Below are 72,089 nucleotides of genomic sequence, written 5' to 3'. Positions count from 1 at the left end.
ACGTAGGGAACACGTGTCGGTTGGTTATAAGGTTACCACTCAGCGTTGTAAATGATTTCCTGGTTTACAGGAAATCATTTGGTTTGCCACTCGATGTTGAGTTACCCTAAAAACGGGGTACCACTACACTAAGTGGATGGATGATTGGCGCCCCCATCTAGTGGACTGCTAGAGGAAGAAGAGGTAGAGGTAGGCCGAGGGAAACCTGGTTGAGGACAATGAAAAGAGAAGCAGGAGAGGAGTGTTGGTGGGACCTGAAGGAGATGGCAAGAGACAAATATTGGTGGAGAGAGTTCATCGAGGCCCTATGCATCCCGTGGGGTGCCACAGGAAATGAATGATTGATTCATTCATTGATATATATATATATATATATATATATATATATATATATATATATATATATATGTGTGTGTGTGTGTGTGTGTGTGTGTGTGTGTGTGTGTGTGTGTGTGTCTGTGTCTGTGTGTCTGTGTGTGTATTTCTGATTGATAAGTCTGCAAGTGGTTAAAACAAAAGACGACGGGGGGCCAGCGGCTCTGTATATCCCTCGGCCCCTTCGATATGACAAAAATACAATAACGTATAACTCTGTACTGGAAATGTTATACATAGCCTTGTTTTAATCCTTTTAAATTATAACCACTGCTACTTCCTTTTACACACAGTAGTGTTGAGAAGCTGGATTGCTAGTTAGATTGTGCTGGAGAGTCCTGACGATTCTTGTATTTTTTCCGCTGTGTCAGAGTTGCCGTTAGCCTCTTGTTTTTGACTGAGTTATTTTGTAAGTTCTACATTAATTTTAGTGCTCTTTTTTCACTATAGTGTTTCATTTATGTGACTGTTAAATTATGTAATTTTATCTCCGTTTGTATGCTAAATAATTTAGTATTGTGCAGTGAAAGAAAACTCTGGCATGTTTTGGATGTCTCCAAGTTGGTAACTGTTGTAAGCATTGCTCTCTTGAGAATGCATGAGAACTGCGGAGAAGTAGTAGAACTCTCTAGAAACTTTTTAGTGTGTGACCCTATTTGGAATATGTCAAGACTTCGCCACCCACAGGATAAGAAAATCAGAGAGAGAGAGAGAGAGAGAGAGTAACCGGTATATAGCTTATCGTAGTTATTATGAATATGCTAATAGTGCAATAAGGATAATTAAAATTTCAATTAAGTAAATAAAATACACTGAAAGCATGAGGCCTGGTCTATGTCCCTGTGACCCATCAAAATTCCTCTCGCGACCCACCTTTGGGCAGCGAGAATCACTGCCCTAGAATATAGGAAGCTTATATAAGGATGGGGAAGAGACTAGAGTAGTTTCAGTCAGTTTCAGTTATGTTTGAGTGTAGTTCAGTGTCAGTGTAATTCCCGTTAGTGAAGATTGTATATCTTCGGTACTTGTGAAAACAGTGAAGTGTAGTTGGCAATCATTAAATGTATTCTTTTTATATATATATATATATATATATATATATATATATATATATATATATATATATATATATATATATGTATGTATATATATATATATATATATATATATATATATATATATATATATATATATATATATATATATATACATAAAGACAGTGAACTTAAGAAGCCAGTCATTATTTATGAAGCCTGAAATGATCCTGTGTACTGTACACCAAAAGGCTGCCTCTAGGAAGAACAACTCACTGGACAATGTCCTCCCTATACTGATCTACTACTGTTAGGGTCTGCGGCAGTGTGGGATGGTGACGTAACAGTGGTGTCAGGAGTGTGAATCATAGAGTGCTGCAATGAGTCTAACCTTCGACATGGAGGCAGAAGGTGTACAGACAAGAGGCCAAGCTAGACAAGAAGATGCACTGCTGACTGCAATTATGAAGCTATTACAGGCACATAATGAAGGACAGAAAGAACTCAAAGAACAATTACAGGCACAGAATAAAGGACAGAAAGAACTCAAAGAACAATTACAGGCACAAAATGAAAGACAGAAAGAACTCAGAGAACATATACAGGAACAGAATGAAGAATAAAAAGAACGATACAAACAGCTTCAAGAGACATTACAGGAGCAACAGAGGGAATTACAACTGAGGATGCAAGGACAACTAGATGCTTTCATGGGGGATATGAAGGAAGAGCAGCAACAGTCGAAGGGGAAGGTACAGTATACGCTGAGCTAAGGCAGCAGAAGTATGAGGTAAGCAATAATGTGACGGAATGCAAACAGCATGTAGATGACCAGTTGAAGACAATTAGTGAGAGAATTGTGATGGAGTGCAGACAGCATGTAGATAACCAGATGAAGCATGTAGTCGACCATGTGAAGATAATTAGTGAGAAAACTGAGGCTGTACAGAAATATTGCACTGCTGAGCCTCAGACTACTGTACAGGGAGCATATGAAAAGAATCGACAGTGTATAGTGGTTCTTGACAGATCTGAAGCATCTAAAGTAGCAGTATAGGGTTGAATAATCAGAATGCAGAAGTTTTAAGTCCTGTACTTAAATATGATGCCCCAGTTTTTAGACACCAAACCAGTGAAGTGCATGGCTATAATGTGGGTACAATTAAAAAGAAACCTGAGGAATTTGATGGTAGAGTATCTTGGGAAGCTTACTTTCACAGTTTGAGTTACTTGCTGATCTGTATGGTCGGGATGATAGGCAGAGGGAAGTACAGCTTGCTACTTGCCTTAAGGGTGCCGCAATGGAAATTCTGGGCCAGATGTCAGTGAAGGAGAGGAACAGTTATCAGTCCTAGCAGAAGCACTGGAGCACAGATATGGGACCATGTACCAGACTAAGGTTTACAGAGTAAGGTTCCCGGACCCATGTTCGGGCTCGAGGTGAATCTCTACAGCAGCTTGCTCACGACCTGGAGAGTATGGCATACAAGGCATACCCTAGAGCAGCACCTAACCAGTTGGCTATTCTTCTGAGGGACCAGTTCATCAATGCTCTTGATAGTGCAGAGTTGAAAGTGCAAGTGAAGCAGGCACAACCCAGAAGCATGCAAGAAGCACCAGCCAGGGCTCTAGAATTTGAGTCCTATATCAGGTCCAGTACGTTCACTTTTCAGGCTGGTCGTAGTTCAGGATTCAAGGCAAGAAAGGGGCAGGTACATGAAGCACAAAACTTGAAGTAGTTGTTGGTACTGTGAAAAGTCAGGACATAGGAAAAAAGACTGCTACAAGTGGAAGAGGAAACAGGAATAGACCAAAGGAGGTTGCTGGTTCTGCAGGAAGCTGGGACCGAAGAAAGACAAGTGTTAAATATGGAAGAAGGAGCAAGAGCAGAGCAGTGCAAGGAAATCTACAATTGTAACAAAAGCATGTTGGACATGTAGTGAGGTGGGACACTTAAGTTTTGAGTGTCCAAAGAAAAAAAAGGAGGATAAGAAGAAGGCTGCAGAAGACCAGAAAGATGCGGTAAATTAGTAAAGGCTGGTGACATGAGGCAACAAGTAGCCAGTTTTTCCCAAGAAGCCCCACCATTGAGGAAATGCAAGAGAACCGTAACTAATAGTGTTCGAGAAGACGAAAGAACAGACAGCAACTTAGTGTAGCAGGAATAGGAATCTTAGCAAGAAATGCTGCCGTAATGTAGCGACAAGGCCAGGGTCAGATGAAGACCTGAAGAGGATGCAGATGGAGGATGCAAATTTACAACCAGTGCTAGAGTGGCTGCAGCAGTGTACAGTGTGACCATCTTGGGAAGAGGTTTCCAGGTTCAGCGTTGCGACTAAGAGCTACTGGAGTCAGTGAGACCTTTGTTTGAACAACGGACTACTGGAGCGTCTGTGGGAGACACCCCATGGTCTCAGTAAGTATTGGCAACTGGTAGTTCCGAAGAAGATGAGGTCCAAGATCTTGTATGAGTCTCATAACCAGATCATTAGTGGGCACCTGGGAGTGAAGAAGGCTCTAAGTCGGCTGCAACTGAGGTTCTACTGGACTGGAATGTGGCAGGATATTGAAGAGTGGTGTCGGGCCTGTGATGTATGCTGTGCCCAAAAGGGACCCAAAAAACATAGGCAGCTGAAGCCTGTGTGCGGCAGTGGTGGCCACCTTGGTGGTCCCGTCAAGCCCAAGCTCCCGCATGTATACATACATAACGCAACCCGAAAAACAGAGAACTTCCATAAAAAATGAGGCACCTATGTTATTAATTTGGGAGTTTCTCATTTACTGCCATGAATAAAGTCACTGGTAATGAAGAACCCACTTACTATACCGTCCTTTATGGTGTCATAATACGAATGACGCCAATCTGATCACTATCAGTGTCCCACCAGTCAACTCCTGATTAGCTATGCATCTACGCCGGCTTTTTTCATGCTATCAAGTATTATTTTAGCATATGGCCTTTTTTATAACTCAAATTGCACACATACAATCACAGTTTTGGAGCTTTCATGATCCATTTTTTTATTCACCGTTTTTATATCACCATTGCATTGTCATTACACTGCATTTTTATTGTTTTTTACTACTGAGATTGTAAATTTTTCACTCAAAATGTCTCATTTATTGCGAAAATCTCCAAAACTCATTCTTTGAATGATTTAAACTCAGATACATTCGACAATATTATTGGTCTAAAGTACACTCATATTAACTTTTCCCCTACACTCACAGGAGCCTTTGTTCATTTCACTTTCTCGTTCGCTCGTGATTACTATTATTTGCATACGTGCATATCATAGTTGGACTTGCATAGAATCAGTTCTAGGAAGAAATTACCTTCTGTAGGTGAGCAGGGAATTTGAAGATAGTTGGCACAGCTTTCTCCTTCAGCCGAGTAGTCTAGCCAGTCTTGTCGAATGACTCCTCAACAAAGTTGTCAGAGCACAGCATAGATGTCTTAGTGGGCATCCATTTATCACGTTTCATATTGAGGAGCCACATCTTCTTGCTGTCTGGACATCCATGTGGGAATCTGGAGAAAGTACATTATTATTAACTGTAGCCTACAGATGGTTCAAGAGGTTTGCAAATACCATAGAATTTGCAACATGGATGGACAGTACCCTCAATTTCCATGAAACCCTTCATGTAATTCAGTGCTTACCGAGCCATCAGGGCAATATCTGATGGCAGTCCCTCACACCGGGCACTTCCACCAAAAAATTTAGTCTGTAAATATGTAGCGAACCACGGACGCTGGTGGCACTTCCAGTTTTACACTATTTTTCAACTAAAATATAAATGGAATACTTGAATGCTGTCAAATATTGCCTAATCAAACTCTGCCTGTTTAATCCTCAAACAAAAGAGTTTGAGACTAAACAAGCCCCACAATTGTTTGTAGTGTGCAGCAGTTTTAATGGCATTAAATTTTTGGTGTGAGTGGCCACTGATTATCAAAACAGTCAGAAGAGCCATACTTTCTTGTTGTTTGCCCTACTAACGCAACCAACAAAAACGCTGACAGAGAGAATGGGGAAGCATGGATAAGGAATTCAGTGCCAGTTATGCCGTATCACAGTAATTTTCTGGCACATTCGAGTGTTGTCAGCAGAATTTGCTCTCTATGAATACATACACCGAGCTCTATAATATGGAAAGGCTATCTCCGCAGCGAACGTGTAGCTTTAGCCGCCACATTGAAACACCACGGCTCGTCGCCTCCACCATGGAAATGCAGATGGATCACTGTTCTTTGCTTGCTGTTTCTGTTTCGCTGTTGCTTACATAAGCTAAGCAGTGGGCCATGGCACTATATTTTCCGAATTCAACGGCTGATTTAAAAAGACGTGGGCGTCGGTGGTGTAGATAAAAAAAAAAATCAGCGCCGCCCTCCCCTGGCGGCTGTTACACAAACTGCGTGGTCCTACCCATGAGAAAGCCTCTCCATATTATAGAGAAAATAGAGCTCAGTGGAATACATACTAAACCTGAACCTGTGGTAAGGTTCAACTGAACATTGTACTCAGATATCTCATTAATCCAGTTTTTCCAAAAGACCTCAACAAGGACACTGTATGTGTCTTACGCATTCCTTGGTGCCCTAAGATTATTATAAAATATGGAAGAATACAATGAGATAGGTAGGCAGTTGATGTAAATCAGCTCTTGGCATACTCTCTGATGAGACATCTGTCCACAGTTCTTAAACCGCCTGTTGGTGCAGTTGATCGCTGCACACGATGGCATAGTGTTGAATATTAACTGTATCTGTTTATCTCCAAACTAGCATGTGTACTCTCAGCTTCGAGCAAGAAACACAAAAACCGTACACTGTTGAATACATCGATAATCGTCTTGGGATCACCAAGATGACGGCCACTGGCCTCAACTCCATAGGGCGATGCCGTATCCACTTTATATATATATATATATATATATATATATATATATATATATATATATATATATATATATATATATATATATATATATATCAGCAGCAACAGCCGTTTGAGTATCCACTGCAGGTCCGGCATATCCCGACCGAAGTCGGGACGATACAGCCAATGTATCTCTATCAAGTGGCTTAGGCTGTCTGGTAGAGATTGTATGTAGGGTGAGAAGTGCTTGTAGGTGTAATTGTAGTGTTGGAGTGGCTTTGAATGTGTGTGTAGTCTGTGACCCAAGTGTAATTGGCCCGCGCAAGCCGACTGGGTGCAAACATACTTTATAGTAAGCGACACTGGCTCAACCACAGCACCCCTTGTGTCCGCCAATGCAGTATGTGGCCGGGTGAGCACTCCCAAAGTTTATTACCGTGGCGGGGCACGAACTTTGGTTCACCCGTGTACGAAACGCACACTCTACCACTGTACCACAGAGGCTCCATATATATATATATATATATATATATATATATATATATATATATATATATATATATATCGATGCGATTGAGGGACTCAGAGTGTCGTCTGCTACCTAGCTGGCGTAGAAACTGGCATACTGTCTCTTTTCTTGGACGAATATTTTTCTTAGCTCAAACCCCAATTAGTCATTCTGACTCCAACTCTTTCCTCACTAATTAATATGTGAAAAATTTACATTCATATATCTATATACATAAGTAATATAACCCCGGCTGAACGCAAAATGGAAGTAGCCTACAGAAATAAGATCGTCTGAACCGACCTCACATACAACGAGTGACGCCACTGGGCCGCCGTGAAGCTCACTCACTGAGCACTATAGTATGGTACTATTTTGGCGGGGTCAGTGGGATAGGATTAGGATCGAGGTAGATTACTGATCCAGAAAGGTCACACCAAAACAGCCCAGCAGTTTCGGATCGGCTTGTCCTGTTGCCATGGCGACATCCCAGTCCCCCACCTGATTGGAAACAAAACGATGGCGGTAGAAAGTTCAAACGGATGATTTGGTCAGCAGCAACTCTGCTCTCATTTTCAGCAATACGGTCCCATTACTGATGAAACCAGACACAGTTGAGCCCTTCGTACCCACCTTAATGCACGTTTTGGCAAGAGAAAGTTGAATCTTGGATCGAACCCGGTCTGAGATAAAGTCGATCCCGACAGCTGATCCTGTTTTGGCGAGGCACAGTCCTGGTCTTGAATTGGAGTGATAGATCCCGGATCGATCTGAGGCAGTCCACCTCCCCAAGGTGGACTGAGCTGGGCGATCCTGGAATGTGACGTCACACCAAAGCAAATATAGCGTCCGCTCCTACGTTGTAAGTGCCGTATTTTTTTTTTTTTTTTTTTTTAGTAATATGCTGATAAAATGCTACTGCCAGTTACTAAGGTGGGAATAAGGGGCTCAACTGTGTCTGGTTTCGTCAGGTATGGGACCATATTGCTGGAAATGAGAGCAGAGTTATTGCAGACCTAATCATCCGTTTGAACTTTCAACCGCCATCGTTTTGTTTACAATCAGGTAGGGCCCTGGGGTGTCGCCATGGCAACAGGACAAGCCGATCCGAAACTGCTGGACTCTTCTGGTGTGACACTTCTGGATCGGTAATCCACTTCGATCCTAATCTGATCCCATTGACCCCGCCAAAATAGACCTCTAGTACTGGCAGTATCATTTTATCAGTATATTATTTTAAAAAACAAATACGGCACCTATAATGTAGGAGCTGACGCAATATTTGTTTTGGTGTGACTTCACAATCCAGGATCGCCCAGCTCAGTCCATCTCCGGGAGGTGGACTGCCTCAGATCGATCCGGGATCGTCTTTCACTCCAATCCAGGACCAGGACTGTGCCTTGCCAAAACAGAATCGGTTGTCGGTATCAACTTTATCTCGATCCCGGATCGATCCAGGATTAAACTTTCTCTCGCCAAAACGTGCCTTATGGAGAGGCTATCTCCGCCGCGGGCATATGATTTGGGCCGCCATATTGAAACACAAGCACTCAAATTCAAATTCAAATACTTTATTTCCACTAAGCAGTGGTTATTAATATACACTCGTCGCTTAAAAAACAAAAACGTACATGGATTATGATTTTTTCTGCCTAGTTGAACGAACTATATCGGGTACATTTAGCCAATGAGCATAAAACAACGCTGCAGTGCAGAACTTACCCTTTATGGCACTGTCCATGTCATGAAACCGAATGTCCAGATTGATAAAGGCCGGAAGAAACATGGAAATATCTACAAAAGAGTGTGAACAGAGGAGAAGAGGACACGGAGAGAAAGACTGGAGATAAATGGGCCCCTTTTAGTGGCCTCATTCATGCAGGGATACTGGGGAAGAATCTTCCCGCCCCACCCCAGGGGCAGTAATGTTATAAAATTAGCAACAAGATATATTTCTTACTTGTGAAATGTAATGCCATCACTCTTTGATGATTTCCTGTACCCATTTTTGCATCCAGAAGCAGCACAGCTGACCATCGCACCATATATTACGGAATCATGGGCTGGTTTAAAAAACCCAACGAACACATCAGTTCAAAAACCGTGGGCATCAGACGTGGTGTAGCATGGCTGCCGCTAAACCAGCGCCGCCCTGGCGGCGGCTACATAAGTTATGCTGTGTTAACCATGAGAAAGCCTCTCCATATTACAGCACTCAGTGGGCTCACTCAGCTCCCCTTATGTCGGCAGGCGGTTTAGTCTTCCCTTGTTTTCGGTTTTGAGAATTAAACTTTTTTCATAATTAACATTCGGTGCATTCAATTCATCGCTTCCCAGATGCAGCATTAATCTGTTTGAAAACTAAGTGACAGGCGTTTCAAAATAGACATGGAGCGAGACATTATGCGATGAATGCTATTTCGCCACTTGTTTTATATGTTTTGGTAACTGTTCGGCAATATTTTTCTCAGTAAATCGTGTCAAGAAAACTGGTATAATAACGAATGTTTTCATTATTGCAGAATTTATGTTCTGTTCACTAATAATTATCATGGAAGGGATTTTAGAAAGTAGCCTATGCGACTGTGTGAGCCAGGAAGTGGTGACCGACTTCAACTGAGTTATCAGATGAGCGTTGACATCTTTTGGGAGTTTGTGGCCAAGGCAATTGGTTGATTATTTTCTGGGATTTCCTGGAATAAAAAACTGTGACGTTTCCAGATATTATTTGGACCTACAGCCCGGGCCTTGGCCCAATTTGGCCCAAAATTTAATCAGGTGCCCAAAAGGTCATAGCCCATCATCCCTGTAAGTTTAGTCAAAATCGCACGGTTGTTTTCGCATAAAGTTGTTAACAGCAAACAGACGGACCAAAAAAAAAAAAACCGAGTGAAAACAATACCCGTCCCCGATCCCCTCCAGGGCGGGGACGGGTAACAAAGGTATAATAGACATATTCTAAACGTCTAGATGAGTCGTAACAAACTACGATCTACGAAAGAAAATGTCATGACGGCTGAAAAACGAATTGGCCTTCGACCTGAACAGCTGAACACTGTCTGCAGCACAAACTTCTCCATCCAGAGAGTTCCAAGTGTGTACTGTTTTAGAAAGGAAGCACCACTGAAACTGGCTGGTGCGACACCTCACCTAACCAGCTGGAAAGATAGCGGATTCACTGATGATGACAGACGTGTGGTCCTCGAAAGTTCAAACTTCTGAAGTAAGCGGCAACGCAAAGAGTGAGCAGCTTCGGACTGGATCTTAGCATGCACAAACTGCTTACAGCACGACGATGTTCAAGAATACACAACGCATCTGCACTGCACAGAAACTTTTCACTGCGAAAGACCTTGTCAGTCAGATGAAGATGCGATTCTGCGCTTGACGCCCACACCAGCGCAGTGCTCTAGTAGAAGTGATACATCCAGGAGTAGATCGTGGGGAGAGAACCGAATTCGAGAACTAGAAACAGTCAGTAATTTTGTCTTTGATGGGTTGACATTCATGTCCCATTTTTTGCACCACTGCGAAAGGAGATCCAAATCTTCTCTGACGGACTGGCAGGCCAGTGAACGTGACTGAGCAGATGGGATGGTAGCAACCAATGTGGTATCGTCAGCGTAACAATCCAGTGAATGCTACAGTGTGTAAGTGAGTAGTTGCTGATCTTTGAGAGCGCCTGGATACCGTGAATTCTTAATTATTTTAGGTGTAGGTAACAGGCCATCCGGCTCTGTGCTTGTAGAGTTCTTTGTTTTCTTGAACATGTTACGGGTCAGATCTGGAATGAAGGGGGCTACGTTGCGGCCAAGTGGAAAGGACTGCTTGTGCAAAAAAGACTTTTTCAGACTCAGGGCTAGTTTCTGTAATGTGACTTGAGTTTGCGCAGTGGTTAACAAATATCTCTGCTTGTTCATTGTAAGAAGAAAATCGCTGGTGTTGGACATGATAATTGCTTGGGTCTTGGAAGTGCTTGTTTGTGATTTACTTATAATGTTAAGTGTTCTGTGCAGCTGAAAGGGGTCTAAGGAGTGATAGAGCGTTGCTGCAGCAAAGGCTTTACAGTTTTCTGTTTCCTTTGTGCTAATTTTGTTGTCAAGTTCGTTGTTTATTTGCTAAAGCCTTGTGATGGTGTGTGTGTGCTGGAGGTGGAGTGAAAAGGGAATGAGGCGAGCAATGTCCTGTTGAAAGCTTGGATTTTGGTGTCCTCTGTTGCCTCGAGTAATGCGGTATTTGCTTACGGCATGATCTCGTTTAATTTTTGTAATGTGTCAGAGGGTGTTGGTGATGGGTGTCTCGTTAAGTGTGCTGAGATGTTGTTCTGCTTCTTCGTTGAAGTTTGCTCAGCCTGATTTCTTGCAGTGACGTGTGATTGTTCTGGTTTGGGGTGTATTCCTATGGTAAAAATGGACGAAGGTGATCTGAGGGGAGTTTGGATTCTTTCTGGTAGGTGGTGGTGGGTGAAACTGTGGCCAGACAGAGTTTGATATCTGAGATGGAGGGGGGGGGGGCGGTGTACTTGACTGAGATGCAAGAGTATTATATGTCAGGAGGGGGAGCGGTGTACTTGACTGAGATGCAAGAGTATTATATGTCAGGAGGGGGAGCGGTGTACTTGACTGAGATGCAAGAGTATTATATGTCATTGAGGAGGTACATGTTGTAGAGCTGTGTTGCAGTGTCAAGAGCTCAACGATTGTTTTAACTGTGTTAAATGCAGTGTCTTTTTTTTCTCTCTCTCTCGATCACCAGTAAATACAGAATTAGGTGCCTGTGCAGGAGGAGGAGGAGGAGCTCAGGGTTATATTGCACTGGTACGGTGTGGGAAGTGTCAGGGGAATGAAAAGCTTAAAAGTGATTGTTTTTCATTAGCGCCTTTGCAGAGGATGGATGTGTGAATGTAAGTGATAAGCCCTCCTCCATAGCTCTCAGTTCTGTCTGTGCGATGTATGAGTAGAGTCTAATGCGTAGAGTTGTGTGTGTGTGTGTGTGTGTGTGTGTGTGTGTGTGTGTGTGTGTGTGTGTGTTCTTATCTAATTCTTACCTAATTGTATCTTTACAGGAATGAGTCAAGCTCGTACTGCCCCGTGTCTTAAATCATATTTATCGTACATATCCTTAAATTTGTGAATTGTTTTGGCACACACTATTTCATTCGGTTGTGCATTCCACTGATCAATTGCTCTGTTTGGGAAACTGAATTTCCTCACGTCTTTATCACCTCTCTTCTTATGCAGTTTTTTGCAGTGTCCTCTTGCTGATGCTTCCCCATATGTTAAGTAATCATTTATGTCTATTTTCTCCTTCCCTGATATGCATTTATAAAGCATTATCATGTCACCTCTTTTCCTTCTCTCCTGTAATGTTGGTAGATTCAGTTTATTTAGTCTTTCTTCGTACCTTAGATCCCTTAAGCTTGGTATCCATCTTGTAGCGGCCCTTTGAACTTTTTCAATCTTGTCTATGTGTTTTTTTGAGATAAGGACTCCAGACTACTGACGCATACTCCAGGGTTGGTCTGATGAATGATGTTATTATCCTTCTTAGCATGTCTTCATTTATGTATGTGAATGCTATTCTCATATTTGCAAGCAGTCTACAGTATACATGTTCCGTACCTTCTCACTGATGTGGTCAGCCGGAGATAGTCTGTTATTGATAATCACACCTAGGTCCTTCTCTCTTTCTGATGTGTGTAGGGTTTTATTTCCTAACGTATAATCCCAATTAGGTCTTTTTCCACTTTTACCAAACTTGATTACATGACACTTGTCCACATTGAATTCCATTTGCCATGTATTACTCCATTCATAAAGTTTATTTAATTCTTCTTGTAGCTCTTTACAAGAGTCTGTGTTAGTAATTCTCCTTTGTATTTCTGCATCATCTGCAAACATATTTAGATAGCTTTCATTTCCAGTGTTACTGTCTGTATCATTTATATACACTAAAATCATGATTGGTGCCAGCACTGATCCCTGTGGTACTCCACTAGTCACTTCTTTCCATGATGAGTAGTTTCCCCTTAGTACTGTTCTCATTTCTCTTGTTATGAGAAAATCTTGCATCCAACAAAACAGTTTGCCTCGAATTCCTCCTTGATGGTACAGCTTCCATAAAAGTCTTTGGTGTGGTACTGTGTCAAATGCTTTCTTGAAATCTAAATAGATACTGTCCACCCATCCTTCTCTTTCCTGTATTGTGTCTATTACTCTGTCGTAGCAGCTCAACAGATTAGTAACATGATTTTCCTTTCCTGAAACCAAACTGTTTTTCTGTTATCATATTGTCTTCTTCCAGATGATTTACCCAAGCTTTTCTTATAAGCTTTTCTAATACCTTGCTTACAACACTGGTCAGTGATCCTGGTCGGTAGTTGAGTGGATTTTGTCTATTCCCTTTCTTGAATAAGGGGACAATATTTGTTTTCTTCCAAATATCCGGTAGTTTACCTTGACTCAAGGATTTCTTGAAAATTAAAAATAATGGTTTACTTAACTCTCCTTTGCACATTCTCGTAGCACCCAACATGAAATTTCATCAGGACCATTAGCTTTTCCTCTGTCTAATTTACTTAACTCCTCCTGTATTACTTTTTCTGATATTTGTATATCTGGTAGTATGTGTGGGCATGCATGTTCCACATAGTCCCTCTCAAAAATTTTTTCTTCTGTAAAAACTGATTGGAAATTCTTATATAGAGCTTCACAAATATCTTTCTCTTGTTTCTAGGTGATTCCCTCGTCCGTAATGGATTGTATCTTTGGTTCTGCTTCTGATGTAGCTGCAAAATAGCTTCGATTGATCACTACTTTTATTTATGATATCCTCCTCAAACTGTTTTTGGGCTTCCCTCCTCATTCTTGTATAATCGTTTCTTGCCTGTTTGTAATTATTATGTGCCCTTTCACTATTGTGTCTTCTGTATCTATTCCACAACAAATCTCTTCTTTCTTTTGATTTTTTACATTGTGTATTGAACTACAGTATTTCTGTATTTTCTTATCTGCTTCTTTGTGCTGTGGGATGTACTTCTGGACTCCTATTTCATAAAATTCACAGAATTTTTTATGTTCATTCATTCATTCATTGCCAGACGCCATGTATCCCAGACGGGGTGGCCAAGGGCTTAGAGTTAATTGTTTTACAGGGAGGGGCACTAATCCTCCACCAACCCCACTTGACACGTAGGGATGCCAACAGCATCTGGTGTTCCCAGGCGGTCACCCATCCAAGTACTAACCAGACCCAACGTTGCTTAACTTCGCTTATCGGACGGGAAGCGGTGTACTATTTAAATCTTGTCCTCCAAGCTCATTTTCCCAATCAGCTTCTAAGAAATACTTCTTTAGGTCATGATAATTTCCCTATTTATAGTTTAGGCTCTTTTTGTAACTTTCATTGCTGTTAACTATGTCATATGCTATCCTGAAGTTGCAATTTAGTACTGCATGGTCGCTTTTGCCGAGTGGAGGGTGATATATTAAACTGTCAGTATCATTTTCTTGCCTAGTAAATATGAGATCTAGCACTGAAGGTACATCGAGTCCTCTTTTTCTGGTGGTTTTCCTCACATGTTGCGTTAGGAAAAACTCTTGCACGAGATCCAGGAGCTTTTGGTCCCAACAGCTTTCTTGGCTTATTATATCTAGAGTATTCCAATTTATATTTGTATTAAAATCTCCAGTTAGTATAATTCTTTCCGATTTCTCTTCCATTTTCTGTAATAATGCTCTTAAACTCTGAATTGCACTCTCTGCCAGGTTCTCATATTCGTCTCTTTCCCATGTGTTTGATCTGGGTGGCATGTACAAATTGGCTACAATTACTTTCCCTTCAGATGTGTTGATCTCTACCCCAATCAGTACTACTTGTGAGGGTATATCTAGTTTTATTCATTGACTTTTAGATTTTTCTTAGTTAATATTATAATTCTTCCTCTTTTTTTTAAGTTTCTATCTCTTCTCCATATACTGTATTATATTCCTCTAAGTTTAGTATGTCATTTGATATCCTTGGTGTTAATTTTGTTTCAGTTAGGCAAATTATATGTGGTTCATTTTCTCTGACATAATCATTCATCTCTAATAATTTAGATACCATTCCATCCACATTTGAGTACATCAACTTAATCATCTTGTTTATATACTTGTCATGACATGGTTCTACTACCTTCCTCCTTTTTATTCCCTCCTGTTTATGTACCACTTTCGTACCTGCAATCCTATTACTTTGTAAAAAAATGTGTTCTTCTCTTCTTCTGATCTTCCCTCATTTTTTGTTTTTGCTTCCTCCCTCTTCTCTTTCAATAATTCCAGTTCCTCTTGTGTTAGGCATCTTTTTATCCATACATTTTTGAACTCCTCTTTTTCCATAAGATTCTTTGCATTTTTTAGTATCTCCTCCACGATGTTTACACTCTAGAAAGTTACCTTTAGAGGTCTTGACTTGCTTTTCTCGTATTTCCCTAACCTTTTGTGTTCCTCTATGTCTTTACTACGGATTTCTTCTGATACTTCTTTCAATAGACTCATTACATTTGCCATCTCCTTTTTGTCTCTTGAGATCTTGTTTTTTACTTCTTCCTCGTCTATACCAGTGATTACTATAGATTTGTTGATATCTACTGAATCTCTGACCAACTTTGGGTTGTTTTGGATTATTCTTTTCACTTCCTTTTTAATTCTTTTTTCTTCCACCCTTGTTCCTAAGTCTTTCTTTACTTTCACCATTTCAGCATACGTGGTTTCCACATCATTTTTGTAGCTTTGCACAGCTTCATTCACCTGTGTTATCTTCTCAATATCACTGCTCTGGTCTGTCAGACTCCTTACTTCCTAATTGTCTGTATCATATTTGAACTCTTCCATAATACTCTCGTGGTTGACTACTGTACTTGCCATTTCACTCATTTTCCTCCAAAGTGTACTCACTTCCATTGTTAGTTCACATATGGTTGTGTGTTTCTTGTTGACTTCCCTTCCTAGTTTTTCTATTTCTTCCTTTTGCAAGTGCATCTGCTTCTTTATTTCACCAATCTCATTCTGGAAGGCCATCTCCAGTCTGTGTACACGCTCTACGAGTTTATTGTGAGTCTCCATATCAACCAGCTCTTGGTAGAAAGCATCATCCTGCTTTCTACCTTTATCCCTTTTCTTTTCCAAATTTGCTTTACTAAAGTATGTGGTCATTTTGCAATACTAAAAGCACATAGTACTTACATTCAATGCGGCAGTTGTAGTCTAAACAAACAATCAGCTGATTGAGCGCATTCTTTCGCTACTCGGTTCTCTTTTCTGAACAAGTCTTGTTTAAGCTTTTTTTTTTTCTTTTTAATAATAAAAAACCATTTAGTCTAACCTGGTACAGAGCTTGACTCATATAAAGATACTAATTTAGGTAATGCCACTGGCCGTGCTGGCTCGGTATAGAGCGCTGTCGGCCCGCGTCTGCTCTCCTTGGTGTCTCCTGTGTGTGTGTGTGTTTGTGTGTGTGTGTGTGTGTGTGTGTGTGTGTGTGTGTGAGAGAGAGAGAGAGAGAGAGAGAGAGAGAGAGAGAGAGAGAAATTTGCTTCTTATAGAAGTGCAATGCATATATTGTGTTCGTGAAGAAAGATTTCAGATTGTGGTATTTTTGTGTCATCAACAGTTATTTGTAATATACTTATGCTGCGTGTTCAAGGTGTTGTGTGTCTAATGTGGGTCTGTGTTGCAGGTATGCTGATGAGCGCATGGCTGAGTTTGGGTGGTAGTGACTGTGTGAGTAGAGGGTCGTTGGAGTGGGTGGGAGGAATGTATCTGGGCAAATGTACCGTGTTTGAGGCCCGGGTTTGCTCTCAGCGCCTCACGAAATTGAGAAGATAATTGATTGCCGGAGAGACATTCCCATCGGTGTAAAAAATTGCATAAAGAGTAATTCCGCCAGGCAGATCGGGATGCAGAGTTCCTCTATATATCATTTTTGCACTCCGAACTATATTTTATCCTCCCAGGATGATCATTTTTTTTTTTTTACTTTAAACCTAATTTACCTATCTTAACTTAACCCAACCTAACAGAGTAACCTAACAAACTACCCTAACCTGAAACTAAGAGAACAAATCAAACCTAACCTAGACTTTTCTGGATATGAAACTGCAAAAATGTACACAGAACGGAAATCAGTTACCGGGAACCTCCTCGCAGGACGCAAGGCAGGTTGGAGAAGTTCTGCTCCCATGTCAATCGAAACTACCCCTCCTCTCCTGGAGTGCACAGTATAAGCTCCCCTCCAGCACCCTGTGATGTTTGTTGCTGTTGCTTAACCCCCGTTATGCCTGGCCCAACAGACCCGTCAATCGCCGGTAAGCACCTGCCCCATAAGGTTGTCCCATGTTGTGCAATGCTCCTTGTATAATGTGAAGGACCTGAGTGGACAGTAATGTTTTAAAGGGAACTACGTGGTTCTGATTTGCCCTAAAATTACTCTGCAAGAATGAATGCAGTGGCTCTGGCTGGATGTAAACTACTCGTAGCCTTCACAGTTCTGAATGCACATAAGCTAGATTGAATCCGGAGGCCCTAAATGAGCCAAAATTGAACTATACCCCCTTTTACCAAGTTTGGCACCATCAGTGATGTTCTCAACGCCTGTAGTGTTGATGTAAATTCTCCGAAAAAAGGTATATCCAGCACTGGGGACCTTTATCAATACTATGGCGTTGAGGACATCACTGTGGTGCCAGACTCGGTGAAACAGAGTATAAATGAGTTTTGCAATCTTCAAGGAAACATGAGACAACCTTGTTGTGTATATATATATATATATATATATATATATATATATATATATATATATATATATATATATATATATATACCAAAGCCATACATGGGATTCTTTTAGTATTTTCTGAGTGCGTTTTCAGTTTAGATGCTTTTCATTTCTTTTAAAAGTGGTGAAAAGTGTTTAAAATACAGTCTTTGTTTACAATCTCTAACGGTGCCGGGGATAGATCACTGAGCTCTGTAACTAAGAGAGATAGACCCTATCTTGTGGTGCGCCGAAGACAGACGGACGCCATTTGGCACAAAATTACACTTATCAGTGCAGATTTATCCAGACCTAACCTAAAGTTTCGTAACTTTAACGCAATGTAATTTTCCAAACCCTTCCTAACCAGAGTACAGAGTGTACGGAAATTGTTGGATCAGTTTCAGTCTCAGTTGAAACTGCGAGTGAAGGGTGTAATTACACTGGGTTGTAAAAGCAGCATAAGCTCTCCTCACTATATAATGTTCTTCCTGTGCTAACCCCACACATTTAACCATTTCAGGTCGGTGACATTTTCCATTTTATTCTTGCTATCGCCGGTGATTTCGTTCAAATTAGGTCACACTTTTCGAACTGGGGGATACATACGAGACCTACCTTCATTATAATGGTTCTTTCCAAGGTTGAGTAAAATAATCCTCGTTGAAGGGGCCATTAACATTCTTTAAAATTACAGCATTACTCTTCCAGTAATTAAATCGTTTTGGCACTTTTAGCCTTTAACCTACAGAAAACACCATGGCCGTAAACCTCAATATAGTGATTCGTTAAAAGGAAACATGACAATATGATGTGATGTACTCTACACTCCTAGTCCATGAATTTTGCTTTAATAGTAATCATTTATCCCCATTCACATGGGGTGAGGAATCTCGAGCAGCTTTGTTCATTGACCTCGGGAACTCCATTGACGAAGGTAACTACCCCTAGCCCTAGTACCCCTCCTTACTTCTCATGCCGTCGGCTGCTTTATCTAGACGTGCTGAACAGCTGGATCACCACATCCTTACACCATACAAGAGGGAATGAAAGATCCAGATCCTTTCAGAAAGCACAGGTATAGGTTAAAATGTGGAACGTAATAATGGGTATAGGTCTCCAAATCTCCTCTCATCCTGAATGTTCTCCTGTTTCTGTGCTTTTTACACCTCTTAGCATTTTTGCCCTTTGCAGATTTGGAGGCCTATACCCATTACTACATTCCACACATTAGCCACAAACATTTTTTTGCAGCTGGTGGAATACTCTTGTTTCTGCGCTATTTTCGTCTCTTATCTGTGTACTTTTGTCATTCCTACTTCTTAACAATTATATTGGAAGAAAATTTTTGTATTATATTTCTTTTATATCGGCATATGCTCCACAGGCTGGCATGCATGATGTAGAAAAAGATAGATTTTGGGATGACTTGGTATGTGTGGTAAGTGGTATGGAGGAGGATGAGAATGTAGTTTTATAAGGGGACTTAATGGTTATGTGGGTGGAGCAACTCAATTAGGATATGAAGGGGTACATGGGGGATGCGAATATGGTACGAGGCATGTGGAAGGGGAAAGGATACTTAAATTTCGGGAGGCAATGAACATGAAAGTGTGCAACACGCATTTTGTTTACGTAAGAGTCTGGGGAAAAATAGTAACCACATTGACTATTTCCTGATCAAGAGGGCTGATAGAAGGTTGGTGAGGGATGTTAAAGTTATAGGGAGTGAAGAGTGCGTGCAACAGCACAGATTACTGATATGTGACAAAGTGCTTAAGGAGCGGTGGCGAATAGGGCATACGCGCCTACGAAAATATGTAAGTTGAAAAAACAAGTAGTATGGGATGCCTTCAATAGCGTGATGAGTAGAGTTGTGGCTGAACAAAGAGCTGTTGACAGGTGTTAACGACCAGTACATAGCTCTCAAGAACAATGAGTTACTGATTCAGTGTGTGGATGGATAAGGGGTCCACCAAGGCATAAGGTAACATGGAGGTGGAATGAGGGTGTAGAAGCCTCAGTTAAGAAAAGAAGGCTTTCCCAGGAATAATATTAGGGTGGTAACAGAGAGGAATAATTGGCTGCCGTGAGTACGGCTAGAAAGGGGGTATACAGGGCAAAATCTGAGCTCCAGAAACTTTTAGGGGATTACCTAAATAGCGCTGAAAGGAAAATGTGGAATTCAAGGTGGCAAATCAGGTAAGAGGGAAAATAGGGATACCATAGGTGGGCAGTGCGTGAAGAATGATGAAAGAAAGGTAGTGGTAGATAATGAGGATATTAAAGACGCCTGGAGAGAGCATTATAGCTGGTTGTTGAATGAGGAGTTTGACTGGAACAAGGAGGGGTTGGAGTCAGCGGATCCAGTGTTTGGCTCTCGCCCTTTTGACTGATGCTGCTACTGTGAGCAAGGCAACAGGCTGGATGCAGCTTGGGAAGGTGGCAGGTGTGTCTAGGTCGACTGCTAAATGCTGAGGTCCTCAGGAAATATCGGAGTGGGTTTAGATACTGAATTGATATATACGATTATATCCCTCAGGTAACCTAGAGTCCATTGGACTCCACGTTATTTTTCTTAGTGTTTTTCGTATATTACAATAATGTCTTAGGATCTGGTTTTCTCACTACCTTCCTGACTAGTAGACTAGTTCAGGGAGGTGATGGGGTCAGTCCGGGTTCTGGCTCTATTTTCGCGCTAAAGGGCCTTTGGGGTCCAGTGGACCCCAGGTGACCTAACCTGTGATTTTTTTTTTCCATACATATTTTCCATACCAAAAATTATATATTATTACGTGCTTCTCTTTCCTCTTAAAGATACAGTGGCCATTGGTCTACAGCAGGCATTGATAGAAAACTGGTGGAATACATCAGTTTTGGTATGGCAGCCACTATATTCAGTTGGTATAAAATTTGTCATTGTTTTTCATTTTAATTTTCCTTACAGTATGTCGTCACTTATATTTTCATACATTTTACACCAAATTGAAGGAAAAGGACTACAGAAACTGTGCACAAGTGTTTGTTTCAATAACGTTGTTGTAAGTATTTTTGGTGATTTTCTAAACATTGGGGTCTGACAGACCCATTGAGCTCTATAATACGAAGAGGCTATCTCCGCAGCGAGCGTGTAGCATTGGCCGCCACATTAAAACACCACCACTCGTCGCAGTTGGATCACTGTTCTTAGCTTGCTGTTTCTGTATCGCTGTTGCTTACATAAGCTAAGCAGTGGGACATGGCACTATATTTTCCGAATTAATCGGCTGATTTCAAAAGACGTGGGCGTCGGTGGTGTAGATTAACATCAGCGCCGCCCTGGTCCCCTGGCGGCTGTTACACAAACTACGTGGTTCTACCCATGAGAAAGCCTCTTCATATTATAGAGCTCAGTGGACGGCAGGAGGGATAAAATTTTAGGGTTACGTGAGGAGGGATATAATAACTGTGCTGTCCAAGATGACTGACTGGGAACTGTGACTGTAAATGTGTACAAGGGGAAGGGTGACGCCCTGGAATGAGGAAATTATAGAGGCATAAAACATTTGTAGGCAACCAGGTAATGAAGGTAATGGAAAGGGCCCTAGAAGGCAGGACTGGAGAAAGAGTGATGATGAGAAGCAGTTTGGGTTTGAAATACCTATGCGGCGGAGAGAGCCCGATACCACCACCCCAGGAGGAGGATACAGGGAGGTGACCCCCACCCCACAAGGAGATGACGGGAAAGCTTTGTCACCTCACGAGCCTTCCAGGCAGGAACAAAGTATCTCTCCCGTGACCCGACGCCCCTCTTCCCCGCAGCCAGACCACCAGGCAGTGTGCAATTCGAGTCCACTACACTCCGGCGGAAGAAGCACTCGCCAGAATCGGGGTGGGACCTACAACCCTCCAGTCCCAAGCAAGCTCTCGGACGCCGTATTCACCGGATCGGCCTTCACTAGAGGAGAGGACTCCACCGGAGCCTCCAGTCTTGCTTTATCCCAGGGGAGCAGCGGCACAGTAGCATCCACCGGATCTACTGTGGCTGGAGTGACCACCGGTTCTCCACCCTCTGCCACCCACTTTCGGGAGCCGGCACGCCTCACAGACGACCTTCGCTGGGACTCCCCAGGAGGGAGGCAGGCCAGGGGGTAGACTCCACCGGAGCTACCTACGGGGGGCAGACTACCGGTCGTCTCCCAAGCTGCCCCAGCCATGACAGCCAGAGGACAGACTCCACAAGATCTGCGGCCTAGACCAGGAGAGCCCACCGGGCCTCCCACTCCCGTTGTCTCCGGGACAGGTGCCCCAGTCCCAACGGCAGAAGGACAGACTCCACCTGAGCTGCAGCAGTAGCCAGGAGAGCCCACGAGGCCTCCCCTTCCTGCCGTCATCAGGGTCAGCAACACCTGAGGGAGCGCACTCTGGTCCTCCTTCCACCTCTGTCCCGAGTAGGAACTCAGGCAGTGCCCACCAGGTCTGTCTGGCTGAAGCACTTACCGGGTCTTCCTCTCACGCCCCGGTCCAGAGCTCCAGCAGGACCCTTCAGGTCCGCCAAGTCGGGGAGTAGGTCACTGGTCGCTCCCCCTCCATGACCCCCGGAGTTCCTACTGAGAGCAACGCCTCTTGCTCAGGCCGCCCTTCCTGTGGCAGAACGACGTGCCCCTCTCCCCACCCATTTCCTTCGGAGAGTGAGAACTGCTCCCCCACAGGTCCCCCACCGGAGACCAGCCAGGGCGAGACGATCCCGAGGCCAGATGTCCTGTCACTGCAGTTCCTCCCCCACCACCCACGGGCGCTGCCAGACTCCCCCAGAGCAAGAGGCCGCAGTCCACCCCTGACAGCCTCCTTCCCCAGGCGAGGCCGCAGTCCCTGGAGCAGACGGAACACCTCCATTGCCCACTGTAACCGCCAGGCCTCTCCCGGCATAGGTGGCCACAGCCAGCCCCTGACGGCCACCCCTGCCGGACAGGACTGCGGCCCCACTAGGGCGCCGCCCGACCCGCAGCCGACCCTCGGCCCGGACCTAGCCAGGTCCGCCCCTAGGACTCCGACCACAACGAAGGGCCAGCGTCGTGCTGCGCACCTCGTGGCCCGATTTTGCCTTAGGCCAGAGGGCCCCACCTTACCCAGGGCCCCTACAGAAAGAGAGCCGCCCACCACACCGCCCTCCAGCTCCCGTAGGACCCGTGGCGACCTCACAGACAACCTACACCCGGAATATACTCCTTACGGCCCGCCTCCGACTCCCGGCCGCCACCTGCGGCTACCGGTGTAGAGGCCTCCTCCCCGGCGCACCTTAGCGCCCCTCTCCGCCTGTACCCATGAGGTTGTTGTTTGTCCCCTAGTAACATAAAGACACGAACCCCGGTGAACCAGACCCCCCTCCCAAGTGTCCCCAGTGCTACCCTTCCCCTCCCCCTTTCCCCCTCGCGGAATCAGTGAACTTGCCACCACAGGGAAACCCACGTACAGGGTATGAGGCGAGAGGCCCCAGGCCGTCCCCCAGTGTGAACCACCGCCAGTGCAATACACGACAGACTCTCTCAGTATCAGTGTCGTGCCCCCTGTCCCCGTAATTGTCGTATGTCCCCCCATAGTCCAGTCTGATCCTGTGTTCGCCTATTGCATATACTTAACGTATACTCATTGTGGCTGGCCCACGTAGAGATTCTGTGTAACAATAGCTCCCCTCCGTCCCTGTCACGCGAGTAGATAATAAGTGATATATTCTTTCATTCTCTGTCACGCGCACGTATCATAAGGTAGCTTGGATATCGCCCTTGTCACGCAGATGTGTATAACTAGGATAAGGTGCCGTCTATGTCACGGGAACGTGTATGAGAATGAGAATATACTTCCGTCTATGTCACGCGTTGTGTATACTGAAATAAACTGTATTGTGAACGTTATACACACGGGAACAGAACACGCCTGGCATATTGTATAAGATATATGTGATATATGTGTATTACTGTGTACAAATCGTCCTGTATAAGTAGAGGCATATCACTGTGTGTTGGTCAAACTCTCCATGAACTAGGTGGAAAAATTTAGTGTGGAATGTAGTCTCCTGTGTCGTATTAATATTCTTTTTCATTTAGGTTTGGTCACAGACTGTAGTGTGTAATTGGGTATTGTTAATATATATGTGTGCCTTTGACCAGTCGTGTTTGGACTTTCCTTCCTTGTCTGTACACTCTAACTCAGTTGAGAACAAAGAACTCAAAGCTGCACCGTACCTGGACCCCGAGAAGTCGGGGCTCAGACTACGCTGCGTAACAGGGTTTTGCCAGGCAAAGGGAACACTGATGCCATATTTATTGTCCAACAGCTTCAGGAAAAATAAATAGGAAAAAAAAAAAAGGAGTTGTACTTTCTGTTGATTTGGAGAAGGCTTTGACAGAGTCCCTTGGAAGGAGGTAGCGTAAGCAATGGATCGAGTGGCTGGTTAGAGTGGTTATGTGGATGCTCACACCCAGGTGAAAATGAATGGGGATTTGAGTAATGAGTTTTCCCTGATTCCTGGCGTGCATCAGGGGTCAGTCATGAACCCCTTACTGTTTGTCATGGGGTTTGAAGCTCTTACCTGACTTCAGATGTGGACTCCCATGGAAGACGTTTGTTGATGACCTGGTGTTGCTTGCGGAGAACATAAGGGAGACTGAGAAAAGATTTAGGAGGTGAAGAGATGGAATGGGGCACAAGGGTTTGAGAATCAATGCGGGAAAAAAAAAAAAAAAAAAAATCATCTAGGGCTGGTGGCGTGCTAAGGTAGAGTGGCCATGTGCGGCTTACCACAAGGGTGTGGAAAGTTACTCCATCTTGCGCAGTACTTATGTTAGTGGTTGCGTTCAAGGTAGACTGCGAGAGTAAAATGATTTTGTGTATGTGGCGAGTCGGGGAGAGCATGTAGGGATTGTCAGGCATGAAGGGATTGACTTGTTTGGCGAGTCTCATGAGTGTGTGGAAAGTTTTGTTGTTTGGGGGACACGTTATGAGCTGGAGGTTGGCTGGGTATGGAGTGGCTGGAGGAAGTTCAGGGAGCTGCTGCCACTCCTGATATTGATAGGGCTCTCCCCCAGTGCAAACGAATCCTTGTATGAGGCATGTGTAAGGAATATAATGCTGTATTCCAGTGAGACCTAGGCAGTATAGGAAGAGGATATTCGTAGACTCAAACGTACAGAAACGATAATGATTAGATGGATGTGTACAGTACATCTTTGAATGCAAGGCCTTGGCGGGGGGGGAAGGGGGTCTCATTTATGATTGAAGAGTTGATAGGAAGTATAAGAATTGGGTGTATTGTGATGTGAAGGGGTAGATTGAAATGGGTTGGGCATGTTGAAAAGACGGAGGATGACAACCGAGTGCAGGTGTGGTGCGATCATAAGGGGTAGGGTTGCGAACAGGCAAACAGAAAAAGACCTGGGATGAGGTCATGAAGCGTGACATCAGGAATTAGGGACTGAATAGGAAGGCTGCCAGAGACAGCAACATGGACAGCCGCCATTAAGTGATCAAGGCCGACGATATATGCATGTTGGAGCTTTTATAAACAATATGATACGTTTGAAAATATCTTGTGAGAAGTACACAGTTCTATGCAGCAGCCTGTGCTAACACAAACACCTGTCATGTCAGAGCCTCAAAACACAACTAACACAACACCCCTGTCATATCAGTCTCAAAATAACTAACACAACACCCCTGTCATATCAGTCTCAAAATAACTAACACAACACCCCTGTCATATCAGTCTCAAAATAACAAACACAACACCCCTGTCATGTCAGAGTCTCAAAACACAACTATGCACATACAGCAATCACCATACAAACATTACCAGATCCCCCCCTCAACATCCCACCTCCAGACATTCCAACACTAGCACTGAAAATGCAGCTATTGTACCCAGATGCATATTTAAGCGCTAGGCAACACACCTCAATTAGAGCACCGTATTACAAGCTCCCCCTCCCAACATTCACCCATCAAAGGTAACCTCAAATAGAGCTGATCAAATTCACTTTGCTAGGCCATAGAACAGGTTTCCTTAGTTACCAGCTTAGATTCACACTGAAAGCAATAAATAACATGTCAGCCATTTTTTTGGTGTGTGTTTATGTCCGACTCTGGGCAAAGACTTCAGGGCTTATCCCAAGACCTAGTCCTACTACACACCTCCACATGCCATCACTTCAGGGCTAACACCCACCGTCCATACTGAATACATGCTAAGGCCATCTCATACAGGACTGGTGTACTGGTGTATTAGCATGCCAGCAGGTCTTCTGGTTGATCAATAAAGTCTACGTTTTACAAAATTCAAATCCTCAAACTGTTCCCTACCCCAGCCGGAATTCAATCCTGGGCCCATTAGGACTGCAGGCCGTCTCTCTACTGATTCAGCCATCCCCGCCTCCAAAACATCACGTATATTGAAACACTGCACAGTACATGCCACATTTAGACAGACATCAATGATCTACGGAACCTGTGGGAGACCTTTATAGGGAGAGTTGCTTACCTGCAATCAACAGGTCTGTTTAGTTAGGCAAACTGGGGTTAAGCAACAACAATAATGGCCATATTTCGACATTCAAGGCATTGGCTAAATGCATTAGCAAATCTGGCAGTTTTGTTGGAAAATAATTATGCATTAACAATGGCAATGGAGTAGCTAATTACAAGATATATAACCTTATAATAATCTACAAATAAGACTAAGGTATAAGCCTGTTAATGAAGGAACAAGATTATAAGTGTATGGTGTTCTTAATCCTATTTAGCCACATTCTTTTATCAGTCTCCCTCCTGTTCCCTCTCCCTGCCACATTGAGAGGTCAGGTTGGTCAGTTCAACTTGTATCATTGAGTTACTCATTACACGCCACTTTAGCGGTGCAAAATACTGCATATCCAGGGAAGTCCTGTTACATAAAGACCGAGCATGTGAAAGCGGAAGAGGGGAGTAGCTCCAACTGACTTCTCTGCATTGCAAGTCTTGCTATACTTTGCCGAGTAAAGGCTATGCCTTATTCATTTGTCTTCAGACAGGTGAGTATGGGATGTGTTCTCCTTCATGTAACTTGCAGCCCAACACCTTAAATCTTTTCCATTGTCATAAGCAAAATCAGTAAAAGTAATGGCTTTGTTATACACTACTACTCCAGACAAGTCATAGCCCACTACCATTAAAGCCTACAGTCTTCAGCACACTGGGTGAGGGAATACGTCTCGGATGTCCCTCCTCCAGGCACCTCATCGCACACACACATATTGCCCGATACCCTTCACATAAAGCGCTTCCAACTTTTTCATGATGTAACTTGTGTATCTATTCCTACATGACAAGAAAGTTCTATGGATAAGGAATTTGGAAGGAATTTGAGTGTAAAGTAGAGGGACTGTAAGAAAATGTTCTGGAAAGAGGTGAAGAGAGTAAGACAGGGTGGAAGAGAGGTTAGCAGGGGAAAGAAAGATAAAAATGGTAGATTACTAGTGGAGGAGAGAGAAAAAGTGAGCAGATGGAGAGAACACTTTAAGGAATTGTTGAACATACAGGATGGAAGTAATGCGTGTATAAGTGGCTGGGGAATGGCTGGGAGGAGGAGGGAGGTGAGAAGACAGGAAGAAATCATTAGGATAGAAGTTGTGGAGGCAATGAAGAAAGTCAAATTGGGGAAAGCCCCAGGAATTGATGGAGTGTGTCAAATGCTGAAGCATGGGGGAGAGATAGCAGAAGAATGGATGTGGAAGATGTGCAGATTGGCCTGGGAGGAAGGTAGAGTCCCGGAGGATTGGAAGTCAGGTATAATATATTCCCTTGTACATAGGAAAAGGGGAAAAAGAAGTGTGTGGTAATCATAGGGGCATTTGTCTTCTTAGTATAGTAGGAAAAGTGTATGGTAGGATACTTATTGACAGAGTTACAGAAAGAACAGAGGAATTAGTTGGAGAAGAACTGGGAGGCTTTAGGAAGGGAAGAGGTTGTGTAGATCAGATATTCATTCTTAGATCTTTAGTGGAAAAGTTTCTAGAGAAGTGAAAGAAGTTGTATGCAGCTTTCATGGATTTGGAGAAACCATAAGACAGGGTGGATAGACAAGGATTGTGGAATTTTTTAAGAATATATGGAGTAGATGGGAAGTTGTTGAATGCTGTGAAGAGTATGTATGATGGTGCCAAGGCTGCAGCGCGTGTGGACGGTGAACCGTGAATTTTTTTCTTTGAAGGTTGGGTTGAAACAAGGATGTGTCATGTCTCCATGGTTGCTCAATCTATACATTGATGGGGTAATAAAAGAGGTACAAGGTAGGGTAGTGGTTGTTGGAGTGGCCCTGGTGAGAGAGGATAGTGTTTGGAAACTCCCTGTACTGTTGTTTGCAGATGATACTGTGTTGTTGAGTGAAGACGAAGGGGAGCTGCAAGGCTTGGTGGATGAGTTTGGGAGTGTGTGTAAGAATCGGAATCTAAAGGTGAATGTAGGGAGGAGTAAAGTAATGGTCTTTGGGAGGGGTGAAGTCAGTGAATGTACAGCGAGGTTGGATGGTGAGGAATTGGAAAATGTGAGTACGTTTAAGTACTTGGGTAGTGTGATAAGTAAGGATGGAGGTTTGGAGGGTGAAGTGCTTGAAAGGGTACAGCAGGGAAGAAAAGTTGCTGGTTCTTTGAAAGCAGTGATAAAAAAATGGGAGAAATGGAGTTCCCCCAAGCTAAGCCCTGTATTGGACTATATAGCCCCGCTAGGGTTACAGGAGCGAGCTACCACTCCCAGCACGGCAGCCCGGGCGAGGCTCGAACTCGCAATCCCCCGATTACGAGTCCAGCGCGCTACCACTGTGCTACCGCGCCCCCTGAAAGCAGTGATAAGCAACAGGGAAGTGAGCAGGGAAGAAAGGTTGCTGGTTCTTTGAAAGCAGTGATAAGAAACGGAAGTGAGCATGGAAGTGAAAAAGTTACATGACAGTATTGTGATACCAACTCTAACGTATGGAAGTGAAGCTTGGACGTTGTTGGAAGGACACAAGTCAAGAGTGAGAGCAGTGGAAATGAGTTATTTAAGAGGAGCCTGTGGAGTCACATGGAGAGAGAGGCTGACGAATGAGGATATAAAGGAGCGTTGTGGTGTGGATGTGGATGTGATAGGAAGCGTTACGAGGAACACACTGAGGTGGTTTGGCCATGTGGAGAGGATAGAGGGTGCAAGACTGACGAAGAGAGTGTATGCGAGTGAGGTGGAGGGGGAGGCCGAGGATGAGATGGAGGGATGGGGTGGAGAGGTATATGAGAGAGGGGGGGGGGGTTGGGAGCAGGGCAGTGAAATGGCAGGGGAGAGGGCAACGTGGAGGAGATTTGTTTGTGGCCACCCCAAATGGGATTGAGGCGTCTAGCAATAGATAAATAGATAATCATGAGATTCCTCTATGCAGCAACTCTTGAGGAACATGAGAAATTGATGATTTTGATGCATTTTCAAGTACTGTAGAGTACCTGGGAAAACTGTCTGAGATGTTTTGTGACTGATGCAACAGAACTCCAGACAACTTATATACACCCCCACATATAAGGCATGGCCATTTTGAATATGTATTTAGCCTTTTCATTAGCATTTCCTAATTTCAGGTACCGGTATTGTACATCACGTGCCACACTTTTTAAGTTAGTTATGGTAATTACTCAGTACAGGATTTCATTCCCAAGAGTAATTGCCCTATTTACAGTTCACTTTCCTCTGTTTTATACCACCTTTCCTCCAAACAGCATTCTCAGTTATTTTAACATTTTATACACTGTACCTTCTCACTTCATGAGCCCGCATGTGGTGAATGAAACTACAATTTTCTTATATTTATATAAATTTACATTTCACTGGAATTCTGTACAACATGTAATCTGTCTAAGAGACACTCATGTTTTGCCATAGCTTATGACTCCACCTTGCACATTTTTCCTCAGCAACAATGGGACATTTTTTCTAAGGTACACTGTACATAAATTAAAAATAGAGGGAATATATATCACCACAGGCCTCCTAATGCTTAACTGCCCTGCACGGCCAGCTGTTCTGCCTTCTCAATAACATCCTGGATGTCACCCTGCATGTAGAACGCTGCTTCAGGGAGGTCATCATATTTGCCAGCCAAGATCTCCTTGAAGCTCTGGAAGGGAAACATCAGTAAAATAATCAATTACTGGCATCATAATGACAATATATACTTACGTAAACACTGTACAGTACTAAGGTTGGCCATGGGAGAGCTGAGGGTTTTAAAATGCCAAACAGCTGCTGAAAACTGGAAAAACTGGAAAGATAAAGTTATTACGTTCAAAAGGAATAAAATCAATACAAGGAACACGATAAATAGAGTGGCCTTGCGTCCAACACTTATTCCTTTAGTACTCAAATTATTCAGCTGCACTAAGATATGAATAAACGTGTGTGTGTGGATGAGTAAACTGGGAGTGTGTCGTCCTGTCCTGGCTACCTCCTTTTCTTTGGGAAAAGCAGCCTAGGTATTATACATAGATAGCTACCCCAGTCAATTATATCAAGCAGATCCATCTACCACAGGAAAGCAAACCTGGAGTGGTGGTGTCTTTGCCGTGGGTCTACCCCCCAAGAGGCTGTCGAAGAGAAGAGGAGGACATCTTGGGGCCCAAACCACCGCAAACCCCCCCGGCCCCTCACGGGGCCCGAGTACCTGGGAGTGCCTTCGGTTGCCCAGGCAAATACATCTCCCAACACAACACACACAACAACATTGTTTTTTCTACACCAAGAAGTGACTCCCCAGCAGTCATTTCTCGACGACTTCTTCTAGCCGGGGACATTGACAGCAATCCAGGACCCACCAACAAATACACATGTCCAACATACTCAAAACCTATCATGTCGAGCCGACAAACAAAGGGTTCAGTTCAGTGCAATTCCTGCAAGAACTGGACCCATTACACCTGCATAACACTTGCATCCAGAAAACATTACACAAACACCTGTACCTGCTACTTATGCTCCTTCCCCCCACCAGAAAACATTAAACACCTGGAACTGCTCCTTATGCTCCTTCCCCCCACCCACTAACCCCCCAACCAACCCTACTCCTACTTCCTTCACACCACACCCAAACCCACCGATCCGTCCCACACCATCCGATCCTCCAACTCCTCCCATTCCAACCCATCCAAATCCACCCCAACCCTAACCTCCTTCACAACCTCCTCCTAGCCCTTCCCCTCCACCCACACCACCACCTCCCCCCCGTGCTGCAGCAGCCACAAACATCGCACACACAACATAAACATCCTTCAGTTAAACATAAATGGCATAAACACCAAAAAACAAGAACTCACACAATTTATCAAACAACAGAACATACACACTGCCATCTTACAAGAAACAAAACTACACAAAGAACACAGAAAACACCAACACTTCATAACTTCACCACCATTCAACAAGACCGGGCCGACGGCGGTGGCCTCATCACCCTGGTACACAAATCCATCAACTTTGCAGATACCAGTGCACACACAAAGTCACTTCTCCCCCCACATGACACCACAACAGAAATACAATCAATTAAATTACGCACTGGTAACAAATCTCATAACAAATGCCAACACATACATTCCCCCCCCATCATCCCCCACAGTTACCCTCCACAGATACACCACATCACTAACATACCCATCATCATCCTGGGTGGTGATTTCAACGCCAAGTCGTCAGCCTGGCATGCCAACAACTCTGACACAGATAGAGGGCTGGTACTACAATCCCAGACAGATCATCTTTTCATATTGAACAATCTAGATCAATATATCCATATCCCACACCAAGCCCTCTCCCTCCAATCATCCCCAGACATCACCTTTTGCCTCCCAAACCTCGCCCCCACTACATCATGGAAAGTGGTCAAAACCCTAGGTTCTGATCATCTCCCAATCATCACTACCAAAACCAGGATCACCCCAGCTGGCCACAGACACTAATTATAAGAGAGCCAACTGGGAGGCCTTCACAACTGAAACAGAAAAACATTTCAAAACACTAAACAGTACACCCATCACAAACATCAACACTGCTGTGCACACTTTCAATACAATTACACAAAACGTGGACAAAAGACATCCCTAGAGGCAACAGAAAGAGAGACAATCTCAACTTCACACCAGAAATTCAAGGCCACATCAGTCAACACGACACACTGTGACACTCCCCAACACCCCATACACAAGACAATACAAAAAATGCAAGAACTCAACACCCAAATAAACAATAAAATATCAGAACAGCAAACACTAAACTGGAACAATTATCTCCAAACACTTGACCACAAAACAAACATCAGAACTCAACAAAACACTAAACAGCATCATACTCTCCAGCAGCAACACTACACACTCACATGCCACCATCACAACAGACACCATACCTTCAAACAAACAACATGCAAACACTCATCAATCACTTTTCACAAATCAGCCATCTAAACCCCCATCCTGCAGACTGATGTATCATCCGACGTAAGAGACAGTTCCCCCACAGACCCAGACTACGCACCTTTCACTTACAACCAGACGAAGCACATCATTAGCAATCTTAAGCACTCATCTGCCTGTGGACCAAACAACATAAGCAACATTCACCTTAAACACCTTGGACCACAAGGCATACAAGCACTCACCAACACATCAAACTACAGCTACTCACACAAAATAATACCCAACACCTGGAAGCATGGCATTATCATCACTACCCCTAAACCCAACAAAGACCTAATGTTAACTTCCTCACACCGCCTCATCACACTCTGCACCCCTCTGAAGTCACTGAACGACTGATACTACAACTAGTCACACCTCACATTCCCCTACCCCAATCACAACATGGCTTTAGGCCACTCCACTCCATAAACACTCTTCTTACAGACCTTAAACAGAGAGTTTTCAATGACATGAATTCAGCTAGGTCACCACACAGAACACTCCTACTCACACTAGACATCAGCAAAGGTTTTGATGCCATCCCCTGCCACAACCTAACAAACAAAATACTCAACACAAACATGCACAATAGCACAGAAAGACGGTTGGCAAACTACTTAGCAGGCAGATGTGCACACGTAACATTTGCTGGTCAGTCTTCTAACATCAGAAACTTCACAAATGGCGTCCCCCAAGGATATGTTATGTCCCCTACACTCTTTAACCTATACTGTAGCACCTAGACTGTAGCACCAGTCGAGCAGGGCAGTACTCCCGAGGTGGATGGAAAGCTGATGACAGGGAGTGCTGGAGCTCCCGTTTCATCAGCCCTCAGGACTAGTTCCTGACCATCCCCCTTTGCTGAACTTTTTCAGTGTCTCAGTTACACAGAGAGTAGGCCAGCATGCTCTCCAGTACAAATTTCTCTAACTATCTTCACCAAACTACATGCACAGTACACACTACACTTCCTTTTCAAAAATCAACAAAAATGGCATCTATCAATCAAGCCTCGGAGTCCCCAGGGGGGGGGACCATAAATGCCCCCGCCATCTGCCCCTCTCCCGGTGACGACTCGAGGTGCCTGGAACCACTGTCTGACTCTCTTCTTCTTCATTTCTGCAACATTCGCGGCCTTTCATCTAACTTTCGCTCTGTTGAGCACCACCTCTCCTCCTCTAAACCTCACCTTCTTTTTCTGATGGAGACTCGGCTGTCTGAGGCAACCGACAGCAAACCCTTTTCTGTATCCTCCTACTTTCTCTATACTCATTTCAAAGTCAAAGGTGGCTGTTGTGTATACATACGCAATGACTTATCTTGCTCTCGTGTTCCTGAACTTGATTCTTCTGAATTCTCCACACTCTGGCTTCGGCTTTCCTGTCATTCTCTGACTAAATATATCTGTGCTGTTTACTTATCCCCTAATTCTACTGACTATCAAAAATTCTTTGACTATCTTACTTCTACGATGGAACACATTCTGTCCATTTCTCCTTTCTCTGAAATCTCCATTCTTGGAGATTTCAATGTTCACCACCACCTTTGGCTCTCCTCTCCTTTCACGGATCCACCTGGTGAACAAGCCTACATCTTTTCTATCCTTAATGACCTAGAGCAGCTTGTACAGCACCCTACCCGAATCCCTGACCGTCTTGGAGAGAGCTCCAACATACTTGACCTCTTCCTCACAACTAATCCTTCTGCTTACTCTGTTAATCTTTTCTCTCCGTTGGGCTCCTCCGATCACAACCTTATTACCTTAACCTGTCCTATCACTCCAGTACGGCCTGTGGACCCTCCAGGGAAACGTCATCTGTGGCATTTTGGAGCCGCGAACTGGGAGGCCCTCAGGCAGTACTTCTTTGATTTTCCCTGGAATGATTATTGCTTCCATGGCCGGGAGCCATCTGAGTGTGCCTCGCGCATTACGGAGGTTATTCTCTCGGGCATGGAAGCATACATTCCTTTCTCATATCCTTTGACTAATGCAAGAAAGCCTTGGTTTAATCACGCTTGTTCTAATGCTGTCCGCAACAAGGAGAGGGCCTACAAAAGGTACCGGAGCCAACCCACCCCCTGAATCACATCATCTTTACGTTTCTGCCCGGAATCGTGCTAAGTCTGTTCTTCGCTCTACTAAAAATAATTTCATCCATACTAAATGCTCTCAACTCTCCAACTCGAATTCTTCCCGCTCCTTCTGGCACCTTGCCAAAAATCTTTCTAACAACTTTACCTCATCATCCTTCCCTCCTCTTTTCTACTCTGATGGTTCTGTAGCTATTTCTTCTACTGATAAAGCAGATCTCTTCGCACAGACTTTCTCCTCCAATTCCACCTTAGAGCGATTCCGGTGCTGTTCCTCCATCACTTCCCCCTCTGACTTCCTCATGGCTGACATTAAAATGTCTTCAGTTGATGTATTTTCTGCCATCACTGGCCTCAGTACTAACAAGGCATATGGGCCTGATGGGGTCCCTCCTGTTGTTCTCAAGAACTGTGCTTCTGTGCTTACACCCTGCCTAGGCAAACTCTTTCGCCTTTGTCTGTCAACTTGTACCTTTCCTTCTTGCTGGAAGTTTGCTCTCATTCAGCCAGTCCCAAAGAAGGGTGACCACTCCCAACCCTCCAACTATCGTCCAATTGCTTTAACGTCCTGTATTTCAAAAGTTTTCGAGTCAATTCTTAATAGAAAAATTTTAAGGCATCTTTCCTATCACAACCTTCTTTCCGATCGTCAGTATGGGTTCCGTCAGGGGCGCTCCACTGGCGATCTTCTCACCTACCTTTCAGACTCCTGGTCATCCTCCTTTCGGGACTTTGGCGAAAGCTTTGCCATTGCACTTGACATCTCAAAGGCTATCGATCGAGTCTGGCATAAATCTTTAATTTCCAAACTGCCCTCCTACGGTTTCTATCCTTCTATCTGTGCCTTCATCGCTAGCTTCCTTTCTGGTCGTTCTATAGCCGCTGTTGTAGACGGCCATCGTTCTTCTCCTAGATCTATCAACAGTGGTGTTCCTCAGGGCTCTGTCCTATCACCAACTCTCTTCCTTTTATTCATCAATGATCTTCTAAGCTGTACATCTAACCCTATCCACTCATACGCTGATGACTCCACCCTTCACCTTTCCATTCGGTTCCCGCAACGCCCATCTCAACAGTTACTTCAAGAAACAAGGGATGAGGCTATGGCACACCTAATGTCTGACTTGGCTCGTATCGCTGACTGGGGTAAAAATAATATGGTTGTCTTTAATGCATCTAAGACTCAGTTCTTACACCTATCAACCCGACAAAATCTTCCACAGGTATACCCACTGATGTTTAATAATATTCAGCTTAATCCTGCATCATCCTTGAACATGCTTGGGGTTTCATTTACTCAGGACTTATCTTGGAAAGATCATATTACATCTCTTGTAAAATCTGCTTCCAAGAGATTGGGTGTGCTAAGCCGACTCCGCTCTTTCTTTACCCCTGCACAATTGTTGACTCTATACAGAGGTTTTATCCGCCCCTGTGTGGAGTACAACTCTCATGTGTGGGGAGGCTCCCCACATACAGCTCTTCTCAATAGGGTGGAGTCAAAGGCTTTTCGTCTCATTAACTCTCCTTCTCTTACTGACTCCCTTCAACCTCTGTCTCTTCGCCGCACTGTTGCATCTTTATCTCTTTTCTATCGCTACTTTAATGGTCACTGCTCCTCTGAACTGTCTGCTTGCATTCCTCCACCTCTGACGGGCGCGTAGCACCCGTCTGGCAGCAAACTCTCATCCCTTTTCTGTCCAACTCTCTAATGCAAGAGTTAACCGTTACTCCCAGTCTTTCATTTATGCAACAGGTCAGCTCTGGAACTGTCTCCCTCTGTCTGTATTTCCTGCTGCCTATGATCTCCAGTCTTTCAAACGCAGTGTGTCCAGGCATCTCAAAATGATCGGATCTTGAATTTGGCTCTCTAATGTATTTTGTTTTTCTCTTGGAAGGAACTGTTACTGCGGGCCATGGCCTTTGGTTCCTTCTTCCTCGCAAAAAAAAAAAAAAAAAAGCATGACATACCCACACCTCACACATCAAGGATACACACAGCTTCCTACGCAGATGATGTAACACTTACATGTACACACCAAAATGCAAACACAGCTGTAAACATCCTCCAACCTTACCTCAACACACTACACGAATGGTTCACCACAAACAGGCTCACAATACCCCTAGCCAAATCTACAAAGACCCTTCTCACAAACTGGACAGCAGAACACAGTCACATCCCACACATCACCATAAACAACACTCCCCTACCACACACACACACATACAGTACACACCCAAAATCCTTGGTGTAATATACAATACATCAATGTCATATAAACAACACATCACAAATTTTAAAAATAAAATAACACCAAGACTCAACGCCTTGAGGTCACTTGCCCATACAACTTTCGGACACAACACAGAATCCACCACCACAGTATACAAACAATACATGCGTTCAGTGATGAATTATGCAAGCCTGCCTGGGCTCCTAACCTCACCAAAACACACTACAACACCCTACAGACCATACAGAACAAGGCCCTAAAAGTAATCACAGGCTGCACAGCTACTACACCCACAGACCACCTACATCAAGAAACCAAAGTCCTCAAGGTCAAGGATCACCTAGACATGAGAGGCACCCAGATTCTTGCTGCAGCCTCCACAAACCCACAACATCCACTACATTACATGGCAGCACATCCACCCACACCAAGGAACATCAAAATAACACCCAGCACACGATATCACACACAAATACTGTCATCTCTCCCCCCTCGCCCACCTCAGACCAGCTTCCAGAAGCATATCCACACTCAAATCACTCGCTGCTCCATTCCGTCACTTAAAGAAAACGCACAGCTGCATGAACGGCCTCCTGACATCCACCCTTCAGAATCCTATCTCCCTCATGAGGACAGGGTCCACCTGGCCAGGCTGAGATGTTGGCACCATCCAGCCCTCTTAAGCTACCAGAAGAGGCTGGATGACTCCGTCGCTGATGCCTGTCCAGGATGCAACAAAGCATCCCATACTATTAAGCACATTATGGAAGACTGCATTGCACACAATCACCTACACCAACAACACAACATACACTCTTTGAGAGCTCTGTGGGAAAGCCCAGTCTCGGCAATGGCCTTCCTAAGGGACTCGGGGCTGTTCGGCCAGACTGCCAAGGGAACAACTACTACTACCACCACACAAAAAAAAAAAAACGTCCTTAAAGGGCTGCCTGGTACAGTGAACCTATGTTCCCAGGAGGCTGACTGTGCATCACTGAAGTGAGGCACAGGTATTAATGTGGAGGATTGATTCCTGGGTGGTTGCAACATTTATGATTATCCATCCATTTAACTGGGGCACCACTGTATGATCTACATCACCCCATTATCTGGCTATATGGTTACCACCCAACAGTATACAATCAGGCCTCTCTAGGCATTTGTTCCCTATGTGATATATCGCTAGACGAATGAATTAAAAGTTATGCCCAGTTGTGCTACAATGATGCTGAAATTCACTAGAACGATAATTCTGGTGGCTGTGTAAGTCAATCCCGTATGTATACAGCGCATCCTTCGCATGCCAACAGTCAGCTAATTGAGCCAAGGTAGCTCCCCAGTGTTTACATTCACTATGACTTCCTTTTTATTCCATTTTGTGCATGCAATGCCACCGAAATACCATTCCTATGGGCAAATAACAGTACAAGTGCATAAATACAGTAGTGCAGAGTGTGATATTACGTGATAATTTCTGTGGTGTGAAATACAAACTTGTGGCTTACAGATCATGTCTCCCATGTACACGGTAGCTCCTAACCAAGCCGACAGTCAGCTGTTTGGGCCAAGATGGCCACCCAGTGCTTACATTCACTGTGATCATCTACCTTTCGTTCCATTTCAGGCATGCAAGGCCACTGAAACACCACTGCTATCACCAAATAACAATGCAAGTGCATGACAAATAATGCAGTGTACAATTTTAGGTGAATAAACTTTTTGTGTGAAATACTTAAACTTGTGACTTGGAAATCGCATCTGACACAGATGGTACCCCTAGTGGAAAGCTTGGTGCTTAGGTGCCATCAGCAAGCTTTTTTTTTTTTCTTTCTTTTTTAAGATTACATGGTCCCCTCCCCATCCCCAATGAATCCATGTTATATTGACCTTGCTATATGATAATCACTATGCAACAGGCTTTCACATGACATACCCTCATTGCAAAACAAGGTGAAACTGTAAATGGTTTCCCAAGTTACAGGAAACCATTTGGCTTGTCAATTTAGTCACCTGAAGTGAAAGAGGAGTAATGAATAGCAAAAGGAAGGATGGGAGATACAGGAAGAGAGGAGAACAGATCAAGAAAAATAACGTAATAGACATGAAGGAAGAAGTAGGAAGCACCACGTTTGAAATCAGTTTTGTATAAGATTTATGAAGCGGAGAGATGGTATGGGGCAAAAAGGCTAAAAGTAAATGCAGATAAAACAAAAGTGATGGTATCTAGGGCTGGGGGATGGTACTGTCAAAGAAAACTGGCCATGTGCAATTTGTCACAAGGGTGTGGGAAGTAATTCCATCTTGTGGAGTTTGTGAAAAGTGGGTGCATAAGATATGTAGTGGTATTAGAGGTAGACTGCGAGATATTGCTAATTTCGTGTGTGCGCCATGTTGGAGAGAGCATGTGGATATTGCCAGGTGGTTTATTGCTCACATAATGCCACTCAGGAATGAGTGAGGCTGGTTACTCTCATTTTAAATGTCAGGACCAACTTGCTTACCCCCAGGCTCCTATGCTCCTCATGGGGCAATGTAGGATTGGACGATGAATGATGAATGAATGTGAAAGGACTGAACTTGCTGGTGAGTCTCTTGAGTGTGTGGAAGAGTTTTTTTTATTTGGGAGACATGTTATGTGCTCAAGGTCAGGCAGGAGCTGGCTTTGCGACTAGTGTGAGGAAGGGTTGAAAGAAGTTCAGGCAGCTGTTACCTCTCCTGACAATGAGAGGGCTTTCCCTCTGTGCTAAGGGATCTTTGTATGCGGCATGTGTTACGAGTGTCATGCTGTATGGTAGTGAGTCTAGGGCAGTTAAGGAGGAGGATATCTACAGGCTCAAATGTACAGGAATGGCAATGTTAGGTGGATGTGCAGTGTGTCCTTGAGTGCAAGGCCTGGGGGAGCTAGGTTTACAATGGAAGAGTTGAGAGGTAGGATTGAACTGAAGCATATTGGTGTTGTGATGAGAGGCTGATTGAGATGGTTTGGGCATGTGGAGAGGATGGGGGATGATAAATGAGTGCAGAAAGTGAGGTGTTAATACTGGGGGTAGGGTATCGAGAGGCAGACCTAAAAAAGACCAGGGAAGAGGTCAATGAGTGTGACCTCAGGGTTAACCCTTTAACCGCGGGTGTCATTCCAGAATGACGTTGCAAAAACTGGACCAAACCGCGGGTGTCATTCTCGAATGTTTGCGAATATTTTGAATACCCTGCGTTTTTTCCATGCGGCAATTGTTTCAAGGGAGAGTAGCTATTAAGTTCTTTCACTCCAGCCGACCCCCACCTCCCTCTTCCCCCCCCTGGGGCCCCACCTCCCACCCCCTGGGCCCCCCACCCCACCCCTGACCAAGCGCGAATCAGTATCTGTCCAGCTGTGTGAGTGACAACACATGTTGATGTGGCAGCGAAGTGCAGGCAATTACAGTGCCTTTTACCTGTCTCAGTGAACACAGAGTGGGTGTTTATCGTATGTGCAGTGTTCATATATGTTTATAGTATTATTATCAGAATGTGATTGGCATTTGGTAATGGTGTGTGAGCGAAAAATAGTGATTACAACACCGCTGATGTGGCAGTGAAGTGCAGGCAATTACAGTGCCTTTTACCTGCCTCAGTGAACACAGAGTGGGTGTTTATCGTATGTGCAGTGTTCATATATGTTTATAGTATTATTATCAGAATGAGGTTGGCATTTGGTAATGGTGTGTGAGCGAAAAATAGTGATTACAACACCGCTGATGTGGCAGTGAAGTGCAGGTAATTACAGTGCCTTTTACCGGCCTCAGTGAACACAGAGTGGGTGTTTATCGTATGTGCAGTGTTCATATATGTTTATAGTATTATTATCAGAATGAGGTTGGCATTTGGTAATGGTGCATGAGCGAAGGTAATGATGTGTGAGCGAAAAATAGTGATTTTACACCCCTCACTTCTAACGGCACTGCCCGTCCTGTGAAAGTCAACAAAGTCATGAAACCTACATCAATGGAAAGCTGAAGGTTAGTACTTTCTAATGGTACCTTATTTTTTTCTCTAGCTTTATTCTGTGCAGAGTTATTAAGGTTTAAACGTTTGTTTACATTTGGCTGAAACCCCCGCGGGAGAGGACAGTCAGACCAAAACAATACCCGCGGTTAAAGGGTTAAGTGAATAGATAGGGAAGCTGCAAGAGATCGAGCAGCATGGAAAGCCACCATTAGGTGACCATGGCTGACGCATGCATGCATGTTGGAGCCTTCAAAAACGAAAGTGAAAATTGCATTAGCTCAGTCTGCTTTCACAGACGTGAGGAAAAAAAATTTCAGGGGTGGGGGTGGAAGTCTAACACTCCACAATACCTCAGTAGAGTCCCAGGAGAGGTGCCACAGCAAATGAGAACATGCATTGGCCAGGACGGGTGCAGCAGCCAGGCAAAAATTTCATTTATGGCAATCTCCCTGTGCTCATCATGTACTGACATCATAAAACTGTGTTGGACAATATCTTTTGTTTGCTAGTATGTCTTTTTGTGCTACCTGCTCTTACCATGCCACACACACCAATTACCAACCCACAATACATTTGTGTCTGCCTATCATTCTTTACAGCATTCTACAAATTTTTTTATTTACCTTATTTTGAGAGCCTTGTCTGACCAAAAACCTCTCCATTAGGTTTATTGTTTTGTTTGTTCAATAAGGAATTACTCAAGTACGGCAGTGCTGTCTGACTTACCAGACTGGACACGAGGTTACTGTACAATATTAATGAAATAGACTCTTTACCTGGACTGTATGCTTTTGCAACAGCCAAGTCCCAAACTGAAAGTGATGATTGTATGGAGGTTACCAAGCTTCAAGCTCTGTGTGTGTGTGTGTGTGTGTGTGTGTGTGTGTGTGTGTGTGTGTGTGTGTGTGTGTGTGTGTGTGGGTGTGTGTGGGTGTGGGTGGGTGTGGGTGGGTGTGTGTGGGTGTGGGTGGGTGTGGGTGGGTGTGGGTGGGTGTGGGTGGGTGTGGGTGTGGGTGGGTGGGTGTGGGTGGGTGGGTGGGTGGGTGGGAGGGTGGGTGTGGGTGGGTGTGGGTGGGTGGGTGTGGGTGGGTGGGTGTGGGTGGGTGGGTGTGGTGGGTGGGTGTGGTGGGTGGGTGTGGTGGGTGGGTGTGGTGGGTGGGTGAGGGTGGTGGGTGTGGTGGGTGGGTGTGGGTGGGTGTGGTGGGTGGGTGTGGTGGGTGGGTGTGGTGGGTGGGTGTGGTGGGTGGGTGTGGTGGGTGGGTGTGGTGGGTGGGTGTGGGTGGGTGTGGTGGGTGGGTGTGGGTGGGTGTGGATAGATAGACAGATAGATAGGTAGACAGATACTGACTAATGTGACAGCGACCGCTGCTGCGCTACACCTCAAACTGAGGCTGCTAATCAAACAGTAACGTCTCCTACGAACTATGAACATACCGTATGGTACAGTGAATGGGTCAACCAAAGTTACCAGCTAGTGAGCATTACATATTTTATATTAATAATTCGGTATTTCATTTGGTTAGGATTATGCGTAATTTTTTCTAATTCATCCTAATTTCATAAAAGGTCATGTTATATCTAATGCAATAGAAAGTTTCTAAAAGCGGGACAAATAAGATAATTTGCTCAAAAAGCGGGACATTCCTGTCACAATTTAAAAAGTAAGACGGACGTCCAAAAAGCGGGACTGTCCCGCCTAAAAGCAGGACTCTGGTCACCTTACAGTAGTAGTACCTCTCAGGTCCCACAATGACCACCCATCTACTTGAACTTAACCCTTTCAATCCAGTGACAAATAACAATCTATTCTTGCTACTACCACACAATTTTGCTCAACCTAAGAAAGCTCAATAGCAGCAGAGGGAGTCAATGGTTATATCTATCCCCTCCAGTATGGAAAGTCACTCCCAAGCTGCATACAGTAACCTGAAGAGAGCAAGAATAAAATTCCAAAAAAACATTAATGGACTGAAAAGCTGCTTATCCTAACCAAGATCCAATTGTTCAGAGAGGTCAGAAAGATTGAGAAACGCACAAAACTACATGGTATCCAAAACTGCCCATTAACAATGACATTCAATTATCACTTATTTCAAATTCTCTGCTCCACTCCACTGACTGTACCATAAACACAGTTTCAAAAAATAAATAACAAGATTATGTGCATCAGCATATATGTACTTAAGCAGCTTGACCACTCAACAATTCTGGTTCCTTATTGTCCATGCAGAACAAGCATACCCCGCTATACAATCAATCACTATACCATAACCTGCCATAGCGATGTAAAAAAAAAAAAAATTAAACACCTTTCCCCGTCTATCGATGACCAATCCCCAGACGCCCGATGGTTTTTTTCCTTATGGTTTCTTTTTAACCATCTTGATGCTATGTTTGACTTAAATTTTGTGTTTAGGTTGATTTATAAACTGTTTTTAGACTTAGATTAATGTGTTTTAATACGTGGGGTGAACACTCAATTTAAGGCACAATTTACTAACTTCGATTTTTTTCCAGACTTATTTTCGATGATTTTCAGATATTGTTTTTGGGTTTAGGTGAGCTATAAACTATATTTTAGGCTTAGTTTAGCTTGTTTTAAAGCTATTTGGGGGTTTAGGTGAACTGGAATCTTGCTTTTGGATGCATTTGGGTGGATTTTGGACTTGGTTGGGGGAGGGGGGGGAGGGGAATCCCAAGGCTCTCTAATGCATCCCTATACTGTACTTTCTGTGTTATAAAGTCCCAGATTAATGACACCCCTGATTAACGATGGGTTTTCCAAAAGCATCCCATCGTTATAACGAGGATGGCCTGTAGTAATTTTCTCACATTCACTTATTAATCTATTTTCTTAGTTTCCGAATAACTTCTAAAACCTTTATACACTTTTTTCAACACGACTGACATTTCTTCGCTATGCTGCCATACCAGCTACACAGTTTCTTCCTGACTTTGATCAACAATGCTTTGCTCTCTTTCATTTATGTATTTCCTCTTCTCATCCAGTTCCACTATAAGCTACACATCCCTTAACAAATCCACTTCCAATACTTTCATCGCCTGGCATTCATATGATACAGAAGTTTAACATTCATACAGTACAGGTGCTAACCTTCTTTAATACAGTCCTCTTATAACCACCAAATTCAATGAACCATAATTGCTAATTCCTTCAACTTAATTTATTTTGGTTCATCCCAGAATTACTATCTGCTAAGTGAGGTTCTTCTGACTAAAGAGGTTATCATACTTAATCCTTAATACATATTAACCTCATTAATTACTATTTTACAGAATCTTCCTAAACTGCAACCCATAAACAAGCACTACCAAAACTTGACACTTTGCCCAAATGCTAAGAGGTGGCCTGCCAAAATCATATCCATTACAATATTAAATCTGACACATTTTCATCATACACTAAAGCATACTTGATTCAAAGTACAGTACTGCACACGTCCATCATTCATCTATTTTGAAATCTAAAATAAGCTTTAATTCTGAATTCTACAACATGACACATTTAATCTAATTTGTATACAGTCAAACAAGTTCTCTTTCTCCAATAATATAAAATGTAGTACTTACAGCAATGGTCTTGTCAAGTGAAACAAATTTGCCAGGGTAACCAGTGAACACTTCAGCCACCTGGAAAGGCTGGGACAAGAACTTCTGGATCTTACGAGCACGAGCCACAGTCAGCTTGTCTTCCTCAGACAATTCATCCATACCCAAGATGGCAATGATATCCTGCAGTGACTTATGATCCTACAAAGAAAAATGTATATACATGTAAAAGCATTAAAGAAAATAGTGCTGCACATAGGGGAAAACAAATTCAATCAATTCTTATGTAATGTGCATGCTTCCAATAAATTACTACACCCTTAAACTTTACTAAAATAATCAAAATTAAGTTTCAACTGCATCAACATTAACTTCAGAACATTAGTAGAAATGCTGAACAATTGCAATCACATTACAATGAGGCAGAATAATACCCCTCAAAGCTGCTAACCCATTTGATCATAGTAAAATGGTTCACTAAACAACTGCAATAACCATAACCACCAATAACCAAATAATATGTGGCAAGGGAATTACAGTAAATGGTCAGGAACAATACTGCTGGCATTATCACCTGACAAAAGGCATAACTACTACCAGCTAAGTGTGCCAAATATGGGACAGAAATGGCCATTTTCAAAGACAAATAAAAGAGGAAACCCCCAGATAGGGATCTATCAGATTCAAAACTATGAACCGACAGGCAGAAGGTGGTTCCCTCAGTACCTGTCTAACCAAATTCTGCACACAGCAGCCTCGGTCCAAGATGTTAAACACTGACTAATCCAGCCATTTTTCAAAATAATGTCTGGCAAGTTTTACAACTGTACAAGTTTCAACATGATTGGTGCTCATACCAGTACTGATGTATGATACAAATACCAGTACATATTCTATTATTCATTTGTGACTCTTAACTTATGTAGATGGAATACTTTAATGCCACAGAGGTGCAGTATGTCCCGACAGTGACTCTACCAGTTTGGTACTGTAATAATGTAGGGGCTACTGCAGTTTACTTGTTAAAGGTGGAGTATCTCATCTCTGAGATAAGCAGACAATGCTAATCCTTGCTAATATTGAACAACTTTGCTAATACTGAACATCCTTGAAGACTGGTCCAGCATTTGGTTAATGTCTGGGCATTGCATCTTGCTGCTTAGTCTGAACTGAAGTGACCAGATTCTTGCTGAGAGAAGAGACCCACACACAATGTGCTGGTGAACAGGGAAACAAACTGGTGAAGTGCTGTAGTTTAAAATCCTCAATGAAGTAAGTGATGATTTTGCAAAGTAAATGGATAGCAGTATAACACAAGGAAAAAAGGAGGCTGATGCGTGGTTGGGGAATGGCTGTGGGAAGGAAAGAGATGAGAAGGTAGGAAGAGATCAATAAGATGCAAGCTGTGGGAGCAATGAAAAAGGTCAAAATGGGGAGAGCCCCCAAAACTGATGGATTGTGTGGTGAAATGCTGAAGCATGGATTAAAGATAGCAGAATGAATATAGAAGATGTACAGATTGGCCTGGAAGGAAGGCAGAGTCCTGGAAAACTGGAAATCAAATCTATAAAAGTATTCCCCTGTACAAAGGAAATGGGGAAAAAGAAGTGTGACAATCATAGGGGCATTTGTCTTCTTGGTGTAACAGGAAATTTATATGGAAAGATACTGACAGTCAGGGAAATGACAGATGAATTACTGGTAGTTGAACAGAGAGGATATAGGAAGGGAAGAGGTTATGCAGATCAGATGTTCATCCTAAGGTGTTTAGTGGAAAAATTTTTATAGGGAAAGAAGCTGCTTGTGGCCTTCATGGATTTACAGAAAGCATAAGAATGAGAGGGTGGAAAAGAAATGTGGAAAACACTAAAATTATCTGGAGTAAATTGGAACCTGTTGAATGCCTGAAGAGTATGTATGAGGGTGCTGGAGCTGCAGTGTGTGAGAATGGTGAACTGAGTGATTTTTACCATATGAATGCTGGATTGAAACAGGTATGTGCCATGTCGCCATGGTTATTCAGCTTGTATATGGATGGAGTTATAAATGAGATACAAGGTAGGACAGTGGATACTGGAGAGACCCCAATATGAAAGGGCAGCAGTTGGAAACTTCCTGTTCTGTTGTTGGCAGATGATACTGTACTGTTAAGTGAAGATGAAGGGGAACTGCAAGGCCTGGTGACTGAGTTTGGGAGTGTGTGTAAGAAACACAATCTAATGGTCACTGTAGGGAAGAGTAGAGTAAAGATGTGGTATTCGAGAGAATTAAGTCACTGAATGGAGTGAGGCTGGATGGTGCGGAAATGGAATATGTGAGTGCATTTAAGTACTTGGGTAGTGTGCTGAAAAAGGATGGAAGTCTTGAAGTTGAACTGCTTGAATGGGTTCAACAGAAGGTAAGGTTGCTGGTTCTTTGAAGGCACTGATAAGAAACAGGTAAGTAATCTTGCAAGTAAAAAGTTGCCGCAAGACTGTATTGTGATATCAACTCTGAAAGCAGTGATGAGAAATAGGGAGGTGAGTATGGAAGTTAAGAAGTCACTGCATGATAGTATTGTGATCCCTACCCTGATGTATGGAAGCGAGGCATGGCCCTTGCAAGAGGGAAACAAGTCAAGAGTGAGAGCAGTGGAAATGAGCTACTTGAGAGGAGCATGTGGAGTGACATGGAGGGACAGGTTGACGAATGAAGAAGTGAAAAAACGTTGTGGGGTAGATGTGGATGTGGTTGAGAAGATTACGAGAAATACACTGAGGTGGTTTGGACATGTGGAGAGAATGGAGAATGAAAGACTGACTAAGAGGGTGTATGTAGGTGAGGTGGAGGGAGGGAGAGGGAGGGGAAGACCGAGGATGAGGTGGAGGGATGGAGCTGAGAGGTATATGAGAGAGGGGGGAGTGAGTTGGGGGGAGGTCAGTCAAATGGTGGGTGACACAGCAACTTGGAGGCATTTTGTCTGCGGTCACACTTTGCGGGATTAGGGCGTCGGGCTATAGATAGATAGAACTCTGAAGTATGGAAGCAAAGCTTGGACCCTGTTGAAAGGACTTAAAAAGTGCGAGCAGTGGAAATTAGTTATTTGAGAGGAACATCTCGAGTTACATGGAGAGACCAACTGACAAATAATGAAGTGAAGGAGAGTTGTGGTGTACAAGTGAATGTGATAGAAAGCATTAGGAGAAATACAATGAGGTAATTTGGTCATGTGGAGAGGATGGAGACTGACACACTAACAAGGAGTGTATGTGAGTTGGAGGAGGGAGATCAAGGATAAGATGAAGGGATGGAATGAAGAGGTATATGGGGGGGGAGGGGTAGGGGGGGGCAAATGTCTGGAGTATGTGTCTACTGACCTAGCAACTCAAGATGCATATTTAGCAGTATTTGTTTCTTTCGATTTGGCATAAACGGCCACTCATCAGCAGACAACAATGTTAGGGTGAGGGGGGACCTTCACACAAACTGGTATACAGACCACATTTTGATCATGAATACAGCAGTCAACAGTGTAAAGGAATTGTATGCAGCACGAATTACAGGTGTTTTTGAGTAAAACAACCAGTAAGGTTTATTTTGTTACAGATTTTCATTGTGAAAACCTAACTGTTCAGTTGTTTTCTCGGGGAAGTTCTATGCAGTCACATAATGCTTAATGCTTAATGTGTGTGTGTGTGTGTGTGTGTGTGTGTGTATATATATATATATATATATATATATATATATATATATATGTATATATACGCCTGAAGAGTTTTTTATTAAACCTCCAAACTGTTTTTGAGAAGCATTATAGCAAAAGGAAAGCAAACTGCTGACACAATTCCTATGAGCAAATGTTATGAGAGAGAGAGAGAGAGAGAGAGAGAGAGAATGTGTGTGTGCACTTGTGTGTGCGCTTAGGGGAGCATCAATCAGACCATTTTCCCATTTACACATGGTGTGTGTGTGTGTGTGTGTGTGTGTGTGTGTGTGTAATTCACCGGGTCGGTCAGGATCACTTGATGGTCGTGATCGTCAGCTTTTTTACCCTCCCGGAAGGAAGCTGAGAGCTCATATAGTCCGATCTAAGGGCAAGGCTGTGACCTTCACACAGGCACATACCTGTCCCCTTGCTCAAGGTGTGTGTGTGTGTGTGTGTGTGTGTGTGTGTGTGTGTGTGTGTGTGTGTGTGTGTGTGTGTGTGTGTGTGTGTGTGTGTGTGTGTGTGTGTGTGTGTGTGTGTGTGTGTGTGTGTGTGTGTGTGTGTGTGTGTGTGTGTGTGTGTGTGTGTGTGTGTGTGTGTGTGTGTGTGTGTGTGTGTGTGTGTGTGTGTGTGTGTGTTTTGGGAAGCATCATCCAGACCATTTTCCCATTTACACATGGGGTGAGTTGTGTGTGTGTGTGTGTGTGTGTGTGTGTGTGTGTGTGTGTGTGTGTGTGTGTGTGTGTGTGTGTGTGTGTGTGTGTGTGTGTGTTTTAGGGAGCATCATCCAGACCTTTTTCCCATTTACATATGGTGTGTGTGTGTGTGTGTGTGTGTGTGTGTGTGTGTGTGTGTGTGTGTGTGTGTGTGTGTGTGTGTGTGTGTGTGTGTGTGTGTGTGTGTGTGTGTGTGTGTGTGTGTGTTTTTAGGGAGCATCATCCAGACCCTTTTCCCATTTACACATGGGGTGAGTTTAGGTCCATGGAGCAACTCCCCCTCACCTCCCCCAAAAAAGGGGGGGGTCCTACCCATATTACATATGGGTCATTAATGCCACTACACCTATGGCAGAATGAATGTTAAGTTGGGACTTGCAAACTGCATCAATTTATCTCTCGTGGGCAACAGAGCTTACATAAGTTAGAAAAAAAAAAAAAAAAATTATCAGACCAAACAATTTAATTTCCCATGCTTTATACTGATGTGAAAAGGTAGCTAAGGATGAAAAAAATTATGTGGTGGCATATGGAGCTTTTTTTTTTTTTCTTCTTCTTCTTCTTAAGGCACTATCCCTATTTGTCTTTCCCCCTTCACTTAATTCATATAGCTGGCAAATACTGTGGCCTACTTAGGAAAGAGCAATTTCCTCTCACACTACTTTCCCACTGGACACATTTTGCATATGTACTTAAGTCCCCTGAAGTGATGAAACTCTATAGCCATTAAAGATGACTGCCATTTCATTTAATTGTTCAGGGAGTAAAACAAGACTAAATGAAATAAATTATTTGTTTTTATGTTTTCTCTGCAACCATATGTTATATTTTTCAGAGAAAGGAATATACTTAAACAAAAAGGTACATGTCACAAATCAAACAAAACAGGTAACAATGACTAGGATGAATGGCCATGACAATTTCAATTGCAAAGACAGTTCATAAGACTACCAACTCACCCATCACACACAGCCCCATTTAAGTACTGTATTCACCTGGAGAATCTTTTGGACAGATCATGCAACACTAGCATTCATGATCCTGACAATATTTCAAGTGTACTGGCATTTCACAGGACATGTACCAGCTCATCCATCACACTCAGCCACCTATTTCAAGTGTACTGGCATTTCACAGGACATGTACCAGCTCATCCATCACACTCAGCCCCCTATAAGTATTGTACTCACCTGGAGAATCTTTTGGACAGATCGTGCAACATTGTAGTGTTCATGACCGATGATATTGGCATCCATGATACGGGAGATGGAGTCAAGAGGATCCACAGCAGGATAGATGCCCAGCTCAGCAATACCACGAGACAGCACAGTGGTGGCATCCAAGTGAGCGAAGGTGGTGGCAGGAGCAGGGTCAGTCAAGTCATCAGCAGGTACATAGATGGCCTGCACAGATGTGATAGATCCTTTCTTGGTGGTGGTAATTCGCTCCTGCATACTACCCATGTCAGTGGCAAGAGTGGGCTGGTACCCTACAGCAGAAGGGATACGACCCAACAGGGCAGATACCTCAGAGCCAGCCTGAGTGAATCGGAAAATGTTGTCAATGAAGAGCAGCACATCCTGTCCCTCCTGATCACGGAAGTACTCGGCCACGGTCAGTCCAGTCAGGGCCACACGTGCACGGGCACCTGGGGGCTCATTCATCTGACCGTACACCAGCGACACCTTAGAGGTGTCATCCTTGAGGGAGATCACACCAGACTCAATCATCTCATGGTAAAGATCATTGCCCTCACGGGTGCGTTCACCCACACCAGCAAACACTGAGTAACCACCATGGGCCTTGGCTACATTGTTGATCAGTTCCATGATGAGTACAGTCTTGCCCACACCAGCACCACCAAACAGACCTGTACGCCAACAAATAGTTAATAAAGTAAAACAAAAATTGACAATGACACCAAGTACCGTTAACCTATTCTTTATACTTCATGAAGCCATCTGCAGTTTACCACAAGGACATAGAAAGTAATTCCATCCTGTGCAGCATTTGTGGTAAGTGGGTGCATAAGAGAGGTAGTGCTAATAAGGGTAGACTGCGAGATAATGCTGATTTCATGTGTGCAATGTGTCAGGGAGATCATGTGGAGATTGTCATGCGTGAAAGGATCAAGCTTGCTGCAGAGTCTCTCGAGTGTGTTGGAAGAGTTTTGTTACTTGAGAGAGAGATGTTATGTGCTGGAGGTTTTTTGGTCAACATGTCCATCAAAATTTGAGATTTTACTGTATATATACACACACACACTCAAAGGATGTCAAAGCAGAAACTTACCAATCTTTCCACCCTTGGAGTATGGGGCAAGCAGGTCAACCACCTTGATGCCAGTCACCAAGATCTCCTGCTCTACAGACATCTCAACAAAGTCAGGGGCTTCAGCATGAATGGCAGAGAAGTGCTCAGTAGGAATTGGGCCACGTTCATCAATGGGCTCACCTGGAGAATAAATAATCATCATACTACTCTAAACATGTATATAAAGTTAAACATGGCACATATACTAGCCACATGGCTCAGGAGTATGATAAGTCAGAATGATGGCCTTCCACTGTATGCAAAGTTTATCCTTCAGGGGTGGCTAGAGGTTTGTTTAATGTAAATGCTTTTCTTATGTAAATGCTACAGCAATAGTAACCACAGCCTCTGCTGTCCTTAAAATTTCTCAATTGCAGTTCTCTAGACTTGGGCCACTATGCCCTAAAATGCAGAACAAAAACTGAAGTACCAAAATGCTATTGCTAAGAAACGAATGTGAAGTACAGTCGGTGCAATGGAAGTCTGGACCCTCTATTTCGCACCATATGTTTGGTAGGGTCCAAGAAATATTGTAGGAAAATTCCTATAGTCGGTGGATTTTTTTTCTGGTGGCCTCTAGCAACTTTACAGGCTTAACACCATATGCTGTGAGTTTATGAGCTCAGTGCCTGCCGGACTTTTGATGGAAAAGCACGTCAGATTTTCTTGTCCTGCCTGGCCCTTGTTAATTTCAAAGCTCTCGTTTTCACACCCTCCTCTGCCTTAGTGAATCATTGGAGATGGGTCCCAAGCCACTAACTGATGTAGAAAAAGCCCGAATTTTAACTATGAGAGAGGAAAATGTAAAAATTAAGGAGAGACTTCAGTGCCGCAGTACGGCTGGGGATCTTGAAGTCTTTCTGAAATTGATGCTATATGGTTCTTTCAGACACATCTTTCAGCAATTCTGGGTACATATATTTCAGTTGTCTAGCAGTCAAACGTGGGTCTTTTATCACAGCTTGCTTCAGTAACCTGTCTGTAGTTGGTGATGTCTTCCTTTTAGGTCCTAGCCTGTCTTTATGTTGGGGAATTGTGTTTTTTGGCAGATGGCGGGCCGCAGCGAGGAGTGCCATAATGGTAGATTTTCCTCGCCCAGTTCGAATACAAATATCCTCATTTTTTACATTTTCCTCTCTCATAGTTAAAATTTGGGCTTTTTCTACATCAGTTAGTGGCTTGGGACCCATCTCCAATGATTCACTAACCCAAAGGAGGGTGTGAAAACGAGAGCTTTGAAATAAACAAGGGCCAGGTGGGACAAGAAAATATGACGTGCTTTCCCATCCAAAGTCTGGCAGGCACTGAGCTCAAACTCACAGCATGTGGTGTTAAGCCTGTAAAGTTGCTAGAAGCCACCAGAAAAAAAATCTACCAACTACAGGAATTTTCCTACAATATTTCTTAGACCCTACCAAATATATGGTGCGAATTAGAGGGTCCAGACTTCCATTGCGCCGACTGTATATGCACAGTAGTCCCAAATTTATCCTGACGTGCTCCTTATCCAGATGCTGGACCTTGGCTCTATTAAACCATTATCCAAATTTACTCGTTATTATCCAGACATAAGTCTTCAACTGGCCAGCCGACACCTTCAAACATTTGGTATAATGGCCACTGGACTTGAGCCGTGAGCGGGAAGTAGGCCGTAATCCACAACCAGAACTAAAATATCCGTCTGCCTCTGTAATGAATAGTCAGAGACGCGCACTCGTCCGATCACTCTCAATGAACCTCCATCGCCCGAGTAATACGATTGTAACCCACAAGCCACAAGCGGTGTCAAAAAGTCCGTACACATCCCCACCCAATGTCCAAAGTCGCATGGCCACCAGGCTAAGTCTTTCCCAACTGCCTGAGATTGTAACACAGTCCGCAAGTCATGAGTACCTGTTCAGTGGCAGCAGCCATTGATCTCTACCAAAAGTCAAAAGTCCCCCAGTCACTGCAAGTTGTGTTTCCGCATGGCTATTCGGCGTCTTAATAGACTGCAAGCCACGAGAAAATGTACGGTAAAAGTGTCCGCCCGCCTCAAGACAGGAGGGGGAGAATCCTGCCCACAGCCTCACTTATCCCCCTTTCCTGTCCCTCCTCCATTCCCTCAGCCCCTACCCTCCTCCGTGGTGATAACACTGACTCGTAAGTTTTTACATTTTTTTTGTGATTTATTCGACTACTCTTGGTCGTATTGAAATTCCAGAAGATCCACGAGAAAGTTCATGAAATTCTGCATCTAGACATGTGCTTAACTCTTGGAAGGTGCAGGCAAAATTTTTCACCAAGATGGTGGTGTTATATGAAGGCAAGTTTTACTCCTGATCAATTTATTCTCACTGCATTTCTGTACTTTTACTATCAGTTTTGTGTGTTTGTATTACCTTATAGTATAAGCACCAGTAAAGATGATGGTATACCATTTATACCAATATAACCAATTCCGGTGGCATATCTGGCCGTGGAATTTTTTTTTTGTGGCATATTTGGCCGTGGAATTTTTTTTTGAGTCTTGAGAGCAATCACTCATCACATAACTGATTTCAAACAGTCTTCAGGTTTTTTTTCGATTTTGTTGTTTATACATGTTTTCTTAATGCTCAGCATTAATGTGGTTAGTACTATGTGTTTTGATGTCTCAATATGGCAGAATGACCGGAAAACAGTGCCAAAATTAGGAGGGGTACTGTACATACAGTAGTGCATAGGTAGGGTATTTTTGGTTTTCAATTTTTTTTTTTTTTTTTTTTTGGTCATGGTTTTCTTTGTGTTTAGCATTACTTTGGATATTCCTGTGTGTTTTGCTGTCTAAATATGACAGAATGATCTGAAAAGTGCCAAAATCAGGAGTACTGTAGATACAGTAGTGTACCGGTATATGTAGGGTGTTTTTTGGTTTTCAATTTTTTTTTTTTTGCATGTTTTTCCTGGCACTGAAAATTATTTTTAGATGATCCTATCAATGTTTTGATGTCAAAATATGGCAGAATGACCAGAAAACACTACCAAAATAAAGAGGGGTACTGTACATACACTAATGTATAGGTATGGTGTTTTTTGGTTTTCAGTAGTTTTTCTCCATGTTTTTTTTATAGCATTACTTTGGATATTCCTGTGTGTGTTTTGATTTTTTTTTCTTTTTTGTGTGTCTGACTCTGGGCATAGGCTTCATTGCCTGCTTTCAAGGCCCAGTAGTCCTCCTACATACTATACACCTATCTACATGTCATCATTTCGGCGCTAACACCCACCGTCCATACTGAATACATGCTAGGGCTGTCTCATACAGGACTGGTGTACTGGTATTAGCGGGGGTATTTTTACGACAAGTCAGTGGGTCCTCTGGTAGATCAGTAAAGTCTGATTTCATGAAATTCAAATCCTCAAACTGTTCACTGCTCCATCAGGGATTTGAACCTGGGTCCGGTGGGACTGAAGGCCACCTCTCTACCGACTGAGCCACCGCCTCCCCCGGTATGTCTAAACATGCCTGAATAACTGAAAAACTCTGCCAAATTAAGCGTAAGGACTAAACAAATAGGTTAGGTATAGGTTGGAGGTTGGGTCTAGGTATGGTAGAGGAATAGTGTTCATTATCCAGATGTTGTCACTACTCGGACATGCCTTTGGCTCTGATGTCCAGATAAATGAGGGATTACTGTACACACACACACACACACATATATATATATATATATATATATATATATATATATATATATATATATATATATTTCAAGTATTATAAGTCCTCAATCATGCAACAAATATCCAGGCCAGTACAAAAATTAACAAACATCAAACTAACCAATGACATTGATAATGCGACCTAGGGTGCCTGGTCCAACGGGGATAGAGATGGGGCTGCCAGTGTCCCGCACAGCATTGCCACGAACAAGACCTTCAGTACCATCCATAGCAATGGTACGCACAGTGTTCTCTCCTGCAGAAAAGACAATGATAAAGCAAAATTAAAATTCAGAAGATATGATGCAGGTGGCATACATGATACCTGACATTATTTTTCTGATTCATAAAACTTTTGACTTCCACAACGAATGTGCACATGAAAAACTGGTTTTAATGCAAATTATATTTAGTGTAGGAGTGAACTGGCCATAATATTCTTTCACCAGCAATTATATGCTGCCCTTAAGTCAAACTTATGCACCAGTAAATGTAGTTCCATTACTGTGTGTAAAGATTCAAGTTTGCAACAGTTATTTCCTCCCAAATTTTAATATTTCCAATCAGTAAGGGCTGACAGGAGGCATCTCCTTTCCTACCAAAAATTTCTTTGTGAGACAAGGAGGTCATATCTTTCTAAAGAAAAATATAAGGTTCTTGCAATATTCTAAGATAAGGTTTGAGAAATCAGGACACTGACAATGTTTTTAAATAAGGTTTTTAAATATGCATATTGGGATTGCTTAGTTAGGAATGCTAAAGAGGTGTGTGGTGTGGCAACAGTAACAACAAAGAAGAAAGGTATGGCATGGTGGGATGAAGAGGTTAAGAAAGCAGAGGAGGAAAAGAGAAAGAAGTGGCCAGAGTTTGAAGAATGTAAGTGGTAGATTATTAACACATGGAGATGAAGGACCATAATGGAAAGAATATTTTGAAAGCCTAAAGATTGGGAATAGACAGAGCGGAGCACCTGTAAACCTGATTGGTTTTGGGGGTGAGCAGAGAAGGAATGCAGTGCCAGGAAACGTGACACTAACGTGACACTGGCACAAGTGAAGAATGCTGTGAAGTGGCTGAAAAATGGGAAAGCATTGGGTTCATGAGGTGTATGCAGAGATTAAGTGTAGTGGCGAGAGCGGAATGAAGTGCTTGTTGGAGATATGTAAGATGGCTTGGATGAATGAAACTGTGCCAAAAGAGTGGAAAAAGGCTGTGATTGTACTCCTGTACAAAAAATAAAGGTGAGCAAAATGAATACAAGAATTATTGTCCCATTAGTTTATTCAGTCCTGTAGGGAATGTATATGGAAGAACTATTATAAATTAAGAAAGATATCAAAAGCCCTAGGGAGTGATGAACACGGTGGCTTTAGGAGTGGCAGAGAATGTGTGGATCAAATATCTGCAGTGAGACAGATAGTGGAAAATGCTTGTGAGAAGGACGATTAGGTTTATGGCATTTATGGATCTGGAAAAAGCATGAGACAAAGCAGACAGAGATGGACTGTGGAAGGTACTGCTCATGTACTATGTACAGTACAGTACATGGTAAGCCGCTAGATGCCGCAAAAGTTTTTATGATGGTAGCGAAGCATGTGTAAGGATAAATGGGCATATAAGAGAACGCCTCACAATCAATGTAGGCATGCGACAAGGTTGTGTGATGTCCCCACGATTGTTCAAGATATATATGGATCGGATGATGAGAAAAACACGGGTAATGTAGAGAGGGATGACGTTGGTAATGAATGGTGATGGATGGAATATCTCAAATTTGTTGTATGCTGATGATGCCGTGCTGCCTGCAAATATCAAACAAGAACTTGGTAGAATAGTGCAGAGTTCTGCTGATGTCTGTGGCTGTCGTACCATAAGAGTAACAGCCATATTCTTGAAAATAATCTCTCCCCTAAACTTTCCCTTCCCGTCAAAGGAGTTTTGATTTCAATCGGTATCCAAACTGATTCCCTTGGAAGGGAAGGGAAAATGTTCAGGTTGGTAGCCCTCTTAAGCTAAAACGACCCATCCTGCTGACATTGGGTATGGTGGAGCATTAGATTTATAAACTACTACATCAAAACATGCATATCACATGCTGGATAATGAAAGCACAACATATCTGAGATGTGGGAGGTCACCACCACATCCACACTGTTGGTTTGAATTCAATCATAAATGCCATTCTGGCCAACATCGCAGCAGTGTTCAATCCTCAAGACAATATTTTGATAAATTAAATTCAAGAACTATCATCTTTAATGTTGTTATTCATCACTGTAAGAATCACCTGTTAACATCCATCTCATGTACTTGCATGGCGGCGCTCACTTGTTTTTATTTCCAGCTAGAAGACATGAGCTGAACCACTCGTGTGACCCTGATGACGGGTTTCCTTTTCCGAGCAAATTAACAAGCAAAATATTACTTGAAAAAAATCCTTATGTGACCCTGGCCATAATGTACTGTATAAGGTTTGTCAGTGTCAGAACATACAAGACTGGATGATTATCGGAGGTAGTACGCCGTCTACTCTGTTTATGTCTGGCTAAACATCTCAGCCGACATGGGTAACACTTTTAGAGATACAAACTGCTTTTTAAAAATCAGTATGTCGTTGTAAATCGTATTAATAAAACTGTTCAGTACCTTTCACTGATACTTTAAATATATGTAAGACAATAAACTACAGAAAAATGCAAAAAAATTGCAAAGGGATTTTGAAGAGACAGGTCAAATTATTCCCTTGTTCCAATAATTCTGGCTACTCGAAGGGAAGATCTTGCCCTTTGAGCTGTTTTTTTTTTTTTTTAGAATACCAATTCAGCGAGGGATGACTTTCCCATGCATCTAAAGGGGACGGGAAAGTTTAAAAAATACAGGCTTAATTGTTGAAAAGAGTAAAGTGACAGTAATCAAGAGAGAAGGTGACTCCCAGTGTCGAGTTACAGTGAATGGAGAAAGACTGGAATTAGTATGAGATTCAAATACCTGGGTACGGTGATAGAAAAGACAGGAAAATGAGTAACATGTGGAAAGAGTGACACAGGGAAGAAAACTAGCTGGTGCTATGAAGGCCTTGATAAGAAACAAGGGTTTGAGTGTTGCAGCTTCTATAAGCTTGCATGGAGTGTTAGTGCCAACTTTAACATATGCATGAGACAATGGTGTGGCAGGAAAATGAAAAGTCAGGAGTGAGGGCAGTGAAGATGGGACTGCTGAGGAAACTATGTGAAGTACAGAGAGTGGACACGATATAAAATGCAGGCGGCCCTCCACATTCGTGGGAGATAGGGGACACAGACCCCCGCGAAGGTGGATTTTCTGCGAATGGTGCACCCTCCCGTAAATGCCTCTACAGCCACAAATCACCCCATGAGCAAGTGTGCACATACTGTACCTAATAAACCATATCTGGGACCTGAAAGCAGCATAAAATATCACCAATAGCTGACTACTTGCCCACACTCACATGTGGGAAAGTCATCAGCTACATATTTACCAAACTTCTTACAACCATACCCATTAAATTCAGTGTTGGCTCCACAGAGGGGCAATCCGCAAATCTGTAAGACCCGCAAAAGTTGATTCTGCGAATGTGGAGGGCTGCCTGCAATGTGATATGTGAAAGATGTGGAGAGAGGAAGTCTGTGGACACCAGAATTGAAGAGAGTGTACTGAGATGGTACGGTCATGTGGAGAGAATGGATAACAACAGAGTGGTGAAAAAATGTACATCTGAGCGAATCTGAAGAAGGGAGGAGGAGAGGTAGGCCAAGGAGAAGGTGGAGGGATATGGTGGATGAGTGTGTGAGGAAGAGATATATGGAAGTCATTGAGGCTAGGAGGCTAACAAGAGATTGAGCTGGTTGGATAATGTTGTGAGAAGTGCATGATCAGGGATCTGGAACACTTTTTTAATTTGACAGCATTCGGACTGACTCTATTGGATATGTCTGTGAAGCTACAGAAGGTGGTGAAAGTTTTTTGGCGTATCAGATAGAGACAGAATTCCGGGGGCTTGAATGATGAGTGAATGGAAGCGTGGCCAACTGCACTGAGCAAGTTTGGGCTGTCTGGATGTTGCTACTCTCACCCTGCCCTACGGTGGGAAAGGAAGTCTGGATGATGATGATGATGATGATGAAATAAAAAAAAATATGTATTCAAAACATATACAATATGGAATCTAAAATTACCAAAAGTGGTTACAATATTTTACACTTTATGAATGCCCCATAGGTAGTCCCAAGCCATGCCAACTCCTTAACTAGTATGAGACTAGACCATGACCATTTTTTAAGCATGCACTTCCAGGGATGCTAAGAATCATCAGCACTCTGGATTTTGAAGGTTATTTTTCTCTTTTTTCACTGTCTGTCATTTAATGTTTGTATTATGCTCTATTTTGTAGCTACTTCACTCATATCAGCTTCTAATTGCATGTCACACTTGCATATACCCTATTATTACAATATCCCTTTTAGTGTGTACACTTTTCAAGTTACGGTATGTGTTAAAACTTTTTCAATAAATCAGGTATTTAAGCACTTATACAGGTCATCCTCACTATACACTTGACCTTTATGCAATTTATGCAATACAGTTGTTTACTTATACAACTAACATTTTCGCACCTCATTTTTTTTATAAAATCGTGATTTTCATTTATGAGACTGCTTCCATCCCTTATGAAACATTTTTTCTCAGTGAGACTACTGATTTCACTTATACAAGTGCTGCAATCCCTACCTTTGTTATACAATCAATCCCTTACCGTGAACGTAACCCAATCGTCCATTGAAGTCTCTGTCCCCTGACTTTTTTTTTTTTTTTTTTTTTTAATAATTTTTCCATCCAACTACCTCTACTTTCCTACTAACTCTATACAGCTGACCATCCTGTGAATGGAAAACTTTTCACTTTTTCTTATTTATTGTAATATGGTCCTGTACTGTATCAGTATACAAACTGAACTGAGACATTGAGACGCACTCTGCATTCCCATCAAGAACCACCAGCATAAGGATTTTACACACTCTTTAGTGTAAACACAGGTGCATTTCCATTAAACCATGATGATAACCCTACTAGTACAAAGACTAATTAGATCTTACCGATGCCAATTAAGAGGGGTAGTTCCCCAATACTAAAATAACACCAACATGTAAAGAGGGGTAGTTCCCCAATACTACAATAACACCAACATGCACAGAGTTTTACAAACAATCCTCTCAGCATAGGCAGTCCTATTCATTACAATACAACCTCCTTCACTATTTAAAACACACACACACACACAAAACCTACATGCACATAGTCAAATGCCATCAGCAACCTACAATCGAAACATTTAGGACCACATGGCATTCAGGCCCTCCAAATCATCAGCCTCTACTTGTGAACACAGTAGCACTTTCAGTTTTTGGAAACTGGGAACAATCACTATATTTAGTCCCTGCTGAGCTGATTCTTTGTAGAGTCGACCTCCCCTGCATCACTGCTTTAAAACAAATGCAGCTTGGCCATCCAGACCTTCATTGTGCCTCATAAGGTCTGCAACTCGGCAAAGGTTAAACCAAACAAAGATCCTACACTTCCTTCCTCCTACAGACCCAAAACACTACTCTGCATACCATCTGAAATAAATGAATGCCTCATTCGTAACAAATCACTCCCCATGTCTCCCTTGTTCCTTCAGAACACATTCAAAATTCAAAACACCTGACTAATATCACAAAACAAGCATCGGAGGGCAAAAACTTCATGACACTCGCCTAACACACACTTCTTAAAAGGAGATATGGTTATTAGTAAAGCCTTCAATGCAATCCCTCAATGCAAACTGATCACTAAGATACAGGATACATCACAAACATGAAGACAACCACCAAATGCTGCCTTACCAACCAAGTCAGTTGGACAACCACATGTTACATTCCAGGGCAAGTTATCTCCAACACAAAATTTCCCCAACGGTGTTCCATTGGGCTCTGTTCTCATTCACACTCTTCACTTCTACATGCATGATATTCTCACACCCCTCCCACCCACACACATTGCATCATATGCAGATGCTAACACCATAACAACCACATTGCAGACACTGCCTGCACACTGCAACAGGACTACCTCAACACACTGCAGACTTGGGTCAAGAACAGCAGGCTGATCAAGAACAGCAAGCTGACAATCACCCCAGTTAACTCCACCACCACACATATTACCAGCAAAAAAAAAAAAAAGTTAATCCCAAGTGGTGGAGACCACTATCTCTCCACCCCCTAGGTTGAAAAAGAGACAAATGACTACAGCTATTAAACAATTAGGTACTTCACATAACCTAAGACAGTGTACTCATTTGTTGTACATTACCACATGTAATACATTAAACTTCTACAGTACAGTATATGAGAGACTAAGGCAATGTAACTACAGTAAACCCTCCCTTCACCATATTCTGCAACACACAAAGTTGGATTTAACAAATACTATGAGGAGAGACCCCCAGAAAAACCGTCTTACATATCGGATACCATCCGGTATGGACCTATCAAACACTCTTTTGCATGTAATGTATAGTCTTGTCTCGACTGTTTGCTATGTGACAAATTAGAGATGTACCGATGTATCGGTATCAGTGGTATTGGGCCATTTTTAGAATATCGGTATAGGAATTGGTATAAGCCGATTTTCTGCCGATACTACCAATACTTAAAAGGAATTTAGAGCGTAGCATATCACTCACTGGAAGTTATTTTGTTAAACAGAATTTGGATGTTTTATAGGGATGAAAAATAAATTACTGGTAATATCCAATTATTTAAAATCATATTGAGTACAAGGTGCGTAGTAGTTTAATGACAAACTTGAAAAAAAGAAAGTCACATGAGTATGGGCAACAGCCTAATAGACTGGTCTCCAGTGCACTGGTATCGGTAGTAGTATCAGTAGCGGTCCAATTAAATTTTGGTATTGGTACATCTCTATGACAAATCACCAGAACAATAATTCAAAAGCCATACTCTTTTTTCAAAATAATATTTAAAAACTGGATATTTTCAATGATTGCCTCCAAGAATCTCGTGTGGACATGGTGACACATGCAAGTCGACAGTCAGCATAGGTTGTCCACCCAATGTTTACATTCACTGAAACTGTCTGCATTTCATTCCATTCTGTGCATGAAAGGCCATTGAAACACCGCTGCTATCACTAATTAACAGTGCAAGTGCTTAACAGAGCAGAGTGCAGTATCCAGTGATCTTTTTCTCTGTGAAGTACTGAAGCTTGTGATGTAGAAATCATGTCAACCTTATGTACACAGCCTCCTAAGTCAGCTGACACTGGCAAGATGGCCAGCAGTTTTTACATTTGCTGTAATTGTCTGCCTTTCACTCCATATTGTGCATGAAAGGCCACTGCAACACCACTGTCATAACTACACAACAGTCTCAATAGTGCTGTATACAATACTGAGGGAAGCAATAGCTTTTAGTGGAAAATACTGAAACTTCCATGACTTCAAAATAGTGCCTGACAAGCATGCTACCCCTAGTGGAAAGCTTGGAACTACCGAGGGATGCCAAGTCGAGCCTAAAAGGGTAAGGCTTGTATAAGATTTTAGATTTTACAGTCGAGGTCACCATCCTTAACCCCACTGAATCCATATTGCATACTGACATTGTTATGAGAGAGGTTTCACTTGACACAACCCTACCGTATAGCGAGACCGGACTGTATAATATCCGCTACCTGGGACATATGGCGCAGGCTTACCAGATTGCAGGGTGACTCAGAAAGCAGTTACTAATGTTGGTGGCCATTATTTTCAACCTGCTTTGGCTAGTCATAAAGTGTTATGACAAGGATATGAAATTATAGGCTAAGCTGTTGTACGATAGGTATAGCTGGTTATTATTTTTAGTAATATAGTATGCTTTGCACTCATTTAATTTCCCTTATGTGCTTGAAATCCCACTTCACAGTGGGACCATTGGCCTTACCAGGTTATCGGCTTCATCGGATCGGGCTTCCCCCTGATCTGGTATAGAGTGGGTCTACTGCATTCACTTTATGGACATCACACAAGCAACATCAAATGGAACCAACTCACCCAAGTGCTGAGCCACTTCCAGCACCAGCCTGGGAGTGCGGTTCGCCACCTCAAGGGAGTTGAGAATTGGGGGCAGCTCTCCATCAAACTGCACATCCACCACGGCACCAATCACAGCCACAATCTTGCCAGTGGCTACCCCTGTCTGAGTTGCGGCTTCAGCCTTTGCAGCATACTTGCGCTCTGAAATAGTGAACACTGCAATGTCAATTCTAGTAAATTGTCAACCAAAGACTCACTGACTCAAAATCCAATATTTGGTGGTTGCTCTTAATAAAGCTGCAAAAGAAGCTCTGGGCACAGTTGACGTCTGACCATCCTTAAGCAGCATAAAATTTATGCCCTCCTATATTCCTGATCTACAAACATCTTACTGAAGAAACAAACCTTTTTCTAAATAATTTAATGATCGTAATAACTCAGAGAACATGGTGAAGTACTGTAGCTACAGTACATGTTTTTCAGTGTTTAAATTGGTATGTGTCATAGTTTAGCCACATGTCCTAAAGCTATTTACTTTTCAAGAAAAATGTATATTTGACTTTAATAAAGACCAGTTTTATGGATGCGAGATTACATGGCATGCTGATATATGGGGATGCAAATTTCCAGGTTAATACCTTCTGCAGATTTGCCAAACAAGCCCCTGAACAAATGAAAATTTAATGATGGATTAAGTATCAAAACTGAGTAATTAATTTAGACAAATTCTGTGGAAATAACTAATCTGATACTAAGAATACCAGGATTAGGTTGCCACCAGTGGTAGTCTTACAAGGGGGCAAAAGTTCGTTTGTACCCAAAATCCATTTGTCCCCAGGTCATTCCAGCTGGATGAGATCAGGTTAGCTTTGGTTTAATGAAGTTAGGTTAAGTTTAATGAGTGGCCAGGTTAGACAGCAGGGATTAAATGACTAATGACTGAATGACCTTAGCATCAAACACCCCTGCAAGCACTACATCAAGGGCAGCCTTTTCAGTTTATGGACAAATACAGGGTACTACTGTACAGTATACAATTTCTTCCCCTCGTTTTTGTTCCTACGGGTTTCTTTCATAGATGGCAACTGAATGACTTAAAACAATTTCCCCCAGAAATTAGTAAAACAGTGACCCCTGGTCATAGCACACTTGGTTACAACGTTTTTTGTTATCAATCAGATGAACATTCGGACTCCTGCTGTTACATCACAATTTTTCACCTCAAAAAGTTGCTATTGTGTGCCTGAGCTAGGTTCTGTCAACAACGATGATGTGTCTGTGGTTCTGACATAGGGTTAGCATGGGCAACTCCCCAGGTACCTACCCAGTTATCCACCCACTCCAGGTTTTATAGTTTAAAAAACCCAGGCAGGCAATTTTAAAAAAGAGAAAATAAGACACAAAAAATTATATACACATACAGTACATACAAACACAAATTTAAAGACCAAGTGCTGCACACGAGGTGCAGTTCCAGTCTCATGTTCTGATGACGGTGCCCCAGGCAGCCCTATTCAGAGCTGCCTCTGTTGTCACGTTTTTAAATCCAATATCAGATCATATAGTCTGATCCCATGTCTTTCTTGGTCTAACCCTTGGTGCAGCTCCCTCCACATTCACCGACTTACATCTTTTCACCCAGCTTAGTTCAACCATCCACTCCAAATGCCCAAACCAACCAAGCTTGCCTGTGCACATCTCATCATTGATACTTTCAGTACCTGCCTCCTCAGTTCTTCATTAGTTATCCGATACTGCAGTTTGGCCCCACACATCCAACTCACAATTCTCATCTCATTACAATCCATTCTGTTGATATCATCTGCTTTGACAGTCAATGTTTCTGAAGCATATATCACTGCGCTTCTAACACATGCTGCGTACACCTTTCCCTTCAAGGGCAGTGGGAGTCTTCTCACGGTTAGAATTGGCAGCAGTTCTCTGAACTTCCCCCAGCAACATCTGATTCTGGCAATAGTGGCAACCTCAGCCCCACCACCGGCAAAGACGGTGTCTCCCAAGTAGCAAAGCTTGTCCACCATCTCCAGTGTTTCATTGCCAAAGTTCACAGTCTCAAACCGGTCATTCAACACAAGCTCACCTTTGCATACTATACCGTATGTGGAAACTTCTCACTTAAAATTAAAAATAGCAGGCCAACTTACATGAATAATACATTTTTCATTTACAAAATTTAATTTTAAAATTCAATAAAATACTGTAAATATAAAAAACTATATATACCCATCGACTGAACATTCTTTTATACTCAATTTAACATCAATATTTTCATTATTTTTCTTGCCAGATGTAAAAATTGTACAATAAGCCGAGTATGTGTACCTTAATACGTTATCATTGTACTCTGCATCATAAAATGCTAGGGCACTTTAGTACTGCTAATCCACTATTTCATTATTGTACAATACTGTACAAAAACTTACACAAAGCACACAGACACTTAATTTTTAGAATAGCCTAATTTGATATTTCTCAGTTTGTATCTTGCCATAAATGGAGTACTGGTACTGTATACTGATATTCATATCTACTGTACTTACTGTAATGTACTGTACTCATATTTTCATATCCGAAGCTTAAAAATTGATTTTAGCAGCACAGTGCATAATCTATTATTTTGCTATGGTACAGTCAAATACTATATGAAAAATAAAGCTCTGAAATGTTAAATTACTGTAAATTAATATGATATTTATTTTAAAATCTTCCTTTCACTTAAAAATGCTTAAACAAAATTTATACGCTACAGCAGATTGTAGCATAATTTGCATCCATAGAATTCAGAAGCTTGGTATTTAAAAAGCTCTACCAACCCACAAGGGTGAGTCCTGATACCTTGAATAAGAAGCTATGAGCAATTTAGTATCAATATCTAGGATTAATCAACAGACCTATGAAATTAAATAGTCTGATGCACATTAATTCTTAAAAATAGAACTGTACTTATCAATGTTACCAAAAATATATTTTGCAGCTACAATATACTGTTTGAAAGAAAAAAAATTGCCTACTATATAGAAATCTCAAGGTTTGTAATAATCCTGGGTTTTATACAGGCTATAAAAAAAAAAAAAAAAAAAAAGGGAGGAGGGGGGAGGGGTTGCCAGCCCTGCCTTGAAGTTTGAAGGAGTCAATGATAAGGCCCTACTCAAGAAATTACATTAAGCCCAGGTGGTTGAGACCTCTAACTCTCCACCCCTAGCCTCAGAAACCCTTTCCACAAGCACATCAAATCTCTCTATGGTACATGCTTCTTACTGTGCCCTTTTCATCACTTTCTATTAACCTAACTACGTCTTCTGTGTTTCTGGTACCTGTACCTATCATAACAGCGTGTATGTATTTAGTGGGTCTAAATTTGCACTCAAGGGAAAAATCGGGCTTGCACTTGGGATGCTAGGTACAAATTTAATTACGATAAATCCTATTGGCTCTGTTTCCATTATCGTGCACTTCCATTACCACATGCCATGTTCAATAGCAATTATGCACTACAACCAAGGGTTCAGTGTAATGGAGTTGTGCTAGTTAGGCTATGTGATGGCAAGGTTAGAATACTTAAAATCACCAGTTTAGTTGTCTCTATCATTACATGCGGTCTGGTTTGCTTGGATGCGGCTAAATTACTGCTACGAAGAGACAGACGCAGATGGGTCTGGATAACACAACATTTTTCTGATTTTTTGGAGTCATTTTATTCTAATAATTTTTCAGTGGAAATGCTTCTTTTCCCTGCATTTATCTTACCCATAAATCCATAGGCCCTACTGTCAGTATGGGGAAGGAGGAGGGAGCAAAAAACACTATTTCTGCAAGAATACAATTAAAAAAAACATTAGAAAACTCTTGATTATTCACAAAATATATTTGCCAGGAAGTAAAAATTTACTGCCACTTTATTATGGGCCATAAGTACAGGCTAACTGATGTTTAACAGCCTCTTCTATTTGTGCAGATCTGTTTCAGATCACACCACAAATCCATGGTTGGATGATGTTCTATTTGAACAACTGAATCTGGATCCTGGGATCTGTTGACCATGACTCAGCAGAATCCATGATCTGTTGTGCACCCACCTCTAGAGTAGGGCTGAGTTGGATCACACACATATTTTCTCCTAGCTCCTCCACAAATTATTATTTTATTGGCCAGTATGGCCTTTTATTTATACTGAACAACGGCATCAGGTGAAGATGTATAGCAAGTACTCCAGTATGGCTTAATCAGATTAGCGGTAGTCAGATAACAGTGTGGAGACTGAGAGCCGTTTTCACAGTCGTCCACAATGCAGTCCCCATCAGCCTACTCGCCTCCGAACACACATTTTCGTTTTCACAGTCACCCTCAACCAGCCTTCCGAGGCCTCTGTTGGGGACGGTATTCAGGACGGACCGAACAAATTACTGGAACATTCTTGGGGGACCTGCAGCCTCCCCAACAGACGGTCCCAAAAGTAAAAATGTAAAAGAATAATTACATGTAACATATTTTCATTATTATTTCAATATTATATACCCAATGTAACATTTCTGGGGTAAAAAAAAAACACCCGATATTGAAAAAATATATATGTTTGTGTATTTTTATGAGACTTTCTACTATGTATCCGAATACTAGCCTTTCGCAGACTGGTGGAGGCTCCACAACAAACAAACCTGAAAGAAATAAGAGAATGGTTGTCTAATGCATATTTTCATGAAAATTCTAATATCTGATGCCCGATGGAAAAGTTGATATAGCTAACACCCCGTTTAGAAAAGAAAATGTTCATGTATTAACAGTATACTGTATCTGTTAATAAACAACACCATCACTCATTAGACGTTATACATGTTGCTTCATGGTTATTTTTACTTAAGCCTTTTTTTACAGTACTTATCATTCATCATCTTCCTTTCACTTCTTATTGCTTTTCTTTCCTTTACAGGTGGCTTTACATTGAGTACAAGCCAAATGGTTTCCTGTAAGCCTAGAAACCATTTACAACGCTGGGTGGTAACCACATAACCAAACCATACGTGCTCCCTACGTGTGAACAAGTGGGTTGGTGGAGGGTTAGTGCCCCTCCCCTTAAAACAAATAACTCAAAGTCAAATGGCCACCCCTTAAGGGATTATGGTGTCTGGCAATAGATAGATAGATAGATCATTCATCAGCATTCAGCTTAATTCCGATATCAAGTAGGAGCGTGGTGAGGTTGCCGTTAGTTAGCTCTTTAATCCGATGACGTTTCCTGTTCTATTTTTGCTGCATTCTTGCGAATATCTTCACTCCTGAATATATTAGTAAGAATTGTGTGAAGTGGATGTTCCAGCCATGTTATTCATCACATTCATTACATTCCAGTTTCTAAATATTCTCTACTTATGGAAAGTGTTTTCGCCACCCAGAACTACCAACCCTACCGCATCAACACGGGCAGACGCCCCCACGTTAGTAAGCTCCCGAAAGCCATTCAGAGCGACTGTGAAATCCAAAGGTGCTTTTGGTTCGGGCCCGACACACATTCGGGCCCAAAAGGTTAGGGACGACTGTGAAAATGGCCCTGAAACACGATAAGCGATAGGGGGCAATACGTCTGTGTGGCACTGCCATTGAATACAGTAAAAGGTAAATATTTGGAATTCCACCCAAGTATCGGACTGTGAAATAAATACAGCTCATTACTGAATTTAAGCAATTCTAAACACTTTCTCTTCAATAATAATGTCACTAATGCTTTCTATAACATACCGGTACACAGTAAATAAGGTAATGATGGGAGGGGGTTACCCAGCTCCTATGTTAACCTTTTATTAATCATCAAAATGAGGTAGTAACAACCTAATTCACAATGAAGGATTCATCACTCAAAAGTAATACTTGTCAATGTTATGTACAGTACTGCTATTTTCTTCCAGTACTATACAGTACTTCAAGGATGAGACCACATTGAAAAAAAAAATCTGTTCAGGAACTTTGTGGATGTACAAAAGGGTGGTTTCAAGTATGGAGAGATTCTGCCAATAAACATGGAAAATATGATTTTTATGGGGGATAATGGAACTCTCCTGCACTGCATTATCGTGGCATCACAATATGAGGGTAAGTTTAGTTACGGAAAATTAGGTTTGGTTAGGAGTGACTTGGTTAGTAATGTTAAAATTAGGATGGAATAAATTATGTTAGATAAGGCTAGGTTTGGATAAGGTTAGGCTAGGATAAATTAGATCTTTAGGTTATATTAGCTAACATTAAGAAAATTTAGTTAAAGTTAAGTTAGGTGTGCATAGGCTAGAATAAATGTGATTATGATCATTTGGGTTAGGTCTGGATAAATCTCCAGTGACGAACAAAGACTGGTGCCAAAATGGTGTTCTAAGATGGCATCCGTCTACCTTCACAAGAAGCTTGAAAATTAAACCATGGAAAAATAAAAAAATAAAAAAAAAGTGGGGGGGGGGGGGGCCAATACAGTTGTTTCATGTCCTCTTTAAGATTACCCCTCTGGTCTTCTGCTTAGACATACCTATAAAGTACCACATATCTGCCATAAAATTGACGTCAGCATAAACTTTATTCATGGAACTTGACTAATCATCATTATCCATGGCAAGTAGGGTCACCCAAAGCTGTTGAAAAAGATCACAGGTACGTTCAGCTTCACGACCAACTGTTAGGATCCAATACAAATCATCCTGCTCTTTTATCACGAACCAGAGGTGCAAAATCTGGATTTATATACAAACCAGATCACAATCTGCTCCATGAGCGGTGAATGCATTTAAAAGAAATCTTTACAGCTTCACATCTATGGATTTCTGCAACTGCCTGAAGCTACTGCTCAGACTGTAGTTTATGGGGGAAAAAAATTATTATTTTTTTTTTTTACTAAAAGGAATATATACAGCATAAACTTCAGAGACCCTTTCACAACAAGATGCCTTCCATGATGTTCATCACATCATTTGTTTGTCAGGCACACTAAACACTACATTCTTCAACTTAAGTGAACTGATTTGCATTCACTTCCTTAAAAGAATTAATTTGAAGCTCCTCCGGTTTCTATGTCAACCTCCCCCTTTGCATCCTCCCACTGCTAGTAGATAACTGCAGTCTCACTTAGCCTTCCTGAAGTTAAGTTGAAAAAATAAAGCACCTCAATATGCCAAGTTGACTCAAGACTGATGGCTGATGCTTTCCAAATCGTTTGCTTCTCATTTGCTTAATATTTACTTTGTGGAAGTAAAACTGGTGAGGTTAACTCAGACATTCCTACTCTAACCAAACTATTAGCTACATCATATAAAGTATATTGAGGTAAATGTCTGCTTTCTTTATTAATTATATTTAACATGTGTACTTCTTTCCTGGACTGATCTGTGAAGCAACATCAATCCTATCATGTTATGTACCGGTAGAATCCATAAATTACAGTTTTTCAACATCTGTGAATAGGACCTCTTCTACGGTAGATTTCGCCCCATAATCTAAAAACAACCTTTATCCAAGGAAAAAATATGGATGGCAGCCGCCACTCACATACACTACTTCCTAGAATTATACTAATTATGAAAATTATCCAGCAAAAAAGTACCGGGTAGCCTATAAGTTATTAACCTTGCCTATGGTCAATTCGATTTTTTTTTCTAACAACACAAATGTTCTAACCAACTTCACTCTACATAAGCAACTGATGATGATGATAAGGCTTACAAGTTTTGCTATCTGCATGAACGAGCTAATTATACCTAACTCCCGTACATAAACAAGCCGGGTCAATATGGCTGCCACAATCAGCTGATGGCCAGATTATAGTTCTCCGGTCATTATCACCTGATACGCTTGCTGACAATTAAATGCACCAAATTCTGGGTCATGTAAAGAATTTCAAGTTGCGAGTAAAATCGAAGGGGATTAGAAAGTGAACAGCAACAATAAGAAATATGACCGGAGGCCCCTGTAGGTTACCGGCTATGTCCCATCCGCAATGCTACATTTCCCTGCAGCTTTCCTCAATAGCTACTATGCAATAACTCACGGGTGGTCAGCAGCGCTGGGAGAGTCCTTCCGCTAACATTTTGGATGGTGTTGACGGCCAGTGCTGGCTTGGCCGCCTTTAAAATGGTGGAGCAGGCCCTTGATGCAGCCCCCAACATCGTGCCTGAGTGAAGAGACGAGTGAGCGAACAGTCGCCGGCCGCCGCTGCAGCTGCTCGGCATCGCTCGGCTCTCCTCGGGTCCCGCTGGTGCCATATGTTTCTTTTCATAATTTTAATTTTGTTATTCGATAAACAGTATTCTGATACTGCTGTTCATTTTTCATGTTCCGGAGCGATAAGGACTCTCTAGCCAATGTTGTCGTGCGTTTCATTAAGTAAGAGTATTATGTTAATATAAATTCCATCTATTTTTCGTGGCACAGACCCTTGTCGTCTGCACCACAGCCTGATTGTTGCTGGCTAGCCCAACCTTCTTCTCTATAGAGTTCTAGTTTATCCCACCCCTCCTCTGTAACTGCACTAACTCACTTATCCCTGTCTCTCTCTCTCTCTCTCTCTCTCTCTCTCTCTCTCTCTCTCTCTCCAAGCCTTTCGTACTGTTGAGATTCCCACCTTCGTAAGAGATTATTCTATTACTCCCCACTCTGTGGTCTCTAATCCTTTATTTATTCCTCCTTTTCGCCTGTATAAGTAGGCCATGTTTTGCTAGGTGTTCAAGCGAAATGCGCGCTCCCGCCGCCAATCCCCCCACCCTACTACGGAGCCGCAGCCTCACCCCCACCCCAGGAGGACACCACAAGGTCAGGTGAGAGCGACGCCGGCCCAGAGCGAGACGGGCTTAGGTGCGCCCCGACCTTGTGTCCCTCTTCCCCTCAACCTGCCCAACCATGACGTCGCAGGGATGGGAGACTACTTCTCAGCGGGAGCAACCCTCGTCAGGATTGGGGTGGGATTGCTCCAGATTCGGTTCCAGGCAGCACTGTGGTAACGTCCACAGGACGTACCGGGAAGGGAACGGCCACTGTACGTCCCTCAGCTGTTTCCCCCTGCAGCACCGCGACGACGGCCACTGTATGCGTCGGGGAAGGAACAGCCACTGTACATCCTTCTGCTGCAGCCACATCTGGAGCCCGCCTCAGTGTGACGGCCACTGTACGCACACCGACAGGCAAAGGTAGGAGGAGTGGAACCGCGACAACGGCCACCGTATGCGTCGGGGAGGAAACAGCCACTGTTCATCCCTCATCCACCTCCTCCTCCTCCTACAGGAGTAGCACTGTGGTAACAGCTGCTGGACGTACCGGGGAGGGAACGGCCACTGTACGTCCCTCAGCTACTTCCTGTCGGGCAGGCAGACCCGTGGCGACGGCCACTGTATGCTCCGGGGAGGGAACAGCCACTGTACACCCCTCATCTGCCTCTTCCTCCTTCAGGAGTAGCACCGCGGTAACGGCCACTGGACGTACCGGGGAGGGAACGGCCACTGTACGTCCCTCAGCTACTTCCCATCAGGCAGGCAGACCCGCGGCGATGGCCACTGTACGTGCCGGGGAAGGAATGGTCACTGTATGTCCTTCTGCTGCTATCCCAAGGGCCTGTGGAACCGCGACAACAGCCACTGTACGCCCCAGGGAAGGAACG

At 42.8% G+C, this 72,089-nt stretch overlaps 1 protein-coding gene across 1 annotated transcript; it reads right to left on the bottom strand.

Moving 5' to 3' along the window:
- Nucleotides 1–29,418: 29,418 nt before the first annotated feature.
- On the bottom strand, nt 29,419–70,716 carry ATPsynbeta (ATP synthase, beta subunit). The gene is made up of 7 exons (XM_080276786.1): nt 70,488–70,716; nt 62,465–62,647; nt 54,473–54,607; nt 50,647–50,808; nt 49,545–50,224; nt 43,975–44,154; nt 29,419–29,739 (listed from the first exon to the last, which is right to left on the bottom strand). The coding sequence occupies exons 1-7, from the start codon at nt 70,699–70,701 to the stop codon at nt 29,620–29,622; spliced, it is 1,674 nt and encodes a 557-aa protein (XP_080132912.1). The 5' UTR covers nt 70,702–70,716; the 3' UTR covers nt 29,419–29,619.
- Between the last annotated feature and the right edge of the window lie 1,373 nt (nt 70,717–72,089).

Source organism: Coenobita brevimanus, chromosome 66 (genome assembly GCF_032717465.1).
Source record: "Coenobita brevimanus isolate Jiangsu-jjx chromosome 66, ASM3271746v2, whole genome shotgun sequence".
In the NCBI taxonomy this organism is placed as follows: domain Eukaryota; kingdom Metazoa; phylum Arthropoda; class Malacostraca; order Decapoda; family Coenobitidae; genus Coenobita; species Coenobita brevimanus.
Note: the sequence above shows the minus strand (reverse complement) of the source record. Positions and strands in the feature narration are given on the sequence as shown.

Excerpts from the sequence above, each read along its gene's own strand:
- ATPsynbeta (XM_080276786.1), bottom strand. The coding sequence starts at position 70,701 with ATGGCACCAGCGGGACCCGAGGAGAGCCGAGCGATGCCGAGCAGCTGC. Across the intron at positions 44,155-49,544 it reads CTGTCCAAAAGATTCTCCAG|GATCATAAGTCACTGCAGGA; the intron begins GTGAGTACAATA and ends TTTTCTTTGTAG. Across the intron at positions 29,740-43,974 it reads CACTTGACAAGACCATTGCT|AGCTTCAAGGAGATCTTGGC; the intron begins GTAAGTACTACA and ends TTTCCCTTCCAG.